General features: G+C 27.2%; 7 protein-coding genes and 1 long non-coding RNA gene across 8 annotated transcripts in view; 2 read left to right on the top strand and 6 right to left on the bottom strand.

Moving 5' to 3' along the window:
* Positions 1–13,899: 13,899 nt before the first annotated feature.
* On the bottom strand, positions 13,900–15,919 carry LOC145844267 (uncharacterized). Its single transcript, XM_082951649.1, has 6 exons — positions 15,748–15,919; positions 15,333–15,593; positions 14,976–15,095; positions 14,361–14,420; positions 14,135–14,208; positions 13,900–14,016 (listed from the first exon to the last, which is right to left on the bottom strand). Exons 1-4 carry the CDS (start codon positions 15,822–15,824, stop codon positions 14,405–14,407), a joined length of 474 nt encoding a protein of 157 aa, XP_082807775.1. The 5' UTR covers positions 15,825–15,919; the 3' UTR covers positions 13,900–14,016; positions 14,135–14,208; positions 14,361–14,404.
* Positions 15,827–23,438, bottom strand: LOC145844266 (uncharacterized). The gene is made up of 12 exons (XM_082951648.1): positions 23,330–23,438; positions 22,928–23,023; positions 20,643–21,020; positions 19,741–19,912; positions 19,470–19,534; positions 18,609–18,760; positions 18,255–18,327; positions 17,494–17,631; positions 16,955–17,180; positions 16,579–16,766; positions 16,164–16,346; positions 15,827–16,009 (listed from the first exon to the last, which is right to left on the bottom strand). The coding sequence occupies exons 1-12, from the start codon at positions 23,427–23,429 to the stop codon at positions 15,942–15,944; spliced, it is 1,839 nt and encodes a 612-aa protein (XP_082807774.1). The 5' UTR covers positions 23,430–23,438; the 3' UTR covers positions 15,827–15,941.
* Positions 23,439–23,602: 164 nt separating this feature from the next.
* Positions 23,603–24,827, bottom strand: LOC145844789 (uncharacterized). The gene is made up of 3 exons (XR_014370306.1): positions 24,693–24,827; positions 23,899–24,015; positions 23,603–23,611 (listed from the first exon to the last, which is right to left on the bottom strand). It is a non-coding gene; the product is annotated as an uncharacterized LOC145844789 (long non-coding RNA).
* A 17,660-nt stretch (positions 24,828–42,487) lies between these two features.
* Positions 42,488–47,411, bottom strand: LOC145844791 (uncharacterized). The gene is made up of 4 exons (XM_082952212.1): positions 47,160–47,411; positions 44,023–44,167; positions 43,564–43,673; positions 42,488–42,799 (listed from the first exon to the last, which is right to left on the bottom strand). The coding sequence occupies exons 1-4, from the start codon at positions 47,409–47,411 to the stop codon at positions 42,488–42,490; spliced, it is 819 nt and encodes a 272-aa protein (XP_082808338.1).
* A 2,267-nt stretch (positions 47,412–49,678) lies between these two features.
* Positions 49,679–50,828, bottom strand: LOC145844499 (gastrotropin-like). Its single transcript, XM_082951899.1, has 3 exons — positions 50,756–50,828; positions 50,223–50,395; positions 49,679–49,819 (listed from the first exon to the last, which is right to left on the bottom strand). The coding sequence occupies exons 1-3, from the start codon at positions 50,826–50,828 to the stop codon at positions 49,679–49,681; spliced, it is 387 nt and encodes a 128-aa protein (XP_082808025.1).
* A 2,734-nt stretch (positions 50,829–53,562) lies between these two features.
* On the top strand, positions 53,563–54,731 carry LOC145844556 (gastrotropin-like). The gene is made up of 3 exons (XM_082951954.1): positions 53,563–53,635; positions 53,986–54,158; positions 54,591–54,731. The coding sequence occupies exons 1-3, from the start codon at positions 53,563–53,565 to the stop codon at positions 54,729–54,731; spliced, it is 387 nt and encodes a 128-aa protein (XP_082808080.1).
* Positions 54,732–56,754: 2,023 nt separating this feature from the next.
* LOC145844792 (uncharacterized) lies at positions 56,755–59,745 on the top strand. Its single transcript, XM_082952213.1, has 4 exons — positions 56,755–57,006; positions 58,067–58,211; positions 58,543–58,652; positions 59,434–59,745. Exons 1-4 carry the CDS (start codon positions 56,755–56,757, stop codon positions 59,743–59,745), a joined length of 819 nt encoding a protein of 272 aa, XP_082808339.1.
* A 4,375-nt stretch (positions 59,746–64,120) lies between these two features.
* The window catches only part of LOC145844039 (uncharacterized), an 11,736-nt gene continuing 4,563 nt past the window's right edge, over positions 64,121–71,293 (bottom strand). Inside the window, exons 3-11 of the mRNA XM_082951367.1 lie at positions 69,243–69,445; positions 68,561–69,130; positions 67,520–67,617; positions 66,873–66,988; positions 66,134–66,290; positions 65,665–65,814; positions 65,209–65,349; positions 64,638–64,709; positions 64,121–64,464 (exon numbers count right to left, since the gene is read on the bottom strand). Coding sequence (XP_082807493.1) covers positions 64,331–64,464; positions 64,638–64,709; positions 65,209–65,349; positions 65,665–65,814; positions 66,134–66,290; positions 66,873–66,988; positions 67,520–67,617; positions 68,561–69,130; positions 69,243–69,445 — 1,641 coding nt within the window. The 3' untranslated portion in view covers positions 64,121–64,330. The remainder of the gene's footprint in view (positions 64,465–64,637; positions 64,710–65,208; positions 65,350–65,664; positions 65,815–66,133; positions 66,291–66,872; positions 66,989–67,519; positions 67,618–68,560; positions 69,131–69,242; positions 69,446–71,293) is intronic.

Consider the following 71,293-nt stretch of genomic DNA (forward strand, 5'->3'; position numbering starts at 1 on the left):
CATTAAATTAAAAAAAAAATCTTGTACCATTAACTTTCATAAAAAAATATGATTTATTTTTTGATTAGTAGCTTCTCCACCATTTTTTAACTATCACTAAAATATCTGCAACTATTACTTTTTTCTTGTTTTTATTGTATATTCTTTTTCAATCTCAAACAAACTGCACTTAATACCTTTATAAACAAAAGACTTTTTCTGTATCAAGAGTGAACTCTTCAGCTTAATTTAAGAAACAAAAAGGTTTTGAGCCGATTTAAAATGAGGCAAATGCCGAGTATTAGTAACAACAAAACAGTTTGCTAAGTTCAAGTTAATTGTTTCAAATTTGGATTTTCACTTGACTGTCACCAGAGTAAATTGCCAATGAACTAATATCAATTCAGGCTTCTCACCGACTAAAGAGAAACGAAAAACGCGTTTCAGTCTTTTCCGCTCCACCGGTTTCAACGACGCAAAAAGAGAGAGTGATGCTGGTGCTATTATGATGTCATATCGCATTATCTCGCCGCCGCCAGAACAACGGTGGTTTTCAGTAAATAGCTGTTTCAGCTAGTGATGTACCGGACTCACTATCCGGGTCCGGGTCCGGCCGGATATTGCCATTTTTGTCTGATATCCGGATCCGGCCGGACTCTAATTTGAAAAAAAGTCCGGATCCGGTTCCGGCCGGATTCTAATTTGAAAAAAAAGTCCGGGTCCGGTTCCGGCCGGACTTTAATTTGAAAAGAAAAGTCCGGATCCGGGTCCGGCCGGATCCTAACTGAGATCCGGCCGGACCCGAAACTTGTTAGTAAAAAAGAGCATACTGAAAAGTATTTTTTCAAAAACAAACCCTGTGAAAATTAATAAGAGTCATTTTCGTCAGTTAAAATTAAACACCTACCATGATTGGCTCATTTTGTACACGTGACTAATTTACATTTGTTTACATTTAAACTATAAATAAACATTTCATGAAATGCAACTCTTTACATATGTTGTAAAATTGAAAACTTTGGAATGAATACTTGCATTATTTATTGTTTAAAGTTGAGCTCAGAGAATATTTAGAGTTAATACGGTTGAATGTACGAGCCAATGAGAATCATATGACGAAATGTTTCAAACTAAATACTGATGCAACAAAACATCAGAACATGACAGGCAGTTTATATGTAAGCAGTTAGTTAGTTTGGTGTGTAGCTTGAAGCAACAAAATATCTTGAACGTTTTTGTGAATGCTTATTGTAAGTAGTGTTTTGTCTTAAAAGTGAATATTTCAACAGGTGTTTAATTGTTTAAATGTTTGAGCCAGGTTTATAGTTTAAAAGTTTATTAGAAATTTTACAGTTTCTTGTTTACTAAAAGTTTTATTTAATTTTTAGTTTTTTGTTTTAAGTCTTTTGATATAGATTTAAATAGCTCCCAGTTTTAAAGTGTTACCAAAGTAATTAATAATTTTGTATATGCTAGTATTTCTTGTTGTGTTTTATATAAAAGATTCATCACTCAAAACTGTCGTGTCTGATTATAGAAAGTAGTCTCAGTTAGAATTTAGTGTTTGTTAGATATTAATTAAATAAGGTAGGATTTAATTATGATGGGTAGTACTAATAAGTTAAGTGTACCACAATCAGTCCACAACTTTTCTACCAAATTGTCAACCTTTGCTAGCTATTCTACTGATTGTTAGATTAAAGTAATTTTTCAGTTTAAAAACCTCATTCTGACTCAGGCTTGTTTATACTCACTCTAGCTAGTTTTATTGACTTAAACAGTGGCAACCCTGCTAGTTTGAAAATTTTTGGGAATTTTAGAAAATTTTGGACTGCCTCAGGCTAGTTTAGTTTTTTATAAAAACTCAGGCTAGTTTTCTTTCAGATTTTGAATAAGTTTGAGCTGATCAAGTTTTCAATATTTTGTAATTTTCTAGTGTATTTTGTTCAAGAACTTGATTTCAGATTTTTAATTGTAAATAACACTTAAATTTGTAAACCTTGAGGCTAGCTGTTCTACTTATTATTAGATAAAAGTTCTTTTTTTTCAATTTTAAATCCTCATTCTGACTCAGGCTAGTTTATTCTAGTGATGTACCGGACTCACTATCCGGGTCCGGCCGGATATTACCATTTTTGTCTGATATCCGGATCCGGCCGGATTCTAATTTGAAAAAAAAGTCCGGATCCGGTTCCGGCCGGACTCTTATTTGAAAAAAAAGTCCGGGTCCGGTTCCGGCCGGATTCTAATTTGAAAAAAAAGTCCGGATCCGGTTCCGGCCGGATTCTAGTTTGAAAAAAAAGTCCGGATCCGGGTCCGGCCGGACCCGAAATTGTGGGTCCGGTACATCACTAGTTTCAGCCTACTTTTCTACCAATACTCAGTGTGCTTTCGTGCTTTTGCTGCTTGTGTAGATAACGTATCATTATTTTAACGTTTTTTTTGTTGATAAAACTCTTGAAACTACTAGTCTGATAAGCTTTTAACAATATTGTGTGTTTATTGCAAACATTTTCCAAATTCTTAATAAGTCTGAACCTGTTAGTATCTTTACATTATAAAAATATTTTATTTAAGCACGCTTATTATCAATCACGTTTAAAAACTCGTGCTTAAAATACGAAACTTTTACATGATATTATAAAAATAAATAGGCTATAACAGTTTAAAACATATTGGGCTACTTCCTTATTTAAAAAAATAAATCTGTAATAAAAAACTTACTGTAACATACTGTTAATGTTTTTCATAGTTTTAATGTTTTATGTAATATCACAAGTAAAAGTAACATATTTTAATACCTATGAATATTTCTTCAATTTCGGATTAAACAAAAAAAGATACTAATAAATTCATTTTATTAGATAAAAAAGAATTGGTTCAATAAAAAAAAGTTCACAGAGTTAATCTGGCTTGCACAGGTTTCTACTTTAGAAGTGGATTGTGCACTGAAAATTGAAACTTATAATACTGTTTTTAACTATATAAAGTAATTTGAGCTTTGACTAATAGCTAGACATAATGGATTTTTAAATTCAGTCTTGTAAAACAATAACTTTTAAAATTTCAGAATAAAATTATATTTTCAGTTTGTCAGTCTGATTTTTAAAAAAGTTAAAAAAAAAAATAGTTTTAAAGTACAAGCTATTTGACTTGGCTATTTATAAATAGATAATTTTACATAGTTTACTTTAAAAATATTTTATTAAAATGCAAGGGCAAACAAAACTACCAGACCAAAAAATTTATATTTTTTTAACCATCATGACCTCTGTTAATCGTCGGCTGCACTTTGTTTATTTTTATTAGCTCACAGTAACAAAAATACTATAAACAAAATGCAGACACAACTGACACTTCCAATTAACCTCCCAGCAAACTGTGTGTATTTTGTGCAGCAAAATCAACCCTCCCAAAAGGTCACTTTGAAGGAGCGAGTAATTAAGTAAAGCTGCGAACGGAGAGCGGGCTGCAATTATTTTTGTATCGCCGGAACTTTTCGGTATTTTTAGCAGTATTAAGTGTCATTAATGCGTCAATTGAAGGCAAATAACCGGAACGAGATGGGCTTCAACTACCGAGCAGCTGTCGTCTTACAATAACAAGCAACAATTACTGGAGGAAGAAGAGAAATTAAAAATCTCGCTAGATTCGATAACTCGTGATTGTGTCGCTCCTTTTTGTTAATTAGCGCTCAAGTGGCATCTATCAGTGTCACTCATCTCAAAATTCAATGTGAACTATCGGGAATTTTGAGGTATTTGCTGTCTTATTTCTCTTAATCCTGGGAGAGTTGGGTTTTAAACTATTATATATATTTACACTTGTACGAAAGTTAAAACCACTCAATACAATAACTTTATGACAAGATTAAAAACTAATTAAAAATTTGCCGTATAGATAGTTATGAAAAAGTGAAAACTAATTAAAAGATTTACAAAAATTTAGGGTAAACCACATATAGTTGCAAACATTAATTATCTGAAATACTATTTTTTTAAACTTAGCTTTAATTTTTTTTTTCAATATTTTGCCAAATATTTTAAACACTTATTTTAAAGTAAAGTAAAAACATTTGAGGTAATTTATACTACTCTCCCTCCTGTATAAGTTATTGATTTAATAAAATATCTTAAATTTAATTAAACTATACTTTTAGAGCAAATTTTTATACCGTCAATTTATTTAATGATGTTTGTAATTTCATATTAAACAATTGCTTTTTTTATTTAGTTGTAGCTTTTAACAAAAAACTATTATCAAAAGATAACATATACTAGTTGTTGTTTGTAAAAAATTTTTTAAGCTATAAAACGACTTATTGTAAGTTTATCTAATTAATTGTTTTTCTTACTTTAAGTATTTTAAATAAAGTGTTCGTTAAGAAAATTGAAATACTTCGTAAGTTTTTTTAAGTAAAGTATTTTTAGTTTACGCTTCGATTTCATTTTGCTGCAAACATTTAAAAGTTTTTTTTTGTAAATCAATTACTTGTAGTTACTCTTGAAAGAACGAAAAACAAATACAGTTTTTTAAGCTTTTTTAAAAGGTAATTGTGATTAAGCTACAATTTTATTTTTAATTAAAATAAGGTTAAGCTTCTTTAATTAAAAAAAAAAAAGAAACTTTTGAGCTATCTTTATGTTATCAATAGTTAGAAAATGTTTAAAAATCATAAATGTCTATTATTTATAGAAATGAATATCGTTATTTTTTAACATTATTAGATATTAATATTTTTTATGGTATAAGTTGTTTTAAAAGCTTGTTTAAATTATAATCATTAATACTTATTACTTGCACAACAACCAAATTAAAATATTTTTTTTAGTAGCTTTAATTTAACTACTAAATAACATTTTTATTTCATAATCTATAATTAGCTTGATTAAAGAACAGTTAAAGTGCTTCAAGTAGATTTTGTTTTTATAAAAATAATAAGGTCTTATAATAAACAATTTCAGCTGTAGTTAAAAACAAATTTTTGGTAAGTCTCATAACTTTTTAACTATCAAAAATTTTAGGTAAAAAACAAAGTACAAAATATGTTATGTTTAGAAAAAAATAAATAACTTAATCAATTAAAAATATAGCAGCCTTAAATTAAAAACACTTATCTAGTTTATTTAATATTAAATTCTTAAGTAACAACCGTCGCTGTTTTCATAATAAAATTTTAAAAGTATGTTCAACAAAAAATGCTTTAGTTGGTTGAACAAACAAGACTTATCTACGACCTACACTAAGTGAAGACCATTAACATTTAATAAATGGGAAGTCATAAAAAGTTAACCTTTTCTAGCAAGCTTCAAGTATTTACCTATTAGGCTGTTCGAAAAGTCAAAAGACTATTTGTTTGTAGGAAAACAGAAAGTTGTCTTTATTGGCGCCTAGGAAGCGATAATTAATCTTGATTATTGGTGACGTCAGGCTTAACCAAAAAAAAAACAATAAAATCAAAATTAAGAGTCAAAAATATCTAAGAAGGAGTACTGATTGCTATAATTAGAAACTAACTATGACAACAAGTTGTATAACTTCAAGATTAACTTAGATAATAAAAATAATATTTTCTTTCCAATTTTTACATGCTTTATTTAAGTTAAAAATAAGTAGTTGACTAATAACTCTGCAGAGTTTTAGATAAAGTTTTCAAAAATCATTTATTTTCAAGTTTAATGACTAACTTTTATATCAGCTATGGCTGATAAGTTTTATAGTTTATGAAATTTCCTTGTTGCATGATAAACTCTAAAAGATAAGAATGATGTTAAGTTTATTAGTACTATTTTGGCAAAAGATTATAGTTATACTTTAAAAGTAATTAACTTTTACTACTAAGGTTCAAACTTACACCAGCTTTGTTAAAACCTTCCACACTGAAAGTTCGTTTTTGATGTTAGTATAACAGAATCATACATTTGACTAATTTATTGCTTTAAAAATTCGCATTATTTTACTTTGTTAACAACAACTTTTTATTTAACTCAACTATCAACTATTTTCGAGGATTTTTTTTGAAAAATAATGTATTAAACCTTTATAGAAAAAAGATAGTATAAATCATACTAACAAGACATATTTCTATACATTTGTTTTAAGACACAAACAAATAGTGCATGCAAGTCAATTAACAGCAAGTCATGACTTTACAATAGTCGTTATAAACACACATATGCAAACGCGATAAGTATGTAAAACATACAGAGCGTATATTCAACTTGTATCAAGTTCATTTAATATTCAGATTCGTGCTGTGAAGTCATGCTAACGAAGGGAAAGTTCACTGATTGGAATTTTTGTTGATACACAATTTTGTCACGACTTGAGTCGTTCAAATCGGCTACTTAGAAGCTGTCTGTATATTTGCTATGTATTATGCTGGCTTTAAACTGTATTATACAAGTTTTCTAAAGTTTTTTTAATTGATACTTGATATAAATAAAGTACAATTTATATATAACTCTTGATTTAGCTGTAAAAACACAGACTTTGAAAAAAAGTTTCTAAATTAAAAGTAAAAATCTTATTTTCAAGTTGACTGAAATAGATTAATCATTTCTAATGAATTTAAAATTTAGCAAAAAAAAATGTTTAAAAGAATTATTAGCTGTACATATTTAAATGTAATCACGTGCTCTTAATGTTATTTTAACTACAGTTTTATTAACAAAAGGACATTCACAACACAAAAAGAAATATTGGCAGGTGCATGGAAGTATTCATTATTCCAATACTCATTGTGTTAAGACTAATGTCAAAATTTATAACATGCGTTTGAAATTTACTCAGATGTTCTATTATGACGTAATTGTGGAATTACGTATAGCTTCTAGTTAGGTTTTTTTTTTTTGTTTAATTTAGCTTTCACGAAGATAATGGGATTTGTTTTATTTGACAAATTGTAACCGGATTTGGTTGTGCTAACTTTAAAGTCGAATGGAAAGAAGTATTTTGATTAGTTGGCTACTTACTAGCTTGTAAAGTAGTTTTATAAAATTTAGTTTTACTAATGTTTTTTAAAGTATTACTAACTACATACTGTTCGTACCATTTGTTTCCCATAACATATTCAAAACTACAGATAGAAGGAAAATATTGTGGTATAAAAAAACAAGTTTGTCACACGGCACACTTCAACAATCTCAACTGTTCACATCTATCTTCTATATTAAAGCGAAACGAAACCCAATTCAAAAACGTCGATCACTCCAGAGTCCGAGACGTTAATAACATGGTCATTTTCGTCTCTGTGGGAAATGTAACCCTGCCACTTTTTATTTGCTTATATTCGCTTAATTGCATTGACTTCTCTTCCTCCCGCTGCTCAGACGCAATTTTCTACTTCAATTACTTTTTATTAAAATTTTTAATTCAACATAACATTGCTGAAATACGGGTTTGTAATTTGATTTCATATTTAAAAAGAAAATATCTAAACCGAGTAGATCAATTAATTTTAATTTGTTTGAAACAATTTTAAAATAAAGTACCGTTTATCGTTTAAATTTGTTTAAAAAATCAAACACCTAACATCGTTTCTTGTTCACAATCCCCTTTTTTTTTTGCTCACATGCAGAGGCTTAGCGCGTTTTCTAAAGACTAATAAGATAGCGCAGAAAAACAAACTTATCACAAAAACTCTCGGGTTAGAATGTTTGCCCAACGACTAGCTGTCAGGGACGCCAGATGGCAAATAAGCAGTATTTTGTTATTCTTAGTCCACAAAGTTCCGCCTTTAATCCCAGCATTAAAGAATTCAACCGATTTGTGTAGTGCTTCCGCGACACCTCTACTTTTGACGTTCGCCTTTTTGTTTGCCAGTTTACACAAGATTTGAATAAAGCGACGGGACTTGAATAAACAATGAATAACAAAATGTGTTGTAAGTATTTTTTTAAGACTCTTCCCACGCGTGCAGTGAAGCTACCGTGAAAAGAAAACAATAAAAAAAAAACATTTAAATAGTATTGAATAAAATATCGCAATATTGTTTAAAATATGTTTAAAATTTTTGTGACGTGAAACTTGTTTTGTCGGTTTAAGTTATATAAGCCGTAGTAATTGTTTTTAGTGGTTAGAACTTTTAAAACAAAAATACTCAGAAATGCATGCATACTTTAAATGTAATACTAACTTAATTACTGGCTTCAAGTTAAGTAGCACTTTCAAGAACTAATTTTTTATAGTCTTATTTTTATGTTTAATATATAGTCTACTTCACAAAGTAAAATAAAAATAACTTGTGTAATATATAGCTTCTAGCTGTATATGTATTGGGTGGGTGTCACTTTTGCACGAGCGTAACTTTTGCACGAGAGGACACTTTTGCACGGCTACTCTTTTGCACCAGCGTCACTTTAGCACGAGAGGACACTTTTGCACGGCGTCAATTTTGTACGTAGGGTCACTTTTGCACGAGGGGACACTTTTGCACGGCGACTCTTTTGCACGAGCGTCACTTTTGCACGAGCGTCACTTTTGCACGGAGGGTCACTTTTGCACGACTTCACTTTTGCACCAGGAGATACTTTTGCACGGCGACATTTTTTCATGATGATAATTTTTACGGCAGCATTGTTGCACAACGATACTTTTGCACAACGTCACATTTTTACGATGAAATTTTTGCACAGCTACATTTGGCACGATGACTTTTTCGCAATGAACATCAATTTTGCATTTTGGTAAAAAGTTTTTTAGCTAGTACCAAATCTGTGACATAGAAAGAAACTGAAAACTAAAACCTAATAAAATGCTTATATTAAAGGTAAAAAATGAAAGATTTAATATCTTAAACAGTAAAAGTTAATTTAGAAACAAACTAACGAAAAGATTAAATGAAATTATTTATAAAAAATTCATACCAGGGACAAAAATGTAATTTATTCAGAAACTAGGATTAAAAAATACTTTTAGTGTTAGTAAATTGTTCTAGTTTATTTTGAACTTTGACATATTAATCAACAACTATGCCTTTTTGTATATTTTACTATACGGTTCAGGTTTATTGTCCATGTGATACACCTAGGCATCAAAACCTAGACCACTTAAACTGAAAGACACATAAAGAAAAGCTAAAATTATCACAAATAGTTTATTTATTAAATTAAAAATAAAAACATAATTTGATATCAAATTTATAGGTCAACATAAAAAGCAAAATTTTAACCACAAACTTATACTTGTTAACGCTTTAATGTAAAACGATCAGCAACAAAATAAAAATTTAACGCTCCAACTACATTAACAATAGACTGGCCGTATAAATAATCATTAAATACATTAAAAAATGACTCATTATTAATAAAGTAAAGGTGCTGCTATAAAATTGAACTATAAACTAAACTATATCTTAAAACTAAATCAATAGTTGATTAAAATTACTTATTAACTTTACTAAAACGAGTATAACACAAATATAAAGATAAAACTTTAAAACTTTAATCGAATTTCTTTTAATTTTTGCAATAAAATAGTTCATTTGGAAGTTTGTTCCATATTTGAGTTGACTGATAAAAAAAAGAATTCTTCCAAGCCTCATTATTGAAATATTGCAGCGGTTGAAGACTAGTATGGTATATTTTCTTTGAAGATAAGTTCAAACTTCCAAATGTTACTCTCTCATTAGCTTATCATGATCATGCAACATTATAGTAATAAAATAAACATCAAGTAAAATTTGAAATACATTTACACTTCATAAATTAACTAAATCTTTTTTTTTTTAAACATTTGTTTAAATTTAAATATATTTAAAATGTTTGTTTAACAAATATACAACGCTAATTTTAACATCAATAGAATATAAGTTTAAAATGATACTCAAGATTCGTGTTTTAAAGCCTTACTAAATTAAGTTTATCTTTCTGTTTAAAAATCAACAAAATTCAGATTATGTTTATTTAAAGTAATCAAAAATTGTTTTTATTTAAAGTTATAAAATGTATATCATCTAGTTTATTTAAATTAAGGTTATAAATATGAGTTAATGAATTGTGGTACGTTATTATATTGTTCTTTGTAAAACTTTAAATAAAAACTTCTATTTAAGAACTTTGTTTAAGCACTGACAAGGTCTTTGACCGAAACTTAGTTTGTAAAATAAATTCTTAAAAGTTTAAATTCATAAAAACTTTACATTAAAATTTTATTAAAAAACTACCACATTTTATTTATTCAAAACAACTGGTTTTTAAGAGCGAATATTAGTTAAGTTGACAAAAAAAAAACCTTATTATTTGAGAAAATAAAAATTAGAAGCGTACAAAATTGAAGTTCCGTTTAAAGTTGACTTATTTTTAAAAATTTTCGCAGTTTATAAGTATATCCGTGAAAAAAATAACGCTGTGCGAAAGTGGCGCCATGCAAATGTATCGTTGTGCAAAATTTTTGATGTATAAAGTGTCGCACAATTTGTAAATCGTATAAAAATACCTTGCAAAAGTGACGACCGTGCAAAAGTAATGACCGTGCAAAAGTGTCTCCTCGTTCAAAAGTGTCCCCTCGTGCTAAAGTGACGCTCGTGCAAAAGTGACCCGTTCCCATATGTATTATATACATAAAACAGTTTGCAACAAGCTAGTTTTATCAAAGTTATTATTTTTGTATGGTTGCATGTATATTTTTACATTTAAAATATGAGTCAATTACTTGAAGCAGCATGATATTTTAGCATCGTTTTTTAATATTTTTTGTAACTTGTATATATTTTTTTCTTTTTTTTTCAAATCATATATTTAAGTAATAAATTTTAATAAAATATTTCTAAGTTTTAATTTCTTTCCAACGACAGTTTTATTCTTCAATAGTTGTTCCATTAATTTAGGTCAAATGCACTTTTTGATAGAACTGTTTTATTGTGTAGGACAAAAATTCTTTGTTGTAGAAACATTTTGAAATAAACAAGGCTTTTTTGTGTTAATGTATCCAGAATTGATATTTTGGAATTTCTAAAGTTTTAACACTTAAAAAATTTTAAGCAAAATAATACGAAAGTTGCATACTTTATATATTTACAGTCTGAGTTTATAAATTTTATTTAACTTAAAAATAAATTAAATCGAGTATACGGTTTAGATGAAAGTTTAGAACATATTTCTATGCTAATTAATGTATTTTTAAAAAACAACAAAAACATTACGTAAAGTTCTGTAATAAATATATAGTAATATGAGAATAAAACTGTTGAGTCTAAATTGCTTTGGTAACAAAGTTTTATTTTTTACTATATTAGAAAAAAACACAGGTTTTTTTTAATCAATGTTTTACACGCACTATAGATCATAAAAAAGAATACATCATATATTTTAAAATACATTGCTACAAGTTGCAATCGTTCATAACAAAAAATAAGTTTCATGCCTTAATAAACTAACAGGTAAACACTATTTGAAAAATTATTTAAATAAATTTACAAGAACAAAAATTTAAGATCACTTTGTATTAACAGCGTACTTTTTGTATGTTTAAAGCAAAGTCTGTATTACTAAAAACTTGATGAAATTAAACTTATTTACTGAAAACTGTTGTGATGAGATTCAAAGTTTAAAAGCTTAAAACAAATTTTTTATACTTTTTAAAGTATACATTGTAAAATTACTATTTTTAACAATGAACAAATGCAACTAAGAACTTTTTTGTGAAAGTATTAAAATACAAACAACATTAAAATGTTTTTTAATTTTCTCCATCTTGAAGTATATAAATAAGGTTACAAAATAAACGAAGTTTAATTGTGGCTTCGCGACATATTTTCTTTTAATAAATAAAATTAAGACCAGTAATTCCTAACTTCAATTGAACCTGTGATATAATAACTGCCTTAAAGCTAAACAACTTTTCAAAAGGAAAAACCAAAAAACTAGACAACTAATTTTAATTTCCCAATAAGCTTGTCAAAACAGAGCACTTAAATTGACGGTTTGAGTTAAAGTTTACTAGTACAGTCATTTAAGTTCCATAAGAAAAAATTCCTACTATTTTACTTATGTTGTTTGTATCTATTATCTTCAAAACTTTTAAATAGCCTAGAAACTAGTATGTATTACTGCTTTTAATTTTTAGTTGAACAAATATTTATTTATTTATTTGATTTTTTTATGAGTTTTATTACAATACTTAAATTAAACACACAGCAAGTTTAAACAAGTTTTATGAGTTTTACAGTATAATTAGTAAGGTTCGACAACTAGTTTTTTTTTGTGTTTGTTTTATAATGATTTAAAATTAATAGTCTCGATTGCCTTATGTTTACTAAAAAATGTATACTAAAATTTTTATTTGAACTATTGAGTTAAAAACCACAAAAGAATATATTTTATAAAAAATATATAAACAGAAAAACAAAAATAAAATTTTGTGTTATTAGACTTTAGATACAAACTAAAATTAGAAAAAACAATAAACATTTCAAAAAAAAGTTATTCATAACTTATTGTTTTTATTACTAGAGTTTTATAAAACTTAAAGGTGAATTATTGACTTTTATAAGTTATTACATGTTTGTAACAAAAATTTCTAAGCAATTAATAAAAGAACTTTAGTGCTGGTTGGTATTCTACTTAAATGTTTATTAATAAAATGAATATATTTTAAGTCATAACTGGTCAATAACAAAGGTTTATCACATTTATTTTGAGAGTTTTACTTAGTTTTTACAATTAAATATTTAAGTTAGATTTAGACTTAATTTAGTAAAAATTGTGGTAATTGGATTTAGTTTCTTGGTTTTTATACTTACTTTTTTTTCGTTTATATTCTCAGATCAAGATTACTTAAATCTTTTAATCGATAAACTTTTTAAACTTAAAACAACATACTAACAAAATCAAATTTTTTAACATATAATTTTGAACGCAATAAGTTTTATAATATTTACTGTTTAAGCATGTTCTTAAATTTTAGTTACCTTAAAAGAATATCAAGTATTAAAGTACTGTTTAATTAAAAAAAAAAAATTTTGACATTGAATACATATCTTTATGAATATAAATACAAACTTATTATCTAGATTTTTTTTTATAGTGTAGTGTTCGCCAAGTATTCGACGTAATCTTGTATCAGCTAGTTCTCCTATAAAGAGTCAAAAATGGTATTTAAAAACGATATGGGTTTTTAACAAAAAAAAAAAGTCTTTTCCAAAGTCTGTATTTTCGCAATTGAGTCTTTGATTTTCTTATTTTGACAATTTTTTTAATAAAAAACGTGACAAAAAAAAGTAATTTTCCGCCTTAAAAACCTTTTGTAGGCAATTCTCCTATCGAGAGTCAAAAACAGTTTAAAATCGATATGGGCGTCTTCCCTAAGGTCCGTATATTTCCAATATATTTTTTGATTCTTTAACTTTGACAATTTTTTTCCATAAATGACGTCACGAATATAAAATCTTATACAGTTTTAATATACATACCTAGTGCTCACAAACCTCGTATTTTATTATGAACTTTATGGTAACAGGTTTAAAAACAAATAGGCGACGATTTTGCACTTACAAATTAAATTTAGTTTATTACAAACATGAATGAGCAATGCTTCAAGTTTTTATTTTATTTTTATATATTAAATTGCACGCTATTTACAAACGAAAAATGTTTGTGTCACACAACTAAAACAAAAAAAGGAACGAAAGTTTCACTATTAATACTATTTGAAAAAGAAGAATTTAATCTGATATTAAAACTTATTTGATATATATGTCAAGTGCTTATATTAGTAAAATATTATTTGATAGAAAACAAAAAACCGAAATTTAAGAAAAATATTAATAAAAGATGTTATTTTGTATAACAAATTAATGTTTTACATACGTTAAGTTTTTACTTTGTTAAAATTGCTTTCTTAATTTACACAACTAAAATAATAAGACAAAAAATGTCATAATTAAAACTGTTTAAAATAAAATAAACTCCAAAATTGATAAGTTAGTTACCATGATTACAATAGCGACAATAACAAGAGCTCTTTTTTATAGCCTCGAAATAACACGGTCTGTAGCCCAGACAAGTAACCTTTCCTTTTACAAAAGCTGCAACTGATCTGTTAGAATATTATACTATATAAAACTGACTAATGAAATATACTAGTATTTAAAACTATTAGATAGTTTTCATTGTAAATAACCCTCTAAGTTTTGTATAGTCAGTATCAAACTAACCCGAAGCACTTTTCCAGTATTGTTTCTGGCTGGAGCAGTATGGTTCCATTCATAGCAAGTTGTTTTGCCATAGACTGTGAAATGTTTGTTTTTACTCTTTTTATACAATATTTTTAATAAGTTTAAATATACCATTTAAAAAATTTGATAAAAGATACGTTTTGAAAAGCGTAATGTTTAAATAATATTTAAACAAGTGAAAGCGAAATATTTAAAATCAAATAACCTCTATCTCACAATAAAGTTGTTGCTATGTTGAATCTTTCTTGCTTAAGTTCTGTTTAATCTGTTTTCAAGTTTATTTCTTTAGGAAAACATTGATACGCTTTTATTATTAGTAATACAGCCTGTAGTTTCCATCAATAATTTAATTTTAAAATGCTAGTTTCGCAAAACTCTTATAAAATTAAGTAAATTGCAACGAATTAATATTAACATTGGTGTTTGGTTTTTAGTAATCATGCGAGCTAGTCACAGTAGTACTTTGAGGTTGTTTTAACTTCGCTCTCGAAAAAAAAGTTCAAAGGGTATAAAAATTTTAGTTGCAAAACTACATAATGGAGAAAAAATATATAACTGTTCAAAATATAGTTTTAATTGTTTGCTAATAAAAGATCCTAGTAAAGTAACTTCACTGGAATATAAATAAAAACAAATTATACAGTAATCTTCCTTTATTCTACCAACATATGTTTCTGTGTGTCAACGAATCAACACACTTCAACTGGGTTGTTAATAGGAAAGATAACTCAGTTAACTTATCTTTCCTATTAACAACCCAGTTGAAGTGTGTTTATTACACAAAAAAAAAAAGAAAAAAAAAAGTTTAAATCAAGTAGACTTTTTTAATCGGGATATTCTTGTCGGTGGGGATAAATAGGATTGTTGCTTTTTTGTTTTGCTGCTGTCATTGTGTGTAGAAGGAACTTTTTTGGTTTGTTCTCCTGGCGACACAGATGACCTGCGAAGCATGTTTAGTTAAATTGTTCGTTCTGTCTTCTGTAATATTAATTTTTAGTTTCTTTATAAACACTTCTTAAAACAAAACACCTCTCAATACAACCAAGATTTATACAAACTACAAATTGTATTTTATTTTGTAGTATATAAAGAATTTTGACTTTTGAATAAAAAAAATAAGACATAAAAGTCATACGATATTATTCATTCAGTTTGTTGTAGTTTTTATATTAAAAACCTTCGATACTCGCCGCCGTGGAATTCATTGTAACCTTGGTTTGGCGTTCTAGGCGACGAGGAAAGACGTGAGTTCGGTGACCTGAGCGACTGGTTGCTGTTTAGGGGGATTGCAGAGGAGGACGGGAGCCTCTTGTAAGTGAAAAGAGGTTTTTTGCTGTTTCTATTGTTCTTGTCATCGGCAGCCACGTTGGCCGGTGTGCTGTATTGCCTGATGAGCTTCTGCTTCGGTTTAATCGATTTAGACGGCGATTCAATTCTTCTGAATAATTTTATAGAGTTAGTTTGCTAAGCTTGGTAAATAATATTTAAAGTTTATTTGCATGAGTAATATGTGAAAGATAGATAATTTTTTAGATTATTATATTTTTAGTATTTTGTTTTTAAATTTTGTTGACTGGATAACAAATTATTACTTTATCAGTCCCCTGGGTGAGAGAGGCTGGATTCCTTTCGATTTCGATAAAACAGTTGTTTCTTTTTCTTTCTGCATTGAAGTCAGCTGCGAAGCGTCAATCGAGTGTTGCCTTTCCACCGAAGGTACCTTTCTGTGGTTCAAAACAGCTATGCTCTTGTTGCCGTGTTGTTTTTGCTGCAGTTTGGCAGGAGACTACAGTTTGGAACACAGGGACTGTTTTTTTATAACCTTTACTTTGCTTACTTTTGTTGTCGGTTTACCTGTTAAAAATGTCATGTTTTAGTGTTTTTTTAATAGAACTTAGTTAAGATAAAAAGAATCAGTTTAAAGCTATCTCCTTAATTTGTTAAACAGTTAATCACAATTATTAAATCAAACTAATTCTCAATTAAATACGTCAATTTTTTAACATACTGTTATCTGGAACTTCTTCATTTATCCGGGCAGAACTCGATAATTCGTCAACGTATTTGTCTTCATCTTGCTTCTTCTTTGGCGAAACTGAGTTCTGTGTGAGTGTTCTGTCCTTCTCCATCCGCTCTATCGTGCTGCTCTCACCGAATCCCTCATCACTCAGTGCCTCCACGTCTGGTGTGCCTATGGAATAATTTTAAATAGTGTTTAGAAAACTCTCACAAACTACAGCAAACATTTTTAAGCAGACTGCTAAAAGCACTGTTTTTAAAAAACAGACTAGAGCAGTTTTAATTTAAAAAGGTAACTTGTACTACAAAAGTATATTGATGTACTCAGTAGAAAAAATGAGAAATTGTATTACAACTTTGTTTTATTTTAGGCAGTTTAATCAATTTTAGATCAAGCAATTTACCTACTGCTACGCGATTTTCAACCAAACTTTTGTCCTCCTGGTACAGTTTTTCCTGCTGTAAGGGCTTACAACTTGTTAGCTTAACCTTGGAACCCATAGGTGGCTTTGATTTAACATAACCACTAGAAGCAGGAATCTTGTTTGATGTAAACTCCTTAGATGCGTCTTTAGTTTTTTCTTTAGATGATCTAAAAAAGTTTTCGAATTAAGTTAACTATTTTTTTAGTAAAGCATGTGTTTGCTTACATTTTTCCAACATTGATTCCTATAAGTATATATTTAGTTTAAAATTTGATTTAAATGTTAAAACTAACTGCAATATTCATTATTAAAAAAGTTATAATAACTAAAACTATACACTTATATTTTTAACAACCTGCTGAACTTGGACTTCATTATTCCCACGATGGACTTGGAGCTGGTGCTTCCGTGCAGCGGCGCCAGAGGTTTCGGTTTTATCGAAGGGGAACCACCATTCAGGTTGGGACACACCGTCTTGTTGATTGGAATTATGTTGAAGTCGAACGACCCCGACCGGTGGTAGTCGAAGGGGATTTCCCTCTTGTAGAAGTCACTTTGTGGTTTCAGCGGCGCCCTTTCGCCTGTTAGTAATGAGCAGTAAATAAAATTAACTTCCAAAGTGTCGGGCTTCAGAGCTTTTAAAAAACAGTTAGTGCGGTCAGGCGCTCGTTACACGGCACTTGAAACGCAAGGCGTGTTAAATTGAAGCCATAAAACAATAAGGGTGTGAATTTAATGTTTGTGAAATTTAATAATGTTTGTGTTTACGAGATAGCATTTGTAAAACAAACGAGCGAGTAATTGTAAACACAGAAGTTCGCTTTGATGCCGATAATGAATTTAACGGTGCTGCATTGTGATATAATGTGCTTTTAAATTGTTGCAGGAACTAACAGTTTTCAGTGAGTGTTCTTCTGTTTTGCAAATCGTCGTTGTAGTTGTTAAACTTGCTGAACTGCTGCTTGGCCCCTGTTTCAGGGTTGTAGCACGTGACTTTGGACGTTTCTTGCGATGCTTTGTGCATCATAAACTCTGCAAATTAGTGTAATTAGTCTGCACGTTTTTAAACTTTATGCATAATTGATAAGTTAATAGCTTTATGTGGTTAAATATACCAGAGTAATAAAAAATAAAATCCGCAAACAGTATCATGCGTATGTGATTAAAAAACTTTATGTATGCAAGTTTGGTACCAAAACAGTTTTCTTTTGACTTCATAGAACTAATTTAACAAAAATTCTAAGTATTTTTTCTTTTTGTTATGCAAAAAACCTAGGAAAGTTTTATAGCCATTTAACAGCATATTTTAAATGTTTTTGGAATTAATTCAATCCTACCACTATTGTATTCCAAATTGTATATGTCAAGTTTAAAGCACTCAAACATTTTTATAAAATTTATGAAACCACTCAAATACTATTTTTGAAGTTCATGAATGAAAAGTTTTGAAAAAACGTGAAAAAACTCTATATTTAGCTGTGCAGCTTGTACTTTTCTTAATTTTAGTATTTTTGAGTGAAATATTAAACCAATGAATTGTTTCTTGGTTTGTAACAAGACATGCAATTTTGGGACGTAAAAACAACTTTTTGATAAAATATTTAAAACCAAATTTAAAAAAGTGATATAATTATATTTTAATAATAAAAACAAACTTTGCTGGGGACAAACGAAATTGTCTTCACTGCAGTTGTCGTCCTCGACTGCAAAATTATCGAATTCTCGCATCTGTGAAAATTTCACGGTTAGTTTAAGGGTTTTTTGAAAAAAAAAGTTAAATCAGTTTTCTTTTTTTTTTAAACGCTTTTTTATTACGTAAGTATTTTTTTAAAATTCTTGGAACTATGTCAATAAGTCTACAAGCTAGAAATAATTTGTATTTCGGATTTTTTATTACAAACCGGTTTAAACTATTAACAATAAAAAATATAAGTAATATTACCAGTTCAATTAATTTAACTAAAAATAGAAAAAAAAATCTTTTTTTATAAATTTTACTCATAACTTACCATGCAATCTTGTTGCAAAAACATCCCAACTGGCAAAGACTCTGTTTTTTGATTTCCTCTTTGCATCATGTTTTTTTGACACAAATTAATTTCTTCCAGTGTCGCGTAATTTTTGAATGCATCCATGTCACTTGAATGAGAGTAACTTTGGTCTGAAATTTTATATATATATATATATTTGCATACGTTATTCAAATTTATTTTTACATTTTAAAAATAAAAGTTACAGTAAATAAACGAGCGTTTTTAGTTAATTTAGGGTTAAGCTATACCTGTATAAGTAGTTTAAATAATTCATAACTTAGGTTAAACTACTCATACTTTATAATTTTTTGATTTTTGTTGTTTAAATACAATAAAAGTTTAACTTAATCACATAAATCAGTCAATCTGATCTGTTTGCTTTGTGTATCGTAAAACAGTGTAAGATTTTGATGAATGAGAAAATATAAATCTCACAAAGTCAGCTTTAATGATTCATGCCCTTGAAAAGTACTTTGTGTGTAATAAATTAATTTGTGTCACATTTACAGATTATGTAAGGTGCTATTAGCAGCCTTGTGTTATAACATCAAAGGAAAACTTGCTATCTGAGTAACGTTTAGTTTACATACTTGAGCATTATAAGTTTTGTTCAACTAATGGTTTGAACCACTAAATTAGTTTTATTATAACGTTTACATAATTGTATTGTGTTGTTTTTATTAAAGTTGTTTAACTTTTCATTGAAAAATTGATTTCTGTTTACGTAAGTATAACTTTTAATCGTCTATCTTCTACCGTTAGAACCTCATTTATTTTTATTCACCATTATAAACGCTCGTAGAAATTTTAGCCTATTTATTATTGATAGAAACTAACCTAGCAATCTTATCGCTTCTTCTTGATAGTTACATGTCTCATCACTATTCTCCTCAGTACAGTATCTGTTTTTGTAGTACTTTTTAACTTATTTTAAATAAACTACAGTTAATCTTTTTACTATTCAAAATTATATTAAAATAAAATAATACTGACAAGCTTTTAAATTTTTACTTGAGTCTTTTGTTGGATTTTGAAGTTTTTGTTTTAAAGCGGTTATAATCTACTATTTGAGATATTCAAATTAAAAACAAAACAAAACTTTACTTACACTTCATCATCCTTGATTTGATGGTTTTCGTTTTGTTGATAACCTTCTTCAACAAAATAATTATTTAAGTAGAAAGAATTTCTGTTTGAAACATCATCTGCTTCCACTACAACGTTCACACACCTCTTTTGTGTTTCCGCCTTGACAGGTTTCTTACCTCCGTTTGTATACCCTTTATATAAATAGACATATACGTAGATTAAACTTTTAAGTATCATCTATCATTATAATACTTAAAATGACTTTTTAGACTTTAGTTTTCGGCATTAACGAAAAATTATTCCCTACTAATATTCAAAAAGATTTGTATAAAACAAAAAAAAATTCTACAAAAAGATTTACAAAATTAAAACAAAACAATTTAGTTTCAGGCAGAAAAATGATACCACCAAACACGAATCGTCATTAAGGGATTAAGATCTGGTAAACAAAGATAAACAACTGTAATAATAAGTAAAAGATTTATTGGTTAATTTATAAAAACTGTCACACGCTTTTTTAAGTGTTTGCAAATAATCATTAGGCTTTAATGACGTTATCTAGTAAAAATTTTGACTAAAATCACATTATCTTAACTAATCGTTTACTTAAAAATAACAGCGTCACGAAATCGTAGGAACATGGCTTTTATTTATTTGTAAATTATCTTAACTTAGCGGATACTTTTAAAACTGAAATACAAGTAAAAAAGCAATTAATAAAAAAGTAGTACTTTAAGTAAATTTTTAACCAGTAGTTTTCAAAAATGAAAGTTTAATTTTCCTCTTTTCCGATCTTTTAAACAAATTTTCATTCAAGTTTCTAGAAACATTTTGATTACACACTATTTGATGAATACTTAGTAAAGCCTAATTCATTTCAGTTTTCGTAATATTTGCTTATTCAAAAGTGTTTAAAATCACTTGTAACGTTGTCGATTTCCGTCGAAGACCAGCCACGATTTTTGAACCTCGAGTTTTGCTGGCTTTTGATTGGACGTTCTTCTGTTTCGTGAAAAACGTCTTCACTTTCCGATTCGCTCTCCACCTGCTTCTTGCTGTTTGTTTCCACATCTTCATACACCTTCACTGCCATCTTCGGTTTCATCTCGTCGGTTCCATGCGGTTCGCAGTTCATTTTCCCGCTACAGTCGGAATGCTTCAGATCTTCTTCTGCGGTTTTGTCTTCGGAGGGTTTCACTTCGGTTTTTTGAATTTTTTCTGCCGGTTTAGTGGAAAGTAGGAGGGAGAGGAACGGAGCCAGTTTCGTGAAAAGCTGCTCGATAAGTTGGTCTGGCATACCTGCAATAAATTTTAAAAATATGTTTTGTGTTTTCGTTTTTATCTTGTTTTGTATTTATTATTATGTTTTTTTTTTTTCAAAGCTATTTCGTTTATTTTTATTTGTAGTTTGGTTTTTCAAGTAGTTAACAACTTTTTAAAAAGCATAAACATGTATATTTTATCGAAAACATTTCGTTTAATGTTTTATTGGTATAAGGCAGGGGCGTAGCGTGGGGAGGGACACTGGCGCATGCGTGCCACCGAAAAAAAGAAAAATGTAAAAAAAAGAATGTAATATCTTTGTCCTTTATAGTTCATTTTTTCTGCTTAATTTGCCTTTTTTCAACCATGTTTATCTAGTATTCAAAAAGTTAAACGAAATTTTGAATACCAATTAGTGACAAGTTAGGAAAGTACATGTTATTACTCAATATACTGATTCGGTGCGTAATTGCAAATGCGAACCGATGTTGATGAAAAACTCCATAAGGAAACGTTTTATAAGTTCATTAACTTCATAAGAATTTAGGCTCAAAAAGCACGCAATTAATATAGCGCACCGCTGTAGTATAACCTATGGCAGATCATTTTTCTAAAAAAAAGTTTACAAAAATACGTCACGCAAAAAGAAAAATTAAACAATTTTACAAGTTTTTCTTTTATGCTACATTGTTTTACTACATTGTTTTAAGACTACTGCTAGTTTTCTGAACTTTATTTTTGTAAACATACAAGAAAAAGCGTGTCGGCCTATGAGAAATAAACTTTGTTTGTGATTTTTATTTTAAACAAATACAATCAAATGAAATAAATTTAAAAAGTATACTTTTAACTATTTTACAAAGTTTTAATACACTGTAATAACAGTTATAAAGTTGGTCTATTTTAACTTCTGTGTAACTTTATTAAAATTATGTGCAATGAGGTGTTGTTATCACTGTTGTATTGTGTATTAAAAAGATTGATATTTTTTTTGTAAATAAAACAGATACTTCCGTTTTATTGAATATATTAACTTTAAAAGATATAAAGTTTACTTTAAGTAATAAAAACAATTTCTATTTAGTAAGTTTACATTTTCTCAAGTATAAGTAATTCTAATGAAATTTATAATTTTATTTAATTGTTTAATTTTGTAATATATAAATATTTTTTAAAACAGTTAACGAACTTGTTTTACTTAATAAATTTATTTCAATTATATTACTTATAAAAAGTTTTTTTATAGCTAATTACAAAAGTTTTAATTTAGAGAATTTTTTGAGAAAAAAATTTGCGCACCCCCTGACCAAAATACCACGCTACGCCACTGGTATAAGGTATATATAAAAAAAAGAATTTCAGAATAAGTTTAAAGTAGTTACAACGTTTACGTAACACTTTACTAGTTACAACTAAAAAGTCATTTATGAGAAAAATATCAAATTTTAACTACCGGAGTAATTTAACAGTTAAATGTCAAAATGGCATAAATTGTTTAGTTATACAGTTACCTTGCTCTTTTATTACAAACGCCTTTTTATTTTTTGCCTTAAGATAGAAATTAGGCGAAGAAAATGACATAACGAGTGAGGAATTCCACACCAACAGGAGAAATTGAAAGTCTCAATTGTAAAATTACCTCAAGTGCAAGGTAAAGTTGGATATTCGTTACGTGCGATTATTTAGTATCTGAAACAGAAAAAGTAGAAGAGACATTTTCAAGGGATTTCTTTCATGCGTGTTTTTTTTGCGAGTTGATCAAAAACGAGGCTGTTTGCCAGCAAAAATGTATTTAACCTTGTCGGCACGTCTTTTGATTCTTATACATCAGCATGCTTTGTTTGAACAAAACAGAAAAACTCCTGTATCACGCTTATATATATATATATATAGGCTTTTTGTTCGGTTTCGACATTCGGAAATTTATTTTCAAATATAATAACCTGTTTGTTCAGCAAGTTGTTTCCAGTTCGCCGAAGTTTCGCTTCTTTTAAGCTCCTTGTTTTCTTGTATCAGCTCACTCGAAGATTTTATTCTTTCTTTTTTAGTGAAAAATTTGGTTAAGATTAAGTACATAAATGTTTAATGAGACAGCTTTTAGGTTATATTTAACTCTTACTTTTATTTTTATATATACGTATAGTTATATTAACGACAAAAAAATTTTTTTGATCCGTATTTCTAAAAAAATAACTAACTTTTATTTATTTTTTACTTGACTAAGTTTAGCCACTATATTTAATAAATTTAGTTTTTGATAATAACACTCACATTATGTTATTTTACAACTTATTTAAATAGGTACAATAATTAATAAGTATAATTAATGTATGCAAATTTCTTACTCTTTGTGTTTAGTTTGTTTTTGTTGGTAAGTTCTTCCACTTTGTTTCTCAATACGTCACATTCATCAAATAGTTCATCCCTTTCTTTTTCAACAAGCATCTTTTCTGTTTCCACCTAATTTATATGGAATTTATATTCAAAATACTCATTTAATTTACAATTTAAAAGTGTTCAGTACTACAAAAAAGCTGTTTATAATACGAACGTATACATGTTTAAAAAATACTTTCTAAAGCATTTAAAGTATTCGAAAATTGTACATTGAAATGAGTTTAATCGCCCTAATGTCAAGTTAATGTTAAATCTACGTTTCTATTTGATTAATTTATTTCATAATCTTAGTAATACAACCCGTTTTACTGCATTTAAAAACAAATGTTCAAGTTGTTTTGATGACGTTTAAGTCGCTTTCCGATCAATTCAGTTTTTATACTATATTAAGTATAAAACATAAAAATTTGCTTTGAAAAAATTTAAACATTTTAGTCTTGTTTCTTGTTGCGTGGAAGTTGTTTAACATATTTTAAAAAATAACTAAAAATGTTTCAAACATATTAATATTACTCACTTTTTCGTTTTGAACCTTCAGGTTCTCAACGAGCTTAACCAGATTTTTGTTTTCATCTTCAACTCGCTGAATCTTTTCAACTAAACGAGCGTAACTGGAGTGTACCATGTCCACATTCTAAAAAAAACAACAGTTCAGTAAAATCTCCTTTTGATAAAACATTGTTTAGTCTATTTATATTCTATACAGACAAAATTTAAATTTTTTATAAAAGATTAAAAAAGTTATTAGTGTTTTACTTATTTTAGCTTTATAATAACTTCTTATGACGGTAAAATTAAGTTTTTGGCTTTTAGCTAGCTCAGTTTGATTAATTTATATCAGATTATCTAATTAAATTGTTTACATGTTTGAATAAAACGTTGTTTTTGTTTCAATAATTAAACAATTAAATTTTATTTATACAATTAAACTTTTTTTTGTTTACAATATTTTTCAGCTGTAAAATGCTACAAGTTGAAATTTGCTATTTAAATTTCAACAATTTTTATCTTTTCCAATAAGTATGACTTTGAAAAATTTATTAAAATAAAACTCAAAATGCATTTTAAAATTGCCACAGACGTTCTTAATTATATATAGCCTGAGCTAATCACGACTTAAAAATAAAATGTTTTTTACTTAATGTACACACGTCACATATAACTACCGTTTCACAAGACTCAAAACAACAAACTACAAGCATATAATAAGCGGGCAGATTACTATTCTTCTCAAAATTGCAGTGCAATTTGACACTGGTAATTATACCTTAAAGATTCTCATTGCCACCCACAAAATGAACAAAAACTCACGCTCCTTGAAGTTCTCGAGGAAGTAGATTCGCTATAACGTGAATTGATGCCATACCGACTCTGCGATGATTTCGAAGTCATAACAGACTAATTGCTTGTTTGCTTTGTTTTGTTGTTTTATTGTTAATACCTGCGAAAAGACGAAATGAAGTTGTTTAAGTCACCAGATTAATTATTCAATATTTGCGTCACTCTTGTAATGCGTGTGTGTGTATGGTTAAACCTTTTTATTTGTAAATAATGATTTTAACTGTCTTTTGTAATGACGTTGTTCGACGTAAAAACAAGCCTTTACATAAGTTTTTATTTTTTTGTTTGTGTTAAGATAAAAAACACGATGCATTTTTTATTTAAAAATAATTTTTTGTTTTACTTATAAATCTAGTATAAAATCCATCTTTAAAGCAAGTATTTCAATTATTGCAGAAATATGAAAATTAAAAAAAAATTATTCAACTCTTATCGTCAAAAACACAAACTAATCTTAAAGTAATTTTTTTCTATTACTAACACTTCTAAAAACTAATAAAATAAGTCACTAAGTACTTTTTAAACTTGAAACTTTTTACTTTAAAAGAGCTTACTTCAATTAAAATTAGAACATTTTTAGTTGGTTGTTTTAAACTAAACAATAAATTTTATAGCAATCGTATTCAATTATCCAATTTTATAACTTGTGTTTATTACCAAACAATATTACGACTCAATTTTTTTTTCTCTAAATTAATTAACTATTGAAACACTTTAAAATTTAATATTTTATTAGACCTAATTTATAGTTTTTAGAGTTAATTTTAGCTTTTAATAAAAGTTTAAATTTGTTGTTTTTTATTTTGTAAAGACAATCACCATTAATAAAAACTATTTGGTTTAGAAACTAACTTGCGAAATTTACAAAGCCTTTGCTAACTACTAAGTTATATATCTGATACAGTCAATTTTTAATAAAAATGTATTAAAAGTCTACTTAATTTTTTTTTCAATGATAAACTCATCAAGTCAAAGTTTTTAAAAAAGGTTTAAAAACTATTATTACTTAAAATAAATTTAAATATTTGTTATATATTTCTAAACAAAACTACTTTTAAGCTTTCTAATAAAAAACTTACACAATGCTACGCTAAGATGTTTGTTTTTATATCTATTTTTTTAACAACTAATAATTATATTGATTCTCATTTAAACAAAAGCTTAAATTTTAACTTTTTTAAATCTACAAAACTGTTTTCAGTGCAAATCCCACGAAATATTTTAATTTTAATTACGTATATCTGTTACTAGTTTTTACTTAACCTCAAATCATAAAACTTATACTATATGTGTTAGACCTAAAAGTTCTAAAACACACATTCTTTAACTTACTTCAAACTTATTTGTATTGTGAATTTGAAATATTTTTAACTGAATGCAATAAAATATCTTAATCAAAACTTCAGTTTAATCCTTTTGATACTTGCTAAACAAAAATACCAGTAAGTTATACCAACTGTATCACTTGAGTTTATAAAAGACTCAACAGTTCACCGATTTATTTATGAATTATTCAAAACCGTTTCAGCGGCCAAGCATCGGAAAGAGTTGAATCGTCCAGCTGCTGTTGTGACGTCATAATGCCTCCAATTCTGTCGTCGGCGGCAGGTGGGGGCCGGGCGAGTCAACAATCTTGTAGCAATTTGATTGTGACATCACATTGAGCCGTTCACTGACATTGTCGCTTATTTCCTTGCAACTTGTTGCTACTAGAAGTTTTTTTTACCGCGTTGTACAGTAATTTTCAATTAGTTGTAAAATACAGTACATTTCTTCTTTCCAAACTTGTTTTAAACACTTTATTTGTTTTCATTGTAGTATATTCAAATATACTGTTTCTAAATTAAAACTTGATTTTTTACAAAAGTCTAACTTCTTTTACGCTTTTTTTACAAAATTATATATATTTTTTATTTTTAACAAACAATTTAAAACATTTTAAAATTGAACTTGTACAAAAAATTTTAAATAAACTACATAAAAACTTATCAATGATGCAAACAAAAATATTTAGATTGTATTTGTAGTAGAGCAACAATTTTGTAGTAGCTTGTAACAGTTGTCAAAAAATATGATTGATGTGTTTCAAAAACTAGTTATGTACTTAAATCTGTTTTTCTTTGATCTTTTGTTCACGGCAATATTTGCTGAGATTGTTTTGAGTAATTATAAAAACTAACAATTTTTCTAAAAAATTCTAAAGTAATTCAATAACATTAAAATAAAAAATAAAAGTAAATAACGAAAAAATAAATAAAAATTGAAATAATAGTCATGATTTTAATTAATTCTGTTGCAGCTGCAAAAAATTATACATAAAAGGTTTTTACTCTCAAAACAAAGCTTGAAATTTTGTCATGATAAACCAAACCACTGCATTGCAGAAGTCATGATGTTAATTACGTGTTTTTATTTAAAAGTTTTTCATACATATTTCAGTAGGTTTAACACTGTTAAAACCAACTGAAAATACTTCACAAGCCGTCTTACGAATACTTAAAAGTGAATTACTTGAGCTTAGACTATATATATATATTTGCGTGAGCAAAACGACCAAAATATATTGTGTACATTATTTTATAGATTTTTTTAATTCATGTGTCATAGTATGGTATTTAGTTCTATGTAACTTGTTAATATTTGATTCAGCCATTGTTAACCACACCTAAGGCTGTAAAAACAACACTAATTATTTTTAACAATGTATAGAAAAAAAAAACATCATTTTTTTATTTTTTTATTTATGCTTTATGTAAGTGTGTGTTGTTTCAATTCATTAAGAAAAATTATACGTATTAAAAAGTTTCTTTTAACTGTGTGTCATTTTTTTTAAGTTTTGAGTTTCAGATGTTGTTTAAAATATCATAGAAATTTTCACTTGTGTCAATACAACAACTGTCGTAACTAATAAGAAACAAAGTACTTTTTTAAATTCTTTTTTTAAGTTATTTTAAAGTTATTATTTTCATATACTGACATCAAAAATTAGTAGAACTTGCAAGTTAACAAAAAACTTACCAAAATAAAATTTGGTAAACTACGTAACTTATGATAACATATCTTTAAACTATTACTTAAAATATTTGGCCATACCTAGATAATTTACTAAAAAATTTTAATAATGTACACTCACTGACACTAGATCTGCATTATATAAGTATTCAAAAGATTGGAAAATAAACTAAAAATTAAAGTTTTTGGTTAAAATATCTTTTCTCTTTGCTTTTTAAAATTTTTGGTTGGTTTGCGTAAAACATTAAAAACAAAACTACTTCCGAAACCAATTATATTACGACCGGCTTCATTTTCAAAAATGAGCAGTTTTGAACTTCAAAACTTCAAAAAGCATCCGGTGCTGTGAAATTACTGTGCAGTTTTTACTGCTCTTCTCTCGTTTAACTACTCATTTTAACTGCTGACTCTCAATTTCTAAACAGTCGTGCGAAAGTTCATGCTGCCGATTTAGTTTCACTGTGAGACTCGAGTCCAGCAAAAGCAGTTAAGCAGGTAAACAAGAAAGTAACTGCTCAGTGCCAGTTGAGTTGTTTCACCAACACACTGCTTGCTTATCTCACAAACTGGTTTCGCTGCAGGCCGGTTATCAGCTGATTAATTTGCGAGAAAGTAGCAATTCTCAATCAAGTTCGAGATCTCGGTTAAAGTTCGAGCATCGAAAATCATGAAGTGTTGTTTGTGTTGAACAAGAAAAAAGCGTTATAAATTCTTTTTCAAACAACAAATCATTTTTCAAGCTTCAGATTTTTACTTTGAAGTTTGCTTTTATTCAATTTATTTAAAAATATATTCATCACTGTTTTAACTAGTAAATAGTTTTTTAAATTTTATCTTAATACTTTTATTCAATTTTTATAATTTATTCTTATGAATACAATAAAATGTTAATTATTATAAAATAATTGAAAAGTTTTATAGTATAAACATACTATACTTTAATTTTTTCCTAAATATTATATATAATTTAAGATAATGACAAAAAGCTCCATCTAAAACTTTTTATTATGTTTGAGAAAATATGTTACGTAAAAAAACAAAGGTTTAGACACTTACTAATTAAAAAATATAATTATTGCATAATATATTATTTTAAATAGCTTTATTTTAAAATTTCTTACTGTTATTTAAGTAATCAGATTAAAAAAAGTTTTGTTTGAGTAATAAATCTAAAAAAAAGTTTTACTTAAATTGAATAAAGTTGACTTTTAAAAAAACCTATCTGTATAAAATAGAAAAAAACTAAAAAACTTCTGAGCTTTTATTATCAAAAGCAGTTTTTTTTCTTTGGTTTAATTAAACGATTAACAAATATTTATTTAAGAGATAACTGCCGCAAATTTATTTTTTACAAACAACACGGATTTAAAAAATAAACAATATGATAAACAATCAATTTTCTCATACTTTTCGAAAAGTTTCGATGAGTAAAATGTGTGGTATAAGTTAATACAAAACCTTTGAACTGTTTAAAAAAATCTTATTTTAATTAAAAGTTTACTTGTACCGTTTACCTTCGTAAAAAAATATGATTATTTTTTTTATAGGTAGATTCTCTTCAATTTTTTTACTATCACTAAAACATCTGCAACTATATATTTTTTCTTGTTTTTATTGTCTATTCTTTTTCAAACTCAAGTACAAACAAACTGCTCTTAGGACCTTTATAAACAAAAGACTTTCTGTATCAAGAGTGAAAACTTCAACTTAATTTAAGAAACAAAACAGTTTTGAGCCGATTTAAATCAGAGTCAATTGCCGAGTATTAGTAACAACAAAAAAGTTTGCTAAGTTCAAGTTAATTGTTTCACATTGGGATTTTCACTTGACTGTCACCAGAGTAAATTGCCAATGAACTAATCTCAATTCAGGCTTCTCACCGGCTAAAGAGAAACGAAAAACGCGTTACAGTTTTTTTCCGCTCCACCGGTTTCAACGACGCAAAAAGAGAGAGCGATGCTGGTGCTATTTTGACGTCATATCGCATTATCTTGCCGCCGCCAGAACAACGGTGGTTTTCAGTAAATAGCTATTCAGCCTACTTTTCTACCAATACTCAGTGTGCTCGTGCTTTTGCTGCTTGTGTAGATAACATAACATTATTTTAACGTTTTCTGTTGACAAAACCCTTGAAACTACTAGTCTGATAAGCTTAAGATTGTGTGTTTATTGCATACATTTTCCAAATTCTTAATAAGCCATAATCTGTTATTAATTTTACATTATAAAAAATATATTTTGTTTAAGCACGCTTATAACCAATCACGTTTTAAAGCTCGTGAATAAAATACGAAACATATTAAATAAAATTATAAAGATAAATAGACTAAAACAGTTTAAAACATGTTGTGCTACTTTCTAATTTATAAAAATAATTCTGTAATTAAAAACTTACATGAGTTCCTTATTTTTTGTGTAACATACTGTTATTGTTTTTCATAGTTATAATGTTTTATGTAATATCACAGGTAAAAGTCACATATTCTAATATTTATGAATATTTCTTCAATTTCGGTTTTAGCAAAAAAAAGATAGTAATAAATTTGTTTAAATAGATGAAAAAGAATTGTTGCAATAAAAAAAAGTTCAAATAGTTAATCTGGCTTGCACAGGTTCCTACTTTAGAATTGGATTGTGCACTGAAATTTAAAATACTGTAATTAACTATTTAAAATAATTTGAGCTTTGACTAATAGCTCAACACAATGGATTTTAAAATTCAGTCTTAAGAAACAAGATTTTAAAAAAATTTTAGAATAAAAGTATATTTTCAGTTTGTCAGTCTAATTAATAATAGATAAAAAAAAGCAAGCTATTTGACTTGGCTATTTATAAGTAAATAATACTTCATAATTTTTCTACAACATTATTTTATTAAAATGCAAGGGCAAACAAAACTACTAGACCAAAAAATATTATTTTTTTTCAACCACCAAGACTTCTTTCTGTTAATCGTCGGCTGCACTATATTTGTTTTCATTAGCTCACAGTAACAAAAAAGCTATAAACAAAATGCAGACACAACTGACACCTCCAGTTAACCTCCCAGCAAACTGTGTGTATTTTGTGCAGCAAAATCAACCCTCTCAAAAGGTCACTTTGAAGGAGCAAGTAGTTAAGATAAGCTGCGAACGGAGAACGGGTTGTAATTATCTTTTTATCGCCGGAATTTTTTGGTATTTTTAGCAGTATTAAGTGTCATTAATGCGTCAATTGAAGGCAAATAACCGGAACGAGATGGGCTTCAACCACTAAGCAGCCGTCGTCTTACAATAACAAGCAACAAATACTGGAGGAAGAAGAGAAATTAAAAATCCTGCTAGATTCAATAATTCGTGATTTTGTCGCGCCTTTTTGTTAATTAGCGCTCAAGTGGCAGCAATCAATGTCACTCATCTCAAACTGTGAATTATCGGGAGTTTTGAGGTATTTGCTGTCATGTTTCTCTTAATCCAAGGAGAGTAGGGTTTTAAACTATTATATAGATTTACACTTGTACGAAATTTAAAACCACTCAAAACAACTTTCTGACAAGATTAAAAACTAATTGAAAATTTGTCATATGGATGGTTATGAAAAAGTGAAAACTAAAAAGGAATTTACATAAGTTTATAGTAAACTACAGATAGTTGCAATGAATAAACAACAAAAAAAATTTTTCTAATATTTAGTTATATCATATTCTATGTTAATATTTTAAAATTAGTTAAAACACTTATTTTGTAAGAAAGTAAAAAAGTCTAAGGTAATTTATACTAATCTCCTTCCTGTTAAAATTATTGATTTAATAAAATATATAAAATTTGAAAATAGAATATACTTTTAGAGCAAATTTTTATACCGTCAATTGTTTGTAAGTTTGTATTTAACAATTGATTTTTTTATTTAGTTGTAGCTTTTAATAAAAAACTAATATCAAAAGAAAATACTTACTAGTTGTTAATTGTATAACCATTATTAAGCTATAAAACGATTTATTGTAAGTTTATCTAACTATTTGTTTTTTCTTACTTTAATGTTAATTAAATAAAGTGTCCGTTAAAAAAACTGAAATACTTCGTAAGTCTTAGTTTACGCTTTGATTTTATTCTGCTGCAAACATTGCAAATTTTGCAAATCATTTACTTGTAATTACTCCTGTAAGAACGGAAATCAAATACAGTTTTCAAAATTTTTTAAAAAGGTAATTTGTGACCAGGTTACAATTCAATTAAAAAAAAAAAGGCTAAGCTTCTTTTACTTTAAAAATAAGAAACTTTAGAGCTATCTTTATGCTATCAACAAGCTAGAAGATGTTTTAAAATCTTAAATGCCTTAAATTATTAATGTGTATTATTTGTAGAAAAGATTATCATTACTTTTTAATATTAGTATATGTTAATTATTTATATCTGGTATAAGTTGTTTAAAAGCTTGTTAAGTTATATTCATTTTTACTTATTATTTGCACAAAAACCAAATGTTTATTTGTTCATTTTAATTAGTAGCTCTAATTTAATTACTAAGCAAAATTTTATTTCATAATCTATAATTAGCATAATTAAAGAAGAGTTAAAGTGTTTCAAGTAGATTTTGTATTTATAAAACAATAAGTTCTTATAGTAAACAACTTTAGCTGTACTTATAAACAAATTTTTGGCAAGTCTCATAACTTTTTTAAGTATCAACAATTTTGGGTAAAAAACAAAGTTCAAAATACAATATATTAAAACAAAAACTAAATAACTTAACCAATTGAAAATATAGCAGTCTTCAATTAAAAACGCAATTATCTAGTTTCTTCAATACCAACTTTATGTGCGTTTAAATTTATTTTAAACTAATAATCATCGTTGTTTACTTAGTAAAATTTAAAAAAATACGTTCAACAATAAATGTTTAATACAAAAACTTATTTACGACCCACACTTAGTGAAGACCATTAAGGTTTAATAAATGGGAAGTAATAAAAAGTAAGCATTTTCTAGCTAGGTTCAAGTATTTACCTATTAGGCTGTTTGGAAAAGAAAAAAACTTTTTTGTTTCATTGGAAAACAGAAAGTTGTCTTTGATGGCGCCTAGGAAGCGATAGTTAATCTTTATTATTGGTGATGTCAATCTTAGAAATTTTAAAAAGATAAAACCAAAATTAAGAGTTAAAAATATTTAAGAAGGAGTAATGCTAGCTATAACTAGAAGTTAATTATGACAAAAAAATGTATAACTTCAAGGTTAATTTAAACAATAAAAATACTATGTTTTTTCTAATTTATTTTCGCTAATTTCATGTTAAAAACAAGTAGTTGACTAATAACTCTCAAGAGTTTCAGATAAAGTTTTCAAAATAAAATGTTTCTGAGTTTAACAATTACTTTTTGTATCGATTAATAAATTTCAAAATTAATGAAATTAATCGTTTTGTGATAAACTTTAAAATATAAGAATGATGTGAAGTTAATTAGTAGTTTTTTTGGCAAAAAATTATAGTTATAAAAAATTTAAAATTGATAAAATTTTACTACTCAAGTTCAACTTCACACCTTATATACTAAAAGTTCATTCTTAATATTAGTATAACAAAATCATACAAATCACTAACGTATATTTTAATAATTCGTATTATTCAATTTCGTTAAAAACAACTTTTATTTTTACTAAATTATCAACAGTTTTCTAGGGATGTTTTCGAAAAATAGTGTGTTAAACTTTCATAGAACAAACATAGTATTAATCATTATAACAAGGAATATTTTTAAATAATTGTTTTAAGAAACAAACAAAATAAAGCATCAAGTCAACTAACAGCAAATCATGCTTTTACAAAAGTCGTTATGCAAACGCAATAAGTATGTAAAGCATACAGAGCGTAATTTCAACTTGTATCAAGTTCAATATTCAAATTCGTGCTGTGAACTCATGCTAACGAAGGGAAAGTTCACTGATTGGAATTTTTGTTGATACACAATCTTGTCACGACTTGAGTCGTTCAAGTTGACTACTTAGAAGCTGTCTGTGCTTTTGCTACTTATTATGCTGGGTTTAAACTGTTTTTGAAAAAAAAGTCTGAAGTTTTAATGAATTTTTATTTTCAATTAATACTTGATATAAATAAAATACACTTTTTATATGACTCTTAATTTAGATATACAAACACAATCTTTGAAAATATGTTTCTAATTAAAAAGTAAAAATTAAACTCTAAAGTTGAATGAAATCATTTGATCATTTCTAAAGAATTGAAAATATCAGGAAAAAATTACTAAAGTAAATAAGTTTTTTATCTCAAGTTTTTATAACTGGTACTTGATATAAATAAAGTATAATATATAACTCTTAATTTAGCTGTAAAAACACAGACTTTGAAAAAAAAAAATTTAAGTTAAAAGTAAAAATGTTATTCATTAGTTGACTGAAATAATTTAATCATTTCTAACCAATTTAAAATTTAGCAAAATAAATGTTAAAATGAATTAGTAATTGTATATATTTAAATGTTATCATGTGGCCTTACTGTTATTTTAACTACAACTTTGATAACAAAAGGACATTCACAATACAAAAAGAAATATTGGCAGGTGCATGGAAATATTCGTAATTCCAATATTCATTGCGCTAAGGCTAATGTCAAAATTTATAACATGCGTTTGAAACTTACACGGATGTTCTATTATGACGTAATTTGGGGATTACGTAGAGCTTCTAGTTATATAGTTTTTGTTGTTGTTTAGTTTAGCTTTCACAAAAATAATGGGATTTGTTTTATTTGACAAATTGTAACTGGATTTGGTTGTGCTAACTTTAAAGTCGAATGGAAAGAAATATTTTGATTAGTTGACTACTAACTAGCTCGTAAAGTAGTTTTATAAAAATAAGTTTTACTTAAAAATTTTTAAAGTATTATCAACTATATACTGTTCGTACTATTTGTTTCCAACAACATATTCAGAACTATAGATAGAAGTCAAATGTTGCAGTATAACATAAACAAGTTTGTCACACGGCACACTTCAACAACCTCAACTGTTCACATCTATCTTCTAATTTAAAGCGAAATGAAACCCGATTCAAAAACTTCAATCACTACAGAGTCCGATACGTTAATAACATGGTCATTTTCGTCTCTGTGGGAAATATGACCCTGCCATTTTTTATTTGCTTATATTCGCTTGATTGCATTGACTTCTCTTCGTCCTGCTGCTCATACGCAGTTTTCTACTTCAATTACTTTTTATTTAAACATTCAACTCAAATCATATCGCTGAAAAACTAGTTTGGCATTTGAATTCACAATTCAAAACAAAATAATTGAATCTATTTGGCTAAATTTTTAAAATCAATCAATTGAAACTTGATTGATACAATTTTGAATTGTAGTACCATTAATCGTTTGGATGTGTTTACAAAAACAAGCGCCTAACATTGTTTCTTGTTCACAATCCCCTTTTTTTCTCCCATGAAGAGGCTTAGCGCGTTTTCTAAACACCAATAAGTTAGCGCAGAAAAAAAAAAACTTATAACAAAAACTCTCGGGTTAGAATGTTTGCCCAACGACTAGCTGTCACGCACGCCAGTTGGCAAATAAGCAGTCTGTATTATTATAAGTCCACAAAATTCCGCCTTTAATCCTAGCACCAGAGAATTCAAGCGATTTGTGTAGTGCTTCCGCGACACCTCTGCTTTTGTCAGTCGCCTTTTTGTTTGCCAGTTTACACAAGATGTGAATAAAGCGACGGGGATTTGAATAAACAATGAATGACAAAATGCGTTGTAAAGCGTTTTTAAGACTCTTGTTTTTGTTCCCACGCGTGCAGTGAAGCTGTTGTAAAAAAAACAATAAAGAAAAATAATTAAAAGTCATAACATAAAATATTGCAACATTGTTTAAAATATGTTTGAAATGTTTGTGACGTAAAAATTTATAAGTTTAAGTTATATGAGCAGCAGTAATTGTTTTTTAGTAGTTGAAACTTTACAAATAAAAATATTCACAAATACATGCAGACTTTGAATATAGGACTACCTTAAATACTTGCTTTAAATTAAGTAGTACTTTCAAGAAATATTTTTTCAATAGTCTTTTTTTTCATGTGAAATCTATAGTCTACTTCATCAAGTAAAACAAAAATGACTTGTGTAATATATTGCAACAAACATTATATATATTTTATATTAAGTAAACATTAAATGGTTTGCAACCAGCTAGTTTTATTAAAGTTAACTTTTTGGACGGCTGCATGTATACTTTTATTTTTAAAATATGAGTAAATTATTTGAAGCAGCATGATATTTTAGCATCGTTTTTAAATATTTGTTGTGATTTTTTTATAAAAGAAATATCTTAAACTTATATTTACGTAATAAACTTTAACATAATAAGTTTTAAACTTTTAGAATTATTTTTAACAACAGTTTTATTCTTCAACAGTTGTTCCAAGTAGTTTAGAACAAATATAACTTTTAAATAGAACTGTTGGAATGTGTAGGACAACAATTCTTTGTTTAGAAACATTTTGAGACAAACAAGGCTTTTTTGTATTAATGTATCCAGAATTTATACTTTAAAACCTTTAAAATTTAACACCAAAGTTAATTTTTAATCAAAATAATGCAAACATTGCATATTTTTTGCCTCTGCAATATATATATTTTTTTTAAGTTATTGTCTTCTTTATTTTAAATATAACGAAAATCGAATATACGGTCTTGTTTAAAGTTTGTAACACATTTCTATACAAGTAAAAGTACTTTTCGAAAACAACATTTACATGACGTATAGTTCTGTAATAAGTTTATAGTTGTACAAGAAAAATACTGTTGAATCTAAACTACTTTGGTAAAAAGTTTAGTTTAAGTATTAAAAAAAAAAGCATAGCTTTTTCAAGATAATTTTACACGCACTAGAGAGCATAAAAATGAACACATCATATGTTTTAAGATATATTGCTACAAGTTGCAAACCTTAACAATGAAAGTTTCTTTTCATGATTTAATAAACTAACAGGTAAAAACTTTTTGAAATTATTACTTAAATAAATTTAAGAGCACTAATCTTTTAGGTCACTCTGTATCAACAGCGTACTTTTAATATGTTAAAAGCAAAAATAGTATCATTTAAAACTTAATAAAATAAAACTAAATTACTGAAAACTCTTGTGTTGTGATTTAAAGTTTAAATGGTTAAGACAAAACATTTATACTTTAAAAAGAATATGTTGTAAAATTATTATTTCAAACAATGAACAAATGCAACTAAAAACTTATTTGTGAAAGTCGGAAAATGCAAACACTTTTAAATTTTTTTTTTTTCTTAACCTTGAGTTATTTAAATAAGGTTACGAAATCAACGTAGTTTAAATTGTGGCTTCACGACAGAATATTATTTTTGTTAAATAAATAAAATTAAGACCAGCAATTCCTAGCCTCAGTTGAACCTGTGATATATTAACTGCGTTAAAGCTAAACTACTTTTCAAAAGGCAAAAACCAAACACTAGACAATTGATTATAATTTCACAATGAGCTTGTCAAAAAAGGGCTGTTAGATTGACGGTTTTATTTAAAGTTTACTTACAAAGTCGTTTAAATTCATACGAAAATTTCCTACTATTTTACTTGTGTTTACTCTCTTCAAGACTTCAAATATTTTTAGTTAAATAACCTAGCAATTTGAATCTATAATTACATTTAAGTTATAGTTAAAAAATATTTTTTTCTTTATTTTATAATTTTATGGGTTTTATTACAATGCTCAAATTAAACACACAGCAAGTTTAAACGAGTTTCATGAGTTTTACAGTATAATTAATAAGGTTCGACTATTAGTTTCTTCGCGACAGAATATTTCTTGTTGGCTTCGCGACAGAATATTTCTTTGTCAAATAAATAAAACTAAGACCAGTAATTCCTGACCTCAGTTGCCCTGTGATAAAAGTGATTGTGTTAAAGATAAACAACTTTTCAAAATGCAAAAACCAAACATTATAATTTCACAATGAGCTTGTCACAAAAGGGCTCTAGGATTGACGGTTTTATTTAAAGTTTACTCGTACAGTCGTTTAAGTTTCATAAGAAAACTTCCTACTATTTTACTTATGTTGTTTGTATCTACTCTTTTCAAAACTTTTAAAAATTTTAGTTAAATAACCTAGAAACTAGTATGTATTACTGCTTTTAACTTTAAATTGAACAAATATTTAGTTATTTATTTGATTTTTTTATGAGTTTTATTACAATACTTAAATTAAACACACAGCAAGTTTAAACAAGTTTTATGAGTTTCACAGTATAATTAATAAGGTTCGACAACTAGTTTTTTTGTGTTTGTTTTATAATAATGTAAATTTATAGTTTTAATTGCTTAAGGTTTACAAAAAAAAATAGACTAAAAGTTTTATTTGAACTATTGAGCTAAAAAACATGAAAGAATATATTTTACAAAAGTTCTGAGATTAATATAAAATTAATTTAGTAGACTTTAGGTCAGGGTTTTCGAAGGTGGAACGAAGTAGCCCCCTTGGGGGCTTTAAGCAGCAAAGAGGCTACAGGAGAGCCATAAGTTAATGATTTGAAACTTACACTAGATACTCTGGAGTTGATGATGAACAGCAAAAAAAGGGTTGAAGGTGATTAGTGATAGTTTTTGAGAAATTTTGTCGGAGGGAAATATTAGTTAAAATATCAAATTTAGGTTTACACTTAAATTTAGTATAAATAAATTCAGTTTACAGGTTTTTACACTTTTATTTCTATGTTTAGATTCTAAGATCAAGATTACTTAACTTTATTGATCGGTAAACTTTTTAAACTTAAGACAACATACTAACAAAATAAATTTTCTTGACATATAAGTTTGAACTTAATCAATATCAAATTTTCTATTTGAATAAGATTTACAATTTGAAAATCCACTCTGCGGTGAAACTGAGTAATTGCTTTTTTCTCTAAAATAATAAATTATTAATTATCAATCTCCTATTAGTGGATAGATTACTATGTCCTATTTATTTGTTCTAAACTCTATAGTTAAATATCAAAATTTATACTGTTTAAGCATGTTAATACTTTTTCAATCAACTTAAAAAAATATTAAGTACTAAGATATTATTTTAGAAAGTATTAATAATAGTATTTTTTATTAAACGATAAAAAAAGCGCTTAAAAAGTTCGGTTTAAGAACCTGGTACGAAAAAATCTTTCTGTCATCGAATCGTACACCACATGCTTTATTAATTGATATTATTATTATAGTTTAACATCACTTTTTAATTCTTTAGGTAAATAGTTTTGTGATTAATGTACAAAAAAAATAGTATATACTAAAAATTTCAGAATTTAAAAACTGAATATAAGTTTAACTATTTTATTGAAGGGTGTAATTTTTGCACAAACGGACACTTTTACACGAGTACGTTTTTGCACGGCGTCACTTTTACACGCAGGGTCACTTTTGCACGGTGTCACTTTTGCACTGAAAGAGGTAAACACCCGCGTTAAGCTTGCACTCACGTAAAGTACGCACCCGCGAAAAAATACATTATAATATTTTTCTGTTTCGTTTATTTCAAGAGATAGTGCGTACTTTACACGTACTTAAGGCGTAACAAACGCGGTTGCGTATCTCTTTAAGCACGTACTTTGTACAAAAGTGACGCCGTGCAAAAGAGTCGCCGTGTACAAGTGAGCCCTCTTGCAAAAAAGGCGCCGTGCAAAATTTTCCACTCGTGCAAAAGTGACCCTTTGTACAAAAGTGTCCTTGTGCAAAAGTGATCCGTTACAATATTATAGAGCTTTTTTTTCAAGTATTTATACTTGATTACTTGTGAAATATTGTATTTTCTTTTGTTTTCAGATTAGTTTTATTAGTTGCAAATTTTAAAATGTGCAATAATTAAAAAATACATTTTAGTTTTTTTTATAATTTCAATCTCATACCCTTAGTGCTGTTGTTATTTAGTTATTTTTTTAAACATTAGAATGGTTATAAATACCAAAAGAACTAATCATTCAAAACAATGAACAACTATAATTTATGATGATTTTAAATTAAAATAAACTTAAGTTTAAATTCGAAAATCTAGGTAGATACGTAATTTACAGATGCATCTTTACAGGGTAATACTGTGAAATTTACATTTTGCTTGTAAATGTAAATCATCATTATAAAAAATAAAAGACTTTACAAAAGATTAAAAAAAACTATAAAGAAATAAACGGTAGAGTTTATATAACTATTTAACAAAATTTAACAGAAAAAAAAGTAGGTTATCAAATTAAGTAAAATAAGTTTCCGTATTTAAATGCTTTAGAAAGTTAAAAATTGGACAGTTAAATCTTAAAAAAATAAAAAATAATAAGCTAATTGTAAAAAAATTTATCTGAAAAAGGATCTGAAAAATGTTATAAGTAGAAAAAGCAAATATAAAAACTGAGTACAAAAAATGGAAAAAATTGAATATCTTTTCTAATTAGAATTAAAAGGAAAGTCTACTTTTTTTAATATCATTTAAGATGTAGTACTTTTTTAATAATTTTAAGAGCTGTTAAATTTAGTAATACAGTGCTTCCTCGCTAAACCGGTCCTCGCTAATCCGGTTCTTCGCTAATCCGGCCGGTTTTAGTCGAGAAGTCGACTTATTTACTTTAGCGTTTTTAGCGTTTAATTTCATTTTATTTCGAAAAAGTATTTAAAGATGATATTCAAAGATGGATGAGCTGCGATGGTCCTGGATATGAGCATATGGACGAGCAAGGAATTGTTGAACTGGTTACTGGGGATAACATAAAAGAGGCTGTTGAAGTTGTTGAAGATGAAATTTGTGTTTCCCAGCCTTCTAAGTGTCCATTTTCTTATGCTGAAGCCATGCAGAAAATGGACGATTACTTAGCTTACTATAGTTGCCAACCAGAAATCACACCTGAAGATGTGTAAAAACTCATCAAATTTCGTGAGTTTTCTGCTAAGAAACGAGAAAGCACTGTAAAACAATCTTCCATTCTTTCTTTCTTTTTTTTTAATCTTAATTTAGTTAAAGTGTAACAGTGTAGTTTTTTTCCATTAATTTTGAACTTATAAAATTTTGTTTCGTTTAGTTTTGTCTATTTTAATTCTTTTTTCTTTGAATAAAGTAAAATAAATTAAATTAACAGAAATTCTATAATATGTTTTGTTATATACATTCATAATATAACTAAGGTAGATAATTTGTAAAAAAAGCGATATTTTGTTCTTATCCGGCCAAAGGCAAATCCGGCCGTATTTTCAAAAAAATCTTGCCCAACTTGGCCGGATTAGCGAGGAAGCACTGTAGTTTTATACTTCAACATAACCAACTACTAATTTTAGTAAAAGTAAAGTAAGTCAAACCATTGAGATCCTCAGCAACAAGTTCTCAATATACTAGTACCTAAGTTTCGTTTTTATTAAGTTTCATGTCTTTTAAATATGTTTTACGAATTTTACTTTCAAAGTAAATTGAAAAAATAAGTAATCAAAATTCTAAGTAATAAAAAAATTATTTTTTTTCTTAAAGTAACTTTTGAGCTTTAAAACTTAATTCTTAAACTAATGTTTTAAATTTATTAATTTGTCAATGATTTTAAACCAAACTATTTAAAACAAAAAACATTTTCAAATGAAAAGAAGGTTAAATTTTATGATTATTATCTAAGTTATTAATATCAACTTAAAATTAGAATATGATATCGTGGACCAGACGTTAAACTTCTATAGCTTTATTTGAAAACTACTTTTTGTATATTCTTTGTTTACAAAAATTTTGTGTTTATTTTGCATTTTAAAACTGCTTTAAATCAAAAATATAAATCAAAAGTAAAATTTTTAGCAAACTCTTCAAAGCCACATTTCTAAAATTTTTATTTGTACTGTTCAAATTAATTAAAACATATAGTTTAAACAGAATTCATTACGTTACATCTCAAATAATTGTAATTTAAATAGTAACTCTAGTGTTTATAACTTAATATTTTAATCAATTTAAGTTTTCATTTTTTCGGTAAAAGGTTAGCTGAGTATTTTTAATTTAAATTAAAAAGTAAATACATTACATTTTAAGTATACATATTGATACTATGTAATTCTAGAAAAAAGTTGTAGAAAGACTCACTTAAAATGAAAAGATATAAATCAATAGTGAAGAAAATCTTTTTGAAACTTAAAGTAAACATAACTTTGATGTCTAAACAATTTTTAGTTTTTAGGATTTTTAGTGTGTTTTTTTTAAGTATATTAATTTTAAACTAAAAAAATTAATTATGCATTTAAATTGTAAAATGATCAGGTCTTGCAGCAACTAATTATTACTTATAAGTTTTAATTGCGTTTTTAACTTACTAATATAAATCATCATATTACACAGCAAAAAAAATCAGCTTTTTAGAATTATATAAAAATAAAATACTTGATATTTAGATAAGATCAATTTTTTACTTTGTGTAACTATTCTGTTAAATTAACTTTGTTTTAAAAACTTTGTTAAATAAGTGAATATTATATACAAAGTAAAATATTAGTAGTTATCATAGTTGCCATAAATTGGATGTTTTTAATTCCAGATCAGGGTTGCACGAGTACTATTATTGACATGCAAACTGAACACAGGACTCTATATGTTAAAAATTGTGTAGATTTTGAAACTATGAAACTAAATGTATAAACAGGATTTTCTTACCTAAAAATCTATAAGATTATTGACTATATAAAAAGTATAGTTATCAAATCGTAGTTTCAAAATAAACTCTTTTAATTCAGCAATTTAATCATCTAAATGAATTCACCACTGATCTTACGTTTTCTACGCAATTAAAAACCATATTAGGATCATTATAAACAAAATTAATCAGTTTGTATCCTCCGAAAGCCAACACTCCGAGTAGAACTCCTCCTAAAACCATGCCTTCGCGCTGCGCTTTCAACAAAAACTTGTCTGTTTCCATCAGTTCCTTGAGAATTGCGCCTTTCTTGTTTTTGTGTGGAAACGGCGTGTCTGGGACTGGCACCCCTAAAAACTCGCACAGTGGCTTCCAACCTTTTTTGAAGTCCACAATGTGAAGTTTGTCTTTTGGAGCTTTCTGTGTATGATTATGTTGAGTGCTTTTTTTATAGGTTTTGGAAAAGTAAAAAGCTTTGTTTAACTTAATAATAAACATTCCTTATTACATCATGTGTTTATTATAAGATTCTACTTTTTATAAGAAATTGAAACACAGAAAAAAAAAACTAATACATATAAGTTAAGGACGTAAAGCGGTCTACTAATTACTTAAAAAATTATTATATCTTTAATATTTAACATTTTGAAAGGTAAATTAAGGTGATTTTTTTCTAGTATTTCACTACAACCAACTAAAACAAATTAGAGCCGAATGACAGTGTAAGTTTATATTACAAAACTTCAAAAGTTCTAGGATGAGACTGAAATAAGTTTCAACTTTTATAAAAGCCTACTAATATAATTTATTTAAAACTTTCATGTTTTTATTAAAAATATTAATAGTTAATTAAAACAACTATATAGTAAGAAACCATCCTTTTATTTTAACCTACTTTAAAGGATTCCTTTTATACGCAATAAATAAGAACAAATAACAGTATACAATGACAAACAAACCTCAAGAACATAAAATTAAAAATTGTTGCATAAAACTACAATAAGTTATAACTTTTATAAAGCCTCTCTATTATGATTTATTTAAAATTGTTCTTTTTTTTAAACCTTAGTTTTTAATAAAACAACCATGTAATGGGAAACAACAACTTTTAATCTACACTTTGTAAACGATGCCTTAATTATTTATAAGTAAGAACAAATAACAGTATACAATGACAAACAAACCTCAAGAACATAGGCATTGTGTTTTCTGTATGACTGTCTACATAAAAGTTCACTGTACTTACAACCACCGAACCAATGCTGTGTGAAATTTATTCCAAAACAAATCTTTCCTTATAATATGTAAATAATAGTTTAATAAACTTAATTGAGCCTTTTAACTAAAAGAAACTATCTACAAATCACATGTCTTGTTTAAACAAAAGTATTTCGTAAAGTCAAACGATAAAAGCAGTAAAAGACAAAAATAATTTATCCTGCGCTTCTTTTTAAAAGTAGTACTAGTTTTTAAAGGTATGAAGTAAAAAAAAGATTTATGTTAAAAAAACAGCTTATGTTCAGTTTGACATAAAAAATTTATGGAGTGTAAAACATGAATGAATAGTATTTATTAAATTTTGTACCATTTACTTACTTGCTTTATCTAAGTTAATTGCCTTAAATAAAATATTTAAAAAAAACCTATTTTAAGACCATAACGATTCATGAGCCACAGTCTTGGTGAGATCATCATTATAAGTGTAACTAAAGGATGGGTTTGAACTTGAAGCTGTTTGTCAAAACTTTTAAACCATTCATCTTCAGTAGCACGTTGTCCAAATATTATCTAAACAGTTTTTGTACTAATTTAGAAAATCAAATTCTACATATTTTCATTGAAAAGTGTGTTTAAAAGTATATTTCAAATAACTTAAGGGTATATTTAAACTTTTTGTAAACAAAAAAATTGTGTGCGTAGTAATACATAAAAAACAAATATTTCCAGGGAGATATATCGCTTATCTGTAGAAAAAGTAATTTACGCAAAAAAATATATATAACTGTAACAAAATATGCATTTTGTTGTATTTTAAATGACCGCAAAGGGACGTTAGACGATTTTATATCAAATTACACAACAAAACTTTAAAAATGTTTGTTATAATTAGTGATGTACCGGACTCACTATCTGGGTCCGGGTCCGGCCGGATAGCCATTTTTATCTGATATCCGGATCCGGCCGGACCCTAATTTGAAAAAAAAGTCCGGATCCGGTTCCGGTCGGATTCTAATTTGAAAAAAAAGTCCGGATCCGGTTCCGGCCGGATTCTAATTTGAAAAAAAAGTCCGGACCCGGATCTAGTTAGTAGAAAAGAGCATACTGAAAAGTATTTTTTCAAAAACAAACCCTGTGTAAATTAATAAGAGTCATTTTTGTCAGTTAAAATTAAACACCTACCGTGATTGGCTCATTTTGTACACGTGACTAATTTACATTTGTTTACATTTAAACTTTGAAATAAACATTTCAGAAATGCAACTCTTTACATTTGTGGTAAAATTGAAAACTTTAGAATGAATACTTGCATAATTTATTGGTTAAAGTTGAGCTCAGAGAATATTTAGAGTTAATACGGTTGAATGTACGAGCCAATGAGAATCATATGACGAAATGTTTCAAACTAAATACTGATGCAACAAAACATCAGAACACGACAGGCAGTTTATATGTAAGCAGTTAGTTAGTTTGGTGTGCAGCTTGAAGCAACAAAATATCTTGAACTTTTTTGTGAAATTTTGTGATAAGTGAATATTTCAACTGGTGTTTTATTGTTTTAATATTTAAGCCAGGTTTATAGTTTAAATAGTTTATTAAAAATTTTACAGTATCTTGTTTACTAAAATTTTTATTTAATTTTTAGTTTATTGTTTTAAGTCTTTTGATATAGATTTAAATAGCTTCCAGTTTTTAAAGTGTTACCAAAGTAATTAATAATTTTGTATATGCTAGTATTTCTTGTTGTATTTTATATAAAAGATTCATCACTCAAAACTGTCGTGTCTGATTATAGAAAGTAGTCTCAGTTAGAATTTAGTATTTGTTAGATATTAATTAAATAAGGTAGGATTTAATGATGATCGGTAGTACTAATAAGTAAAGTGTACCACAATCAGTCCACAACTTTACTACCAAATTGTCAACCTTTACTAGCTGTTCTACTGATTATTAGATTAAAGTAATTTTTTCAGTTTTTTAAAACCTCATTCTGACTCAGGCTTGTTTATACTCACTCTAGCTAGTTTTATTGACTAAAACAGTGGCAACTCTGCTAGTTTGAAAAATTTTAGGAATGTTAGGAAATCTTGGACTGCCTCAAAGCTAGTTTAGTTTTTTTAAAAAGTTCAGGCTAGTTTTCTTTTAAATTTTGAATGAGTTTGAGCTTATCCAGTTTTCAATATTTGGTAATTTTCTAGTATATTTGGTTCAAGAACTTGATTTCAGATTTTTAGTTGTAAATAAAACCTAAATTTTTAAACCTTGTGGCTAGCTGTTCTACTTATTATTAGATTAAAGTTCTTTTTTTTTCTCATTCTGACTCAGGCTAGTTTATACTAGTGATGTACCGGACTCACTATCCGGGTCCGGGTCCGGCCGGATATTGCCATTTTTGTCTGATATCCGGATCCGGCCGGATTCTAATTTGAAAAAAAAGTCCGGATCCGGTTCCGGCCGGATTCTAATTTGAAAAAAAAGTCTGGATCCGGTTCCGGCCGGATTCTAATTTGAAAAAAAAGTCCGGGTCCGGTTCCGGCCGGATTCTAACTTGAAAAAAAAGTCCGGATCCGGGTCCGGTACATCACTAGTTATAATGCTCATTAGCCTGTAGCTCGTGCACTACGCGCAGCTCGATATGTTGTTCGTTATTTTTGTTTTTGGCTCAGTTAGCCATAAGATCGTGCAAAAAGCACACTAATTTTAAGAACTTAAGACACTGATTGAATTTAAGAACTTTGTTATGATTGTCATTTTATAAGAACTTTATGTTTATTTGTATTACTGTATTGTAATCTGCTCAGTTAAGCCATAAGACCGTGCGAGACGCACACGAAATTATTATAAGAACTTTTTTATTATTTTCGTTCTATAAGATCTTGATGCTTATTTGCGTTATTGTGTTATATTGTGCTTAGTTTAACCATCGTTGTTCATGAAGCACGATATATATGAAGACTCTGTATTATTAGTACTTTTATTAGTAAGAACTATTTTAGTATTTAAGATTTTAAACACTTTAAGAACATTTCTATTTGTAGAACTTTGTTTTTATTTGTTGTGTTTATATTCGCAGTTTTATTCAACTGATTTATTAGCTGCTTTATCATTTCTACTTCCTAATTTTCACATTAACATCACGTTTTGAATAAACTCACTTCATTAAAAAAATTATATATATTAAGCTTATTACATACTTATTAACTACTAAGTTAAACCTAATGAGTAAGGTAAATTCAGTAAAAATCTCAAAGCTAAACGCGCTAAGTGTTTAGCACAAAAAGGGGACTTCCCCCAATTAAAGGTAGTTCCTACCTCAGGTCCTCTAGGACTACATAATTACTTCCTAAAAGTGGACGATATTGTCTCTAAAATTAGCCATTACTAATTTTAAATACTTTTTTCTCACTGTTTATGGCAAACTTACAACACTCAGAGAGTTTTTAACTTCTTTTTTAAAATTATAATGAAGAAGGTAAAGCATATGTACTTCATAAGTTTTTTTTTAATTTAATGAAAGCAAAATAATAGTTTTTTTTACATAAAAAACTAAATTTTTATTTACTTTAGCTTCAGGGAATGCTTCGTGTATATCTTCCCAAAAAACACAACCAGGTACGTCCATTATTGCATCAACATCTTCAAACATCCTTCGAAAATCTTCAACTGATCCACCTTGGTCGAAAATCTTTTGCCACTCGTCCCCAAGATAAACATAGTTTTCAATGTAGTCATAACATTTAAAACCTAGCTCAGTCAGAGCTGCATTGATGGTTTTAGTTCCTGTTTTCGGAAAACCAGCGTATATAACTTTCATGGTTGCTATGTACTACTAAGTTGATAAGCGCCTAAAATAAATTTTAATTAATTATTTGATATAAATAATCTATTTAAATCTTTGTTTTTAATCAAGCTATAAAGCCATTTCATAATATTATATGTACTCAGAACAAAGTTTAAAATGAAAGCTGACTATAAAAAAGAAAAAATTGTTTTTATAGTAATTTTTAGATTGAATGTACTACGGCTAAAGGTTATAATTTTAAAAGAAAAAACAGTTTTAAACATACGTTATAAAACTTTATACATATTTGATTTACATTGTAGCCATTTACAATTTTTTTTTATAAAATATTTGAAATTTTAACTGCAATCTATGTTCATAATGAAATTAACTTGAGGATAAACACACTTTTCATCATCTTTAAAAACAAGTTTTATCTTTTGCTAAAACTTATACCAATAAATTATACATCAAATAGCTACATTAATGCATAAATTCTTCTCAGGTAATGTTGAACTTGCTTTCTATAAAACTAAAACTTAAATAGTCTTTGCTGGTTTTAAATAAGTTACCAACTTGGTTTTTAAGAAACTGTTTTTATTGTCTATCTAAACTTTCTATTATCTTATATTAAATACGTGAAAACTTTAATTTAATCTCATTAACTTATCACTATTTTGACTTTGTTTAAATGACTGAACAAAGAAACTTTATTGCAATATTTTTGAGTTCAAAGCTACTATTGGTAAATAATTTACTTTGCTATGTTCACATTTCTTTCTCTCTTTATTTACTGTTTACTGTTTGCTTTGTCAAAATTAAAATAGAATTTCAATTAGTTTAATATTTGTAAAAATACTTTAATAGTTTAAAAATTAAGTAAAACTTAATTTTTTAATAATAGAATTTTTATTTATATGTTTTTCTTATTATTATATATTTTTTTAATTAGTTTTGCTATTTTAAGTATTAAAAGAAGAGTGAATTATTATAAATAAGATTATATAAACTCGACGTATTTAAAACTATAAATGAATAATATTTGTAAATGTTTTATCTTAAATAAAAAGGTGAATAACTAGTTACGTGATAGCAGTTAACCATCAATTATTCGTGAATTTGAATTGAATTAGCTGTTATAAACAACTTCAGTAAACAATAACAGTTTTTATTCAAATTCTTGTAGTTTTGTTTTGAATGCAAAAAAACATTTGCTTGTTTCAAACATATTTAAACAATAATTTTAATATTTTATTAAGATTTTATTATGATAATCTTTAAAGTTTTCTTATTTAAGCGTCTGAGAACATTGTTTGATTAATATACTTTTAAATCTTTTGTAGTGCGACAAGTTATTACAAACTAGCTGACTTTTTTATGCTTACACAACTAACACCATGCTTATCTAAAACTTTATACAATTATTTATTTTATTTATCAAAAAGAGTCGGAAGTATGTTTGAATTTAGTGAAAAATAACTTTATACTTATATTACTTGTTGTCGATAAAAACTCCATTATCTTTTTAAATTTTTATTTTTAAACTTATCTTAACTTGAGTTATAGCAAATGTGAAAACTTTATGTATTAATGGCAAGGGTTAAGTGTTAAGAAAGATAAAACTTATTCTGATTTCAACGTTATACATAAGTTTAGAATTTTAAGTACTATGTTTTTTTTAACAAATTTTTCTGAACAATTTAAGTGTTAATAGGTATTAATAACAATCAAAGATTTATTGAAGTAATTAATGCATATAAATTTAATTTTTTCTAGTAGGTAAAACCTAATCAGTTGATTTGTGACATTTTCTAAATATATTAGTATATAATATTATTGAATTATTTTTTAAGTAAATTAAAAAATAATTCACTCTTGCATCGGTCAATATTATTTGAATTAATTTTATTAATATCACAAGTTTTGTTCATAAAAACAGAATACTTTTCACCGAAATTAATTTTTGATCAGAATTAAAAAGTATTTTATTATTCACGAAAATTGTGATTTAACTTTGTAAAGCAAGTAACTAAATTTTTTTTAGTAAATAAAACCTAATCCATCGATTTTCCACATTTTGTTGAAAATGTAACTAATTAACATTATCTCTAAATTTTCATATTTACATAGACAATTAGTAGAGGTAAATAATGCCTTGTGTATTTTGCGTTGATCGATATTACTTAAACTAGTTTTAATATTACCACAATTTCTATTTCTAGAAGTCAGAATACATACTCAAACAAGTTCACAAGCATTATGAATAGTTTATTGATTACAAACGATTTTTTCAAATAATTTTACTGTGGCTTGGACACGCGGGACATGGTGTGCCCGTTGTAAGTAATTTTCTCATGCAGTTTTCCACCGGACATTTCCAGTTGCAGCAGATAGTTGCTTCCTTTGCACACAACTTTACCCCCATCTATTTCTGGTTTCACCTAAAATATTGAAAACTGTTAACTTTTGTATTTGTGTTTTACAAACAAAAATTCCCATATTTTTAACAATAATTCTTAATATAAGTAACTTTAACTGTTTAAAATATATGTAAGAAAAGTCAACAATTACTAATCAAAAAAACAATGGTTTAAAAGTCTAAGTTCTATTGCTCCATACTGTCTATATTTAGTATATACATTTTTACATTTCTTAATTCTTTTAGCTCTCAATATATGGCTAATAATATATTCTTAAAGTATTAGAATTGGGTCATACAAATTTAGAAGAAATAGAAACTGCTTTGAAATGATTTTTGTTGCTGTTTGTAAACAATGCAATGACTTTATAATAGTTTTAAATGTTTAAATACTTTTTATTAAAGCATTCAAACAAAAATCTTACCGTAACTTTTTCTCCCTTGATATTCTCAAGTTCACAATCTTTACCAATGGTCAGGGTGTTGGTGACAGTTTTGTATGGGCGAACTCTTGACATTATAATATTGTCACCACTCTTGCTTATTTCAGTCACTACGTTCACATTGCGTCCTTTTTCGATGTACTCATCTGGAACACCTACCAGTAAAAAAACAATTTTATTTATCTAATTATAGTACTATTACTTATAACTTTTTATTAAATTTCGTTTAACGTTTTTTATAACATTATAAAGTGTTAAAACTAAGAAAATTTTAATTAAACTGGTTTTATAAAGTACTTTCTTTTATTACTTTAATAAAAACATTATTGTTGCTTGAATCAACGTTTTGTCTTAGAAAATTACAATGAAAACAATTTTTTTTTTATTAAATAAAGAAAACTATCTTTGAAGTAAAACAGTTAGTAAAAAATATAAATATTAATAAACTATTGTTTCGATATTTAGTTTTCAGAAACTACATCAACACAAACAATATTTACGATTACAATACAAACCTACTCCCTTCATAAAACCGTCATAATTATCTCTCGACTCAACAACAAATTTTCCGACAAAAGCATCAACCATCTTGAAAAAAAATAGCGTCATCAGTGTTTTGTGGTCATTATAAAAGAACATGTTTAATATACTTTAGTAAATCAAAAATGAATTAGTAATTTAGTTAAATGTTGTTTGTTTTTTATTATCTATCGCCTTATTGCTTTTTATAGCTAGTTTTAAAAATAGCTACAACACCTTGTTCAATAAGTTGAATAAGTAAATTAATAGTAAAGCAAAAACATCTACCAAAGATTAAATAAGACTTACCTTTTTATTTTAGTTAACCTTGTAAAGTTTCAACATTAAATGATGTAGTTTTGAAATCACTTGTCCTTTTATACTTAAAGAGCTAAAACTTTTAGTATTTTTCCGTTACATATCTGTTACAGTGTTTACACAGTCGTTATCTTTCTAACATGAAAAAAAAGCGGATAAGTACTTTTTAAAATTACTTTAGTTATATTTTTCTACCAACAACATTTTAAGGAATAAAGCGAAACTTTAAAGTACGTAGTTTAAGTTTAAAGTTTTATAACAATAATATGTGTATTAACGGTGGTTATCAATATCTAAAACAAAAAGTATTAGACCTATTAATGCAAGTAAAAATTGTGCATACATAACATATCAAAATAGCATATACTTAACTAAAATTCATTACCTTAAAGTATCAAAAAAAAAGAAATTAATTCAGTTTTAGTATTCAAACAGTAATTGTATAAATTAATGGGTCTCAGTTTTTGGAATAGCTATATACAGTAGTAGACAACTTAGTATATAAAAAATTTACAACTATAACTAATATTATTATTCTTCAATTGTTTTTATTTATAAATACTATGCTATTTTAGCTATAAACGAAAAATAAAATTATTAACAAGTTAAATAATGTTAAACTTTTTTTTTAATCATTTTCACTAGTCATTCACTTATTTATGTACTTATTAAGAATTTAAGATCAAAATTTTAAGATAATTTATCACAATAATATAAAAGATAAAAGTTTTAAAAAGGTTTAAAGTATGTATTAAATTTCAATTTTAAACTATTTATTGTGTATAGCCCAGTAGTTATTTTATAACAATCTTGAATATAAACAATAAACAGTTTTTCTATTAAAAATACAGTTTTTAATCACATAATTAAAAGTAAAAATGCTAAAGTTAAAGTTATTACACAACATATAGAACTTACAATATCGATATATAAGTTTATTAAGTTTTCTGATTAATTTTTATCTTTTGTATAAAGCACTCACACCACGACGTAAAGTAATTTTCTTACAATGTGCATAAAAATGTATGTAATGCTAGTTCACAATTGGTTTATAGTTAGAAAATATTAGATTAAAACTTTTCAGCTTCTTGCTTCAACAAAATTTTGATTTCGAGTAAATAGATTTAACTTTTTTTATAAATACATTTAATATTCTTTGAAATAGAATACAACTTTTTAGACTTAACTGTATTTAAGTGATATATGATGTCAAAATATACTTTTAGGATATTAATTTGTTTGTAGTTTTAGAAATAGCTAGCATAAGACGAATAAACGTTAACTTAATAATTACTATTGAAGTAAAACTTTGCTATTTAAATATTTACAGTGTTTAATTTTACTAAACAAACTGATTTTAAAATAATAAAAAATATGCTTAATGTTTTTAGGAATACTTTTTATCAATCTAGATTCTAATCTATCCTAATAATTAACTTTGGTAACTTGAAAGCCTAAAGAAAATAGAGTAAATTATGCAAAGTAAAGTTTCCAATCGATTATTATTAAAGCTTTAAACTATTTTTTTGCTCGTAAGACTATTTCTGATTTAATTATAATCTGGTTGATAATGATATAGAATCTTTTTTAGTATGAAAAAAAGAATAATATATACATATTGTACCTTCCGTATGTTTTTAAATATATTTAATGGCTATAGTTTATAGTATATTGAACGACAAAAAAATGCTAAAAAAATTTGTTCTAGGACGTTGTGCACGAAGAACCTTTCATTTATCGAGTCACATACCACAGATACCTCTTAACCTCTTATCCAGGTTACTTAAACTAATTAAAACTTTTTTTTATTCCCGACGTGTTTGTGCTTGAAAAACAAAGCGTATTTACTTTGTTGAAAAAGTACTGTTTGAATCCAAAAAAAAAAATCCACTTTTAAACATTAATGCTTTGTTTAATCTAACAAGAAAATGTTTTTGTGTAATATAACTGTCAGTAATTGCTGTCAAAAAATTTACTTATCATACTCGTACATCTTGTACTACTTCCACAGACGTTGCTTGTTTCTCTTTGAAATAGTATGTTTAAGAGCAACAACCTTCATTTCTTAGTTGTGTTATATAAAAGTAAACGTCCTGTGTCTACTGATAAATCTTGTGTAAACAAGTAGGTAATGGAAAATTACTGTAAAATTTACTTTCGCTTTAGTATATATAGTACATCCATTTTATAATTTTATCATTCAAACTTTCAAAGCCTTGTCAAAGTACTAATTAGAATCTAGATGTAAGTAGTATTTTTGCAGCTGCACAAACTAAAACTAAAAAAATAGTATTTTTTGAAGTATACTGTTAAATGTTTAATTTGAATTTCTAGTTGCTATTTTTAAGTTATAAGTTTAAGCATATAGTCAAGCTCAATGTATAAACTAGTTTAAATTTATTAAATTATTTTAATAAATAAAAATAAATAACTAAAGCAAACTAATACTATTAGTAACTAAATAGTACAATAATCAGACTTCAAGATGGTTGATGCTTTTGTCGGAAAATTTGTTGTTGAGTCGAGAGATAATTATGACGGTTTTATGAAGGGAGTAGGTTTGTATTGTGATTGTAAATATTGTTTGTGTCGATGTAGTTTCTGAAAACTAAATATCGTAACAGTAGTTTATTGATATTTATATTTTTTACGAACTGTTTTACTTCATAGATAGTTTACTTTATTTAAAAAAAACTTTCTTATTTTCTTATAACTTTATAAGTTAAAACGTTAATTTAATCAAAAAAAAAATATTTTTTTCAAATAATAAAAGTTATTACTTACTGATATCAGTTTAATTCTTATTATCTTAGTTTTATATCTTTTAAATGTTTTTTATACCTTATATGCAAATAAAAATTTTAATAGTACTAAAATTATATAAACAAAAAGTATTTTTTACCGTTAGGTGTTCCAGATGAGTACATCGAGAAAGGACGCAATGTGAACGTAGTGACAGAAATAAGCAAGAGTGGTGACAATATTATTATGTCAAGAGTTCGCCCATACAAAACTGTCACTAACACCCTGACCATTGGTAAAGATTGTGAACTTGAGAATATCAAGGGAGAAAAAGTTACGGTATGACATTTGTAAACTATATTTTGTACGACAATTAAAAACTATTCTAAAAGCATGACAATGATTACAAAACAAAAACAAAATTCTTTTTAGGAATTATTTTAGGAAAAAGCAACTTTTATTTCTCCTAAATTTATATAACATCATTCTGATACTTTTAAAATATGTTGTTAGTCATATATTGATAGCAAAAATCGATTAAGAAAAGAAAAGTATATATACTAAGTATAGACAGTATGGAAAAATAGAACTTAAACTTTTAACTGTTCAAAACATATGTACGAAGAATCGACACTTACTAATGCAAAAATGCTTTGAAGCTTTATATACTAGGAATTATTCTTAAACATTTGTATTAAAAATAAAAAGCGATTTTTTTTTGTAAAAAAACAAAAACAAAAGTTAACAGTGTTATAGTTTTCAATATTGTAGGTGAAACCAGAAATAGATGGGGGTAAAGTTGTGTGCAAAGGAAGCAACTATCTGCTGCAACTGGAAATGTCCGGTGGAAAACTGCATGAGAAAATTACTTACAACGGGCACACCATGTCCCGCGTGTCCAAGCCACAATAAAATTATTTGAAAAAAATCGTTTGTAATCAATAAACTATTCATAATGCCTGAAAACTTGTTTGAGTATATACTCTGAAATTAGGAACAAAACTTGTGATAATATTAGAATTAATTTAAGTAATATCGATCAACGCAAAATGCACAAGGCATTATCAACTCCTACTACTCGTCTATGTAAATATGAAAATTAGGATATATTTTTAAATAACTAGATTTTCAACAAAGTGTAAAACATCGATTGATTAGGATTAGGTTTTATTTATAAAAAAAAAATAAGTTATTTGCTTTACCTACTAAATTCACTTTTTTAATGAATAATAAAATGTTCTTTAATTGCTAATTGTAAACTAATAATTAGTAATTGTAATAAACTACTAATTGTAGCAAAAAACATATGATCAAAAAAAGTAATTGAGATTAATACTACTGTATATTATTAAAATCAGTACTAGTATTATATTTCTTAAAACTAAAACGTTGCTATTAACACATTAACTTTTAACCTTTGCTTTGACTAAAGTTAAAATGTAGTTTGAAAAATTTTAATAAAGAGAATGAAATTTTTATTGACAACAAATAATATAAGTATAAAGTTTTGACTAAATTGAAATATACTTCCGGCTCTTTTTGATAAATAAAAAATTGTATAAAGTTTTAGAGAAGTATGGTGTTAGCTGCGTAAATACAAAAAATTTAGTTAGTTTGTACTAACCTGTCGCACTACAAAACATTTTAAAATATATTAATCAAACAGTTTTCTCATATGCAAAAAAAAAACTTTAAAGGTTATCAAAGTAAAGTTGCAACAAATTAATAGAACTTTTTTTTTTATATGTTTAAAATAAGCAAATTAATTTTTTTCATTATAAACAATACTACAAGAATTTGAGTGAAAACGGTCATTGTTTACTAAAATTGTTTAGGAGAGCTAATTTAATAAAATTCAGGAGTAATATAATAGTTAACTGCTATTACGTAACAAGTTATTCACCTTTTTATACGTGATATAACATAACAGTAACAAACATTTTTTAATTATTTATGATTTTAAAACCTTCAAACTCATATGATTTTTAGAATATAAAAAAATAATAATAGCAAAAGTAATAGAAATAAGATTAAAACAACAAGAAAAACACAAAACAAATAAATTGTTTATTATAAAGTTTAGTTTTACTTAAATTTTAAACTGTTAAATCTTTTTTTTTTTAACAAAACTTATTTAAAATTTCATTTAAATTTTGACAAAACAAATAAAGTACAACAGTGAATTGAGAGAGAAAGAAAAGTAAACATTGCAAAGTAAAGTATTTTATTAAAAATGGTTTTGAACTCAATAATATTGCAATGAAAATTCTTTGATTAGTCATTTTAGCAAAGTCAAATTAAGAGCAACTCAATGAAATTACATAACGTTCTTATATATTTTATATATAGTGTTAGAAAGTTTATATAAAATAACTAAAATAATTTTCTAAAAGTCAAGCTGTTAGTAACTTTTTTAAAACCAGTTTTAAGTTTTTTTGAAGAAAACTAGTTTAACATGTTATGAGAAGAAGTAGTGTATTGATAAGCTTCCAGGTGTACAACTTTATCAGTAAAAAAATTTTAGTATAAGACAACATTTGTTATAAAAGATGATAAAAAGTATGTTTTGATAAAGTTGTGTATATCATGAAGACAGATTGCAGTTAATATTATAAAAATTTTAGTTTAAAAAGATATATGGAAATAAATGCAATGCATAATCTTAAAGTGTATAAAATTTAAAGACATATGCTTAAAAGCGTTTTTTTCTTTTAAAGTTATAACCTTTTGGACTTGTACATTCAATCTAATAAGCATTGTAAAACATTTCTTATCTATTTTGTAGTCAGCTTTAATTTTAAACTTTGTTCTGAGTACATATCATATTGTGAAATGGCTTTATAGCTTGATTTAATATAAAAATTTAAATTTTTAAAACAAATAGTTAATTATACTTTGTAATAGGCGCTCATTAAATTAAAAGTACATAGCAATCATGAAAGTTATATACGCTGGTTTCCCAAAAACTGGAACTAAAACCATTAATGCAGCTCTGACCGAGCTAGGTTTTAAATGTTATGACTACATTGAAAACTATGTTTATCTTGGAGACGAGTGGCAAAAGATTTTCGACCAAGGTGGATCAGTTGAAGATTTTCGAAGGATGTTTGAAGATGTTGATGCAATAATGGACGTACCTGGTTGTGTTTTTTGGGAAGATATTCACGAAGCATTCCCTGATGCTAAAGTAGATTTAAAATTTTTAATTTTTATGTAAAAAAGAGTACTTTGCTTTTATTAAATTAAAAAAAACACAAAATAATTCTAGATACTATAGGTTCTTCATAATAAAAGTTCTACTAACTCTCTGAGTAATTTTTGTAAATTTGCCATAAAAGATAAATAAGAAATTTAGTCCTTGAAAACGTAATTTCCACTTTAAGATGCAGTATCGTCCACTATAGAAAGTTATTTTTTAGCACAGTTATTTTCTACTTTAACGGGAGATATAGATAATTTAAAATATTTGTTTTTATTGTATTACGACAAACAAATCTTATTTTTAAAGCTTTACAAAAGGGTAGATTATGCCAATTCGATTATCAGACCACAAGTTTCGGTAGATTGAGACCGGTTTCGTCCTTATTAGGACTCATCAGTCAGTCACAACTGCAAAACTTGCAGTTGTCAATCTACAAACGGTATATGATGATTTCACATAAAGCTACCATTTGCTGGCAATGATCTGTGACGTCAGAATTGTCTTTGCCGTGCAACGTTTAAAACATTGTCCACTAGGCAAGACATCTGGTACGCTCGTTTTAGAACGATCAACAGAAAACAGACTTTCGCTGATGTTTTCTGTTGATCGTTATAAAACGAGCGTACCAGATGTCTTGCCTAGTGGACAATGTTTTAAACGTTGCACGGCAAAGACAATTCTGACGTCACATATCATTGCCAGCAAATGGTAGCTTTATGTGAAAGCATCATATACCGTTTGTAGGTTGACAACCGCAATTTTTGCGGTTGTGACTGACTGATGAGTCCTAATAAGGACGAAACCGGTCTCAGTCTACCGAAACTTGTGGTCTGATGATCGAACTGGCATGATCAACCCTTTTGTTAAACTTGAGCTTGTCTCATGGCAAACAAAAGTCCAAGCTTCTGCCATGCAGATTTTCGCCGATGTTTTCTGTTTTAAAGCTTTATTACACCCTTAAGTTACTTGATATATACTTTGAAATACACTTTTCAATGGAAATGTTTAGAATTTCATTTTATAAATTAGTACAAAAACTGTTTAGATAATATTTGGACAACGTGCTACTGAAGATGAATGGTTTAAAAGCTTCGACAACCAGCTTCAAACAAACACTCATCCTTTAGTTACACTTATAATGATGATCTCACCAAGACTGTGGCTCATGAATCGTTATGGTCTTAAATTAGGTTTTTCTCATTTACTTAAAACAATCAAATTAGCTGTAAAGTAAATTAGTAAATAATCAAAAACTTAACAAACATGATTTTTTTTGGTACACTTGAAGAATGTATTATGTAAAATTAAACATAAGCAATTTTTTAACCTAAAACTTTATTTAATTTTTTTTTACTTAATACCTTTGAAATCCAGAATTTGTGTAAAAGGAACCGCAGGATAAGATAATTTTGTCTTTTACCGCTTTTATCATTTGACTTTACCTAAAAGTTTCGTTAAAAAGCAATATATGCTTTTTAGATTGCTTATTTTAGTAAAATAATTTAATTAACTTTTTTCTAGCAAAGATTTGTTTTGGAATAAATTTCACACAGTATTGGTTCGGTGGTTGTAAGTACAGTGAACTTTTATGTAGACAGTCATACAGAAAACACAATGCTTATGTTCTTGAGGTTTGTTTGTCATTGTATACTGTTATTTGTTCTTACTTATAAATAATTAAGGCATCGTTTACAAAGTGTAGATTAAAAGTTGTTGTTTCCCATTACATGGTTGTTTTATTAAAAACTAAGGTTTAAAAAAAAGAACAATTTTAAATAAATCATAATAGAGAGGCTTTATAAAAGTTATAACTTATTGTAGTTTTATGCAACAATTTTTAATTTTTATTGCTGGTCACTTAGTACAAAAACTTTTTACTTATGTATTTAACCAGTTGATCTCTTAATTGATTTTTTTATTAAGTTAAAAGTATTAATTAAACTCTCTACTTAAACTCTTACTTATTTTTAAAGGTTTAAGAACTAAGTATTTATTATTCGGTATTCAAACTTAATTTTTTTTTGTTTTTGTTTTAAATATCTAATGTAAATCTTTTTTTTTTATAAATAATACATAGTATAAACTAACACTCTCATTCTCCATTAGTTTATTGCAGTAATTTTTCAAAAAAACAGGTGTTTAGAAATATTTAAAATTGAAACTGTTTTGTTTTAGTTTACCTCTTAAAATGTTAGTAATAAAAATTATGATCATTTTCAAATTGCATAGTAGACTGCTTAACGTCCTTAACCAATATGTATCAGTTTAAATTTTTCACTGATTCTACTTGTTATATAAAATAGAATTTTATAACAATTATTCGATGCAATTACGAATATTTAATAATATCTAAATAAAGCTTTTTACTTTTCCAAAACCTATAAAAAAAACACTCAACATAATCATACACAGAAAGCTCCAAAAGACAAACTTCACATTGTGGACTTCAAAAAAGGTTGGAAGCCACTGTGCGAGTTTTTAGGGGTGCCAGTCCCAGACACGCCGTTTCCACACAAAAACAAGAAAGGCGCAATTCTCAAGGAACTGATGGAAACAGACAAGTTTTTGTTGAAAGCGCAGCGCGAAGGCATGGTTTTAGGAGGAGTTCTACTCGGAGTGTTGGCTTTTGGAGGGTACAAACTGATTAATTTTGTTTATAATGATCCTGATGTGGTTTTTAATTGCGTAGACAATGTAAAATCAGTATTGAATTCATTTAGCTAATTAAATTGCTGAATTAACATAATATTTTTTATCTAAAATATTAATTAATAACTAAATTTTTATTATGTATTTAATGCTTTTTATATAAATAAACATTTAGTTTTAAATTATAAATAAAAAAATTATAAAACTTTTATAAATAATACTTATTTAAGTTTAAAATTGCTATTGTTTACAAAATTTACAGTATAAGTTTATTTTTTAAAACCAAATTTATCATAAAATTAAAAAAATTAATAACAAAATTAGTCTTTCTCGTAACTACCTGTTTTCAATAGGTGCATTTTTTCAATTACACTGTATTGATAAAATATATCATTTGTTGTTAAAAATAGTTCCTTGTTCTTATTACAAAAACTCTAAATAGGTTCAAATGTTAAATGCACAGCCTAACAAATTACATGTTTTAATATTTACCGAATGGATCAGAAACTTTTTTTTAATTACTTATGATTTTTTTTTTAGCGCAAAAGCTACTAACTTGTAAGAATACTAATCGGTGAAAACATATTTATTTATTAAATATTTAACCGTTTTAATACAAAAAAAAAATACTAACTTATAGCATTTTAGTCGTATTATCTTCAATAACTAATGAACTACCCAACAATTTTCTCAAATCAAAAACCGGATCAATGCATAAAAAATCGGTTACATCCGGATCCGGTAATTCATTAGTTTTTACACATAAAAGTTAATATTACATTTGATTTGAAAACTTAAAAGTACTTATTAAGAAGCCTCATGTCCGTAATGTCATTTTTGTAACAAAAACAATTGTTTAAAATAAAACTTAGCTTATACCTATTAAAAACTTACACTTCACTTGACTTTTAGTAAATATTTGCGCTCTTTAAATGTTTTTTCATAAAAACCTTGCTTGTAAATTCTAGTATAATATTAAAAATCATATTAACGGTGACTCACGAATGACTTTTTCCCTATAAACCTAACAAATCCAGCCACATTGTAGTGAAACCGGCCCTTTTTACATACAAAATGCTGCCAACCACTGGTTTTATGCTTAAAACAAATACTTACTGAAGTACATTTGATAAAGTTAGTTCTATATCTATAAAAATCAAATAGAATATAGAAAACAGTACACAAATAAGTAAATATATATATTTTTTTTTTCTACTAGGTTAGATTTTATATTACTTTTCAGTAAAATTCATAAAAAGTTCAACATAGTTTAAAAAAATAACTGGAGTTGTGTCTATGATTATTAGAAGCATAAGTTAAACCACCAAAGCAACTTAACTCAAAGCTTTTCAAGTTAGAATTTATCTTAATTTTAAACGGTTTTTATTAACATTTATGTATCTTAATTTAAAAAGTAGTTGTTATTTTTCACCTGAAGCTATATTTTTCTCTTATAATTGTTAATTTGTGATTAGCTTCTGAGTTACTTTCGAATGACAGAACAGAAATGTCAAGGTACAATGTTAGTAAGTATAGAAATTTTTAATCATAACAATAAGTCACTAATAATTGAATTAATACTGACTATTTTGATTCTGGAGAGCATTTAAAACTGTAATTTACAAAATAAAGAACGTTAGTTTTAACACAACATACCCAGTGCTAAAATTTTATAATTATTTAAAGCTTTTAAAATATTTTAAATAATCTCTTGAAATTTTCTAAAAAATTTTTGATTAATAAAATTTTATTATTAACGGTGTTATAAAATTAGACTTAAGTAAAGAACTATATGTAAGAGAATAAACATGGTGACCAGACATCTTATAAATTTAAAAGACTTTATAAGTAATAAAACTAACTTATTTTATATTAAACATAACGTCTTATTTTATTTTTTGTTTTATTTATGTATTTGAGATAGAAAAAAAAGGTATTAAACGAGCTTTGTAAAAACTAGTAACTGTTTAATATTAGAAACTTAATCTATACAACTATTGATTACATATTACAACTTTTAAAATACTTATACTGTTGTTTTATTTCAGGTAATATTGCAAATATGTTACTTATTTTTAGCTGGTTTTACGGAGAAACATGCTTAACAACTATTTTTAATTTATATCTATTTTTCAATATTTTTTTTAACATGTAACATTAAAATAGCTTTGTTAATACTTGCTCAAATTAAAATCACTTTACGTTTTTTTATAACTGTTCAACTTTTGCAAAGACGTACACCTTCAACTTTTCATACTTTAAAATTCTCTTATATGCTGAATTAGAATATAAACGTTTTTTTACATTAAAAGTACTTTACTTTAAATTTTTCAAAATATAAAGTCAATCGTTTGCTGAAAAAGATCCAAGCGAAACAAGTTCACTGGAATATATAATAAAAACAAATTTAAACAGTACTCTTTCTTTGTTAAATTAACACATTTTTCTGTGTGTTTACAAGTTAACACACTTTAACGGAGCTATGAAAATTGAATAAATAATAATTCCAAACTACTATTTCTTCACATTTTATAGCTCCGTTGTAGAAAAATATTGTAGTTTAATAGAGAAAGAGTTCAGTTTGTTATTATTAAGTATTATTTATTAAAATTAGCATAGCTTTAATTGAACAAACTGTTTGTTCAATATATTAAATTAATAACTAGTCATATTTTAGATAATTTAAAGTCATACGATTATTTTTAATGGGTGGTCGTCAGAATGGCACAGCGACACTTTAGCACGGGTCGTCAATTCAGCACGGTGGTCATTTTAGCACGGAGGGTCACTTTTGAACTGCATTACTTTAGCACGAAATAAAGCTTTCAATAGGAGAATTTATGAAACTTTCTATTGAACTGATAAAAATAATTGTTAATACTCTAAATTTGTAGGAATTTCAAGCTTAAATTAAAAATCTTGTTTTGTGTCTATAAGTTTTTTAAGGAAAACTTAATTTTACTTTTTAGTACTTTGCAGTTTTTATAGTATTAAATTTACTGTTTAATTTCAAACCAAAAATTTTAAAGTTTGTTATTTAATAATCATATACATTTTAAACTAAATAAGTAACACGATAAGATAGTAAAGATAATAATTAATCAACTCATTTGAAATAAAAACTACCTCAAACTAAATTTTTGTTTTACTAAATAACTCTAGGTTAAAAGCAAAAGTAAATAAATTATTTAAACACAGTGTGTTAAAACTTTTTGGTTATAAATTACTACTAATGTGTAGCAAGCAAAATTTAGCTTTTTGAAATATTTCTATACTCAAATAATTAAATTATTCAACTCTTTCAAGTTTTTTATACTGAAAAAAAATTAAGAGTGTAAATAAATTAGTTTTTAATTTACTATCCTAAGCTGATGTTAAAACCTTATTGTATTGAAAAAAATCAAAATGCAGTTGTAAGGATGTTAGTTAGAAACTTTTCAGAATTTCGATACTTCAAATCTTGCCAGTTTTGTTGTAATTACATCATAAAATATACTAAGCATACAATATATATTAGGTTCTCTAACGTGGACTTATGTATGTTTTTAGTCATGAACAGTCTGCAAAGGACTCAATAAAAAAAACACTAACTACATGTAAGTGCTATTTAGAAAACAGCGATCTCTACCTTGTGCTTAAACTTATCTTTTTACAACTCTGAGTATGTCAATTTTAAACAGTAGTATGTTAAAAAGTGAGCAATTTTTAAATTGACAGGCATATATAATAAAAAACAAGTTATTGTAACACAAATAAACAGATCTTAACACATTTTTTATAAAACTTAAAATAGAAAAGCAGTATTTTTAAATAACAATTTATACTAAGTTTGTTCTAAGTAACGGATAGCGACCTATTAATAATATTCTAACTCGGAATAAAGTTTTATCTTTCCAAGCGTACGTAATGAAAAATAAGTTAAGTAATGATGAACTCTTTAAAAACCTTTAAATCTGAAGTGTGTTGATTCGTTAACATACAGAAACATTTGTTGGTACAATAAAGGAAGATTACTGCACAACTTGTTTTTATTTATAATCCAGTGAAGTTATTTCACTAGGATCTTTTGTTAGCAAACGATTAAACCTATATTTTTGAACAGTTAGAAATCTTTTATCTAAATATTATCAGAACGGTAATAAAATGGACTGACTAAAAAAATATTGGTCGTTCAACTGATTATTAAGAAAAACTAGTTAACTAATTACTTCATAATGTAATAACTTCTCACTTATTTGCTTTTTTTTTTAAGATTTTCATTATGCAGATTAAAATAGACACCATATCTATATAAGACAAGGTATTAACTTTTTATATAGTTTAGTATTTTTTTACTAATATAGTGAGTTTTTTATGGTTTTCCACATTAAACTTGTATAAACTAATAAAAGTATTTTATTATGCAAAAAAATGGATTTTTAAAAAAATGCAGCAAAAACATAGTGCCAAATACAAGTTGTAATTTCACATTTATAATCCTTACAGTGATTTATATATAATTACTTTACTGCAAAAACTAATTAACAAATTTTAGATATTTTCAATGAAAAATGTTTGATAAAACAACTAAAATCAATTTTAAGTAGTTAAAAAATTTTACGAAATAAAAACCTTAGTTTAAAAACTTATTTAGTTTAGTAAAATATATAAAGAGGACGGATTATTTGATTATAAGGAAGCAAGTTTGAATAATTTCATTGTCGATTTTAGGTGACTTTTGTTGAACCTGTTCTATTTTCAAGCCATTTTCTATCATGGTGCACAAATCTTTGTAATTCTCTTCACCAATCGTCTCTGTATAAAAACACCTTTTGTTTAATTATATCCTTTTTTATTAAGGTATATTAATAGGAGAAACTAATAGTTATCAATCTGTAAGTGTTTATATTATGTATTTTATAAATTTAAAAAAATATTAAATAAAAAATATTAAAAAAAAAAAGTAAAGTAGTATAGAAATATTTCACCAATGCAGTTTTTCTTAATAACTTCAATAGAAGATGCTGTCTTGGAAGGGCTATTAACTGCTTCATCATCAACTGTTTATAAAAATTTTAATTAGTATTAATATTTCGTTCAAAGAATACTAAAAGATGAACTTGCATTGAGAAGTTTTTCATGTTTTTAAAATTAAACTTTCTGTTTAAATTGTATACCACAGCTTTTTTAGTCGACTAATTTTTAATATGATAGTTTTAACTTCAATCTTTTTATCCAAGCGAATAACTTGTTTACTTGCAGCTAGTTATACAAATAAATTTTTGTATTGAAAGTATATTAAGATGTGCGGGCTGTAAAAAAAATCTTTGCAAAATATAAAGAAAAAAAAAGCAAAGTCCTCTACAAAACAAGAACTATTTTTATATAAGTTAATAAGCAAATCATTTCAATTTTTTTTTTCTTAACCATATACAAACTTATATAATTTTATTATTTGGCAGATTTGCAAGGGTAGCAAACTGACACCAAAAACTGATCAATTCAACCATTTAAAAAGTGACACCCGTGCAACCCCATAAAATATACAAAAGTACAAACTGTCCTCCTCAAAATCGTCTTCGTCGTAAATGTACTCGTTGTCACCGTCTCCATGGAAACTGTCACGCAACAACGAGCTGCTGCCATGACAACCACCTGGGTTTTGTTGATGGTCGCCGGACGCCTTGTCTGGACTTTCATCTGAAAAGAGAAACATTTATAAATAATGTAGATTTGTAAAACCACCTTAGTAAAGGTTGAAAAGTTAAACAGTTTTTTTTTTTTATTAATACAATTAGTCATACTTTTTTTCCATATTGGTTGTACTGTTTTCATTAAACATAAACGGTTTGCAACAAGAAAATAATTTACAAATCTTCACAAAACTAAACTTTTGGCTTCACTTATACCACTCTTATACTCAACTTTTTCATAGAACTAATAAAAATTTAAGGCGCGGGTGGCATTTGTGAAAATTTTAAAAACAGTTAATAAACTTTCAGTAATTTAACTAACTTTTTCTTCTTTTCACTCCCCCGTACAGCCAAGCGCTGCCTGGCAAATCTCTCATTACTTTTTCGGTGTTTGTGATTGGCTCATTTCTGTCACGTGTCACAATTCGCCTCGTCACTTTTCTCACCACTGGAGCTTTTTTAATATGACTTTCTAAAAACAAGTTGTTTAATTTGAAGTTTTTTTTTAGCCAAGTTAATAAGTACAATTCAAGACATTTCAACTTAAAAAAATGTTTCAGTAGATGTGGAGTTTAGAAAAATATTTCAAATTAAATACAAAAAATATTGAAGCATGAAAAAAACAAAATCATTACTTATGTTACTAACAACGTTCTTTAAAATGTAATTAAAGATCACAACAAAACCTAGCTCTTTTAAAATGAGACTAGGTCAGAATTTTTTTATAAGGGGGAAATGTCACCCTTCCATTCAGACAACTATTGGTATTTTTATATTTATTTTAAACTAACTGATATCATCATTAGTGACATTTTGGAAATGTTTTGCTTGCTTAGCAGAAGGAGTAATGACTAGCGACTGGGCCGCACTTATTCCATTGACTTTCTGTCTTTGGACTCCGGTCACCAACTTTTTTGATCCTGAAACCGAGCTTTTCTGACGCAGTGCCTGATTTTTTTTTTTGAAAAATTCAGTTGATATAAAAAAATAATAAAGTTAGGTTTGATAGCTTTAAAAATTTTTAAAAATCATACAACCTTACTATTTATTATGTCGAAAATAAACAGGCTGTTTACACAGACTAATTTTTAAAACATTAATTTAAAAAATCTAAAAAAATAAACAATAGAAGAACACGAATCGTTTAAGATTTCAAAGAAAAACTTTGAAACAAATACTTATTTTTACAGTGTTTAGAAACGAGCAGTTATTAAAAAAACAAAACCCATCTTCAACATACTTTAAAGACAGTTAAAAACCACAAGGCTTTTGTTTATAAAAACATGAGAAAAAAGAGAACAGAAAATTGAAAGCTACAAAGTAGCGATTGACAATGCAAATATTTATATCCACTCGTTTCAAATGGAACTTATTATTTGCTCTTGAAGCACTTGAAAGCATTTATCCGCTACATTCACTTTCAATCGGACAGATATTCAAGTATAAATACACAAAGTTTGATTTCTATCTAGGTTTGATAAACATTTAAACAAAACTGATTGAAAAAGTTCTATTAAATGTATTTAATACTTGTGCTCTTTTAGAGTGTAGCCACACACTTCCGGGTAGTTTGCTGCAGCTGACAGCTACGTTACTTTTGTTTTCTTCGAACTGTTCTATCACTTCTGGTATCTCATCTTCTAAACCTGGGAAAATAGAAAGTGTAATTGAAACAATCGACTTAAAAAAGTGCATATTTTAATGGAATTTAAATTACTTTTTTCGATTTTTCTTTTACTTGTTATGGAATAGTTTATAATACTAAGGCAAAATAAACACAATAGTTTAAGCTGAAAATAATTAAGTAAAAATGTATAAACATATAGCAATCTAACTTGGAAAATCTTATTTTCGATTAATACTTTTCACAGAATTTTTTTAATTAATGAAGATATTTGAACAAAGTTTTATTCAGAAAGAATTTTTTAAGTAGTTTTGAAACATATTTAAAATGTATAATCATTAAAATTGTATTTGTTGTATAAAACTTTTTATAATAACAATTTTTTAAATACTACTTAGACTTAAAAGTAAACAAAGTATAAATACCTTATGAACCCTTGTGTTCATAACAAAATTTATATGCTGACAAAAGCATAACAGTTTACTTAGTGTATAACATGGTGAAATTTCCTTTTACTAAAAACAAATAACATAATACTTATTTGAAAATTTACCTTTAGACGAGTTAAGAGTGTTGGATAAGCTTGCAGTGTTTTCAGTGAACGATTCAGACTCGCTTGTTGATTCAACATCGTTTAAATCAGTGTTATTGCTGTTATAAAACAAAAAGTTTTTTTTTTTATATGAATTGATCGAATCTGGTTAAGTTTTCTTTAGAATAGTGTTTAACACTATAACTTAAAGTATTTAACAAAAAAAAATTGGTAAACAAAAAATTTAAATACGGTATTAAGTTACTAAAACATACGTACTTTATAACAATAATCATTTTGAAATAAATCAATTTCTGAAAAACATCAATGAGTATTTATTTCACTTAAAAAACTACTTAATCGAGCTACTGAAATGTTCTTTGCATTTAATTTTAGTAATTTGGATAAACCTTAAATTAAACTATAAATATGTTAAAAAAAACTTTCGACAAAAACTTTTTATTTAAAGCTTTGCATTAAAAAACTTTGAATGATTTTTTTTTATTCACGCTTCTGCTTTTACTACCATTTTCACACAGTACGAGAAAAATAAAACTTTCAAAACAAGATTACAGTAACAAAACATAATTTAAATAGGATTTAAGGGAATAAAGCTACAGTATAAAGGGTTTAGTACACATAAGTTGACCTAAATAAGTCATAAGAGTTGTAAACAAATTTTATAGTAAATAGCTGAAATGGTAGACCAATATGTTTATTTTAATTTTTAACTTTAGATTTATATTTAAATTATAAAACTAATAAAAGTTAAAGACCCCAACTAAAATCATTACCTTTTAAACTTGTGGTAACTAGAAACTATTTATGATAATTATAGACAACTACAACCAGGTGTTTTTGCTGTAGATAAACTTAATTTTTTATATAAAAGTATAATTTGTTTTTTCATATTGCTTTTTAAAGATAATATTTATTTTAACATAAAAAATAAACAATTTGATGCTTTAACTTTTAGTCCACCGGGGCAAAAAGAAACTTAGTTAATTAACAAGAAAACAAAATCAATACTGATTGATAAAATAAAAATTACAAAACACTAACATTGAGCTGCAACAAGAACTCATGTCAGATTCAACATCATCGTAGTTGGGAGCCAAGATGGTTTCTGAGGTGGCAAAAAGATCTCCTTGATCCGTTCTCGTCCTCAGCATGTCATCTAGCTTCGACCAGTCGTCTTCGCAAAAGCCTTGTGACGTCACACTTGTTGTGATTTCTTCAGAATTCTCATTCTGCCCGATGTGAACAAGGTAGGGAGAGAGGCAATCAGATTTCAGCAGCTGTGAAGCGGACGGCCTCAGAGCGGAATCCGCCACTAAAATGGAGGAGATGAAGTTTTTCAGGGGGCAGTTTTGGTGCACGGGCTCAAACTTGCAGTTGACGATTTTGTGGAAGAGGCTGATGAGGTTGGCGGCGTCGAAGGCAGGCTTCAGCATGACCACTTCGTACACCAAACAGCCCAGGGCCCACACGTCCGACTTGAAACTGTACGGGACGTCTTGGCACAGTTCGGGGCTGAGGTAGCACGGGGTTCCTACGCAGGTGGACGCCTTGTCCAACGTGTGGTTGAGGTCTTTGGAGATTCCGAAGTCTCCCAGCTTGATTGTGTCATCTCTGTGGTGATAAAAGTTGATATATTCTTTTTAATATACAAAAATTAAACCTTAAAGAGTAATTAAAAAACAGTATGAGTATATGAGACACAAAACCATCAACTAAAACAAACTTAAGTAGGAAGACATTTTCAGATTTGAGATCTCTGTGCAGGATGCGTTGTTGATGGATGTAAGCAACAGCAGATGTGATCTGTGCCGTCCACTTACCTACTAGCTGGTTGCTGAAATGCTCTCGTTTCTTCGTATTGGAAACAATCCTTTCTTGCAAGGATCCTCCGTTGCAGAATTCAAGAATCATTGAAATCATCAGGTCCTATAGGTAAACATTGGATTAACGAATACTTCTCGAATAACTATAATTAACAAAGATTTTTTTTACAGCATTTATCACTGTGAGGATTTTGTTGACGTTTATTTAATGAACTTTAACGCCTTTAAAATTATTTAGTATCAAAATACTCATAGTTTAAAATTTAAAAATTGTATGACAGTTGTTGTAAGATATTTTAGAAATAATATCTAAAAACTTTTAATCAATTTTTCTTATTTCTTTAATTTAATGGCTTTGGAGACTAATGTTCTAATGATTACAAAAAACAAGAAACGTTTAAATACCAAATAACTTGAAAAAACCTTTAAATGTTGAGATGGTAAACAAATATTGATTTTTATAAACACTATAAATTGATTTTTAAAATTATATAACTAAAATCTTTTGTGAAAATTGTACATAACATACTAAAGTTTGTTGTGTGTGAAGAATAACTCCTTGTCAATTTAGTTTAATAATTTATTAACAATGTAAAATCTGAAATGTAAACAAGTATAAACATAAAAACTAAAATGAGCTATAGTCTAATTTTTCTACATCCCCTCCAGCTCATTTAAGATGATAACAAGTTTAAGGCAATGACATAGCTCGTCAAGAGGGGATTTAAATAAGTAACAAAAATATTTTACTAAGATGAAACTAAATTTTATGCATTAACAAAGCTCAATTAACTTAAACAAGGGATATATTTGAGGAAAAAAAATAAATAAAAACTGCAATAAAACGCACTAAATAAATCCAAAACAATTCAAATCCATGCAATTCCACGCTGAATCCTTCCTGGCTCAGCAATTATCACTATCAGCAGCAATTGAAAATTTAGCACCAACTGTTGTATAAACAGGAACAAACAGACTTCACTTACGGTGATTTCTACTTTGGAGTACTCCACTCTCAAGCTTCCCTGGCGCATTGAAGTCTTTCAACCTACGCAAAGCAAGCGGCACCTTATTTTTTTTGGGAACCATAGGAGCAGGAATGTACTCTTCCTCAACCTCTTCATGATCCGCTTCAACCTCACTGGTTTTACCAGTATTGGCACCGTTGGAGTCCTCTGTAATCTTTACAGAAGAATTAGGACGTTGATGATCAACATTGCACTCATGTGAGCTTGGTAGATTACTGCTCCAACCTCGGGAAGTTTTTGCTTCAATGCTTGTTGAGGCTGGGTTGTACATCCTTAAAAACTTTCTGTTCCTCCGAGTAAGTCTCCGTGAACCATCAACTCTGACTACATACTGATTATGTGGAAGCACCTCCATTACCACTCCGCTTCTGTCCCATTTACGTGGATGAGTGCCACTCTGGTTCTGTAGTAGACACCTACTGCCAACATAGAGAGGTCGCAAATCCCTGGCTCTCTGGTTAAGTACTTCGGAATTATTAACAAATCTTGTCTGGAGCGCCTCTTCTTTAAGCTTCCATGCTTTTCTCCACATGGGTCGCACATTAGGATTGGAGAATTTGTCAAGTTTGTTCAAGAATGAGAAACTATCTCGCAGCTGACGTCCATATATGATCTCGGCTGGAGACACTTGACAATCGCTATCAGGAGTATTTCTCAAATGAAGCATCGCACTTAAAAACTTGTCATTGTCCAGACTTCCTGAAGCACCAACATTTGATCTTAGCAACCTTTTTGCCTGTTTGACGGCTACTTCCGCTCTACCGTTTGATCTTAGATAGTAAGCTGAAGATATTCGATGCGTGACATCCCAGGTTTTAAGGAATTCCTTTGTTGCACTGGACGTAAATTCCGGTCCACCATCACTCGATATTTCCTCGGGTACTCCAAACCTGGAAAACAAAACTCGAAGGCACTTGATCAAC

The sequence above is a fragment of the Thalia democratica genome, chromosome 9 (genome assembly GCF_965202585.1).
Source record: "Thalia democratica chromosome 9, ktThaDemo2.hap1.1, whole genome shotgun sequence".
Lineage (NCBI taxonomy): Eukaryota > Metazoa > Chordata > Thaliacea > Salpida > Salpidae > Thalia > Thalia democratica.

What these genes read in the sequence shown, in the direction of transcription:
- LOC145844499 (XM_082951899.1), bottom strand. Translation starts at nt 50,828, where the DNA reads ATGGTTGATGCTTTTGTCGGAAAATTTGTTGTTGAGTCGAGAGATAAT. An exon ending in CGGTTTTATGAAGGGAGTAG is followed by an intron (nt 50,396 to 50,755) that starts GTTTGTATTGTA and finishes TTTTACTGGTAG; the next exon opens with GTGTTCCAGATGAGTACATC. An exon ending in TCAAGGGAGAAAAAGTTACG is followed by an intron (nt 49,820 to 50,222) that starts GTAAGATTTTTG and finishes TCAATATTTTAG; the next exon opens with GTGAAACCAGAAATAGATGG.
- LOC145844556 (XM_082951954.1), top strand. Translation starts at nt 53,563, where the DNA reads ATGGTTGATGCTTTTGTCGGAAAATTTGTTGTTGAGTCGAGAGATAAT. An exon ending in CGGTTTTATGAAGGGAGTAG is followed by an intron (nt 53,636 to 53,985) that starts GTTTGTATTGTG and finishes TTTTACCGTTAG; the next exon opens with GTGTTCCAGATGAGTACATC. An exon ending in TCAAGGGAGAAAAAGTTACG is followed by an intron (nt 54,159 to 54,590) that starts GTATGACATTTG and finishes TCAATATTGTAG; the next exon opens with GTGAAACCAGAAATAGATGG.
- LOC145844266 (XM_082951648.1), bottom strand. Translation starts at nt 23,429, where the DNA reads ATGCTTGTTGAAAAAGAAAGGGATGAACTATTTGATGAATGTGACGTA. An exon ending in TTTTGCAACAAGATTGCATG is followed by an intron (nt 18,328 to 18,608) that starts GTAAGTTATGAG and finishes AAATTTTCACAG; the next exon opens with ATGCGAGAATTCGATAATTT. An exon ending in TTTCGTTTGTCCCCAGCAAA is followed by an intron (nt 17,632 to 18,254) that starts GTTTGTTTTTAT and finishes ACTAATTTGCAG; the next exon opens with AGTTTATGATGCACAAAGCA.
- LOC145844791 (XM_082952212.1), bottom strand. Translation starts at nt 47,411, where the DNA reads ATGAAAGTTATATACGCTGGTTTTCCGAAAACAGGAACTAAAACCATC. An exon ending in AAGCATTCCCTGAAGCTAAA is followed by an intron (nt 44,168 to 47,159) that starts GTAAATAAAAAT and finishes AAAACTGTTTAG; the next exon opens with ATAATATTTGGACAACGTGC. An exon ending in ACAATGCCTATGTTCTTGAG is followed by an intron (nt 42,800 to 43,563) that starts GTTTGTTTGTCA and finishes AATCATACACAG; the next exon opens with AAAGCTCCAAAAGACAAACT.
- LOC145844792 (XM_082952213.1), top strand. Translation starts at nt 56,755, where the DNA reads ATGAAAGTTATATACGCTGGTTTCCCAAAAACTGGAACTAAAACCATT. An exon ending in TCGTTATGGTCTTAAATTAG is followed by an intron (nt 58,212 to 58,542) that starts GTTTTTCTCATT and finishes ACTTTTTTCTAG; the next exon opens with CAAAGATTTGTTTTGGAATA. An exon ending in ACAATGCTTATGTTCTTGAG is followed by an intron (nt 58,653 to 59,433) that starts GTTTGTTTGTCA and finishes AATCATACACAG; the next exon opens with AAAGCTCCAAAAGACAAACT.
- LOC145844267 (XM_082951649.1), bottom strand. Translation starts at nt 15,824, where the DNA reads ATGCAGAAAGAAAAAGAAACAACTGTTTTATCGAAATCGAAAGGAATC. An exon ending in TCACCCAGGGGACTGATAAA is followed by an intron (nt 15,594 to 15,747) that starts GTAATAATTTGT and finishes AAAATTATTCAG; the next exon opens with AAGAATTGAATCGCCGTCTA. An exon ending in CACGGCGGCGAGTATCGAAG is followed by an intron (nt 15,096 to 15,332) that starts GTTTTTAATATA and finishes CATGCTTCGCAG; the next exon opens with GTCATCTGTGTCGCCAGGAG.